This window comes from Protopterus annectens, chromosome 8.part0 (genome assembly GCF_019279795.1).
Source record: "Protopterus annectens isolate FY-2018-M chromosome 8.part0, PAN1.0, whole genome shotgun sequence".
NCBI classification, from domain to species: Eukaryota; Metazoa; Chordata; order Ceratodontiformes; family Protopteridae; genus Protopterus; species Protopterus annectens.
Genome location: NC_056741.1, coordinates 1138128858 through 1138200946, shown reverse-complemented (window position 1 = coordinate 1138200946; position 72089 = coordinate 1138128858).

The following is a 72089-nucleotide window of genomic DNA, read 5'->3' as shown; positions in this document are numbered from 1 at the left end:
CTGAGCAAGCGGTGGCGACTGAATAGAGCAGGAGTTCTTTCAGTCGGGCAGCATAGGACAGATTTTTGAGACCCTTTATCCTTTTGGTGAGGAACTTTGTGGCCTCTCCAGCTGCTGCAAGTGTCGGGTCAGATACATCCCGAATGGGGCATTGTACTCAATCATTGGTCTGATGAGTGATGAGTAAAGGGAGACTATGACCTCCCTTGATCTAGATGAGAATCCCTTCATGATAAGGTGGGCAATGTAGAAGGTCTTCCTAACTACTTTAGCTACATGGGTGTCGAATGACAGACTACTATCAACCTGGATCCCCAGGTCCCTGATAACTTCTTCTGTGCTCAGTGGATTGCCACCTATTTGGTAGCTAGGGGTAACCTTGTTTTTCCCAAAGGGTATGACTATGCATTTTTTGGCATTTAACTTCAGGCCGTGGCTCTGGCACCAGTTATCCGTTTCTGTGAGACCCTTCTGAAGGATATCTGTGTCAGATGTGTTTTCTACTATGGCGCCCAGTTTGCAGTCATCTGCAAACTTTGTCAGCCATAACCCTCCTGTGTTTGCTTGTACTTCGGAAAAGTAGATGCCAAACAAGAGTGGGCCCAGGACTGAGCCCTGTGGAACACCACTTGTGACAGGTTTTGAGTCTGACATGGCGCCAGCAACTCTGACCCTGTGGGTTCTGTCACTCAGCCAGTTTGCAACCCATCTTGTGATGTATGGGTTAACATTTAAGCTGATGAGTTTTTCAATGATACCCGAGTGGGGTATTGTATCGAAGGCCTTAGCCAGATCGAGGTAGGCTGTATGGACTGCCTTTCCTCGTCAATGGCTTTGGTGACTGTTTCAAGAAGTCAACCAAGTTTAAAAGGCATGATCTGCCTTTGACAAAGCCAAACTGGGTTGGATCCAAAGTCTGCAAATTCCCTATGTCTTTATTTATGAGGTCCATTATGATCCTCTCCATGGCTTTGCAGATAAGGCTTGTCAAGCTAATGGGCGGTAATTTCCAGGGTCGGTGGAGGCACCGCCTTTGTGAAGTGGGACCACAGTTGCAGTGCACCACTCCTGGATGCGTATCCAGAGGTAAGACTTTGATTAAACAGCTGTCCTAGCTGTGGGTTTAATTCCTCATTGAGTTCGTGGAGCACACAGCCGGGGACACCATCAGGTCCCATGGATGCTGTGTTTTTGCTTTGGAGAGAGCAGTTCTCACTTGGGCTGGAGATGTTTGGGGGCTGCAATCGTTTGGTATAGATATCTCTCCTTTTGGGGGGGAGGGGGGGAGAAGTTTGCACTGAACCTGTCAGCCAGTATGTTGGCAATGTCTGTAGGATCAGTAATCTTCACATCATTTTGAACTAGTTCTGAGCATATCTGGGAGTTTCCTCCTAGGTTTCTAACATAGCTAAAGAAGGCCTTATGATTGTCTTTTGAGTCTTTAGCTATTTTTCTCTCGAAATTTGCTTTGGATGATTTTACGAGAGCTCTTAGTTTTTTACTTATAGTGATCAAGGGTGTCTTATCTTTTAAGGATTTTACTCTATCTTGTAGTAGCTTCCTCCTTTTATTGTAGAGTTTGTTTATGGCTGGGGTCCACCAGACTGGACGCTTGCCTTTGGTACTAAGAGTCTTTGTTTTGTTTGGGATTGCCTTATCCATGCAGTCCTGCAGGTGCTGGTAGAAGGCGTTTGTAAGTGATTCAGCGGCTTGAGTACTGTTTTCCACTGCTCGGGGCCTTAAAGGAGACCACACTAGTCTTTAGAAGTGTGAAGTCGGCTTTTGAGAAGTTCTTTACTGTGGTCTTTTTATTTCAGGTGGGGTGGGATGAGGACCTCCAGCGAGATTAGTTTGTGATCTGATCTCACCAGTGAGGGGTATACTTCCGGTGTTGAACATTGTGCTCCCATGTTCGTGATGATGAGATCAAGTATGTTATCTCCTCTTGTGGGATGGTGACTAGTTGTTCCATGGCATTTGAGTTTATGAATTCCAGGAACTTTTGGGCTAGGGTGTTTGGGCTTGAGTAGTGTTCCCAGTCTATATTAGGGTAATTGAAGTCACCTAGTATGATGGTGTTTGGTGATACATTTATCCCTCTAGTGTTTTCAGGAAGGCCATGTGAGGTTCCTGAGTTTGTGAGGGTGGCCTGTAACATGCTACAATTTGCAGAGCAGTCTTGCCTATGGTTAATTGCACCTGGATGGTCTCCGATGCATCGTGCGTTGCCACCAGTCTTGAGGTGTGGGTGTCCTTGATGAATATGGATACCCCCCCTCCTTTCTTGGTATTGTCCGGATTTTGGGGCCGGAACACATGATATGAGGTAAAACCTGATAGCGCTGGGGTGCTCTCAGGAGCCTTGAACCAGGTTTCTGTCACAGCACAGACATCGATGTTCTCCATACTGAGAAGGGCCTCGAGTGCGTGCATTTTGAGATTGAGACTTCTGGCATTGAGCAGCATTACCCTTAGTTTTTTTCCTTTTGTGTTCTAGGGTGGTAGGTTTAGAATTTGAGCCTTGCCTAAAAAGGCACTATGGGGTGGCAAGAGCCTTTGCCAGTATCCGGAATCCCAGGGTGACAGGTGCAAGCCGTCCCTTGCAAGCGTGGCTTGTCCAGCATGTCATCCCAGGCAGACAGATACTGGATCCCCTTTGAATGACACCAGTGTTTAAGCCAATTGTTAAAGCTGATCATCTTATCTCTGTATTGTGGCATCACTCTTGGTGAAGGTAGGATACTGCTCAAGGTCAGGGTCATACCTGCCTGGGCTACATAATCAGAGAGCTCCTCAATGTCTCTTTTCATGTAGTCCAAGGAGGTACGTCTCAGGTCGTTTACACCAGCGTGGACAATGACTGAGTCATATTTGTACTTGCTGTTGAGAGACCTGAGTGCTTGCGTTATGTGGCGGATTCTAGTGCCCGACCGGCAGCTTACTGTGACCTTCTCCTTGCTCAGTCTGGTGAGCGGGACGTCAGTGTGTCTGACTATGGAGTCACCAATGACTAGTGTGTCTGGCATTGTGTTTGGCCTTAAGGGCTGTGACTGTTTGACACTCTGACTGTGAGGTCTATGTGTTGCAGGTGTTGTGTTCTGAGGTGGTGGTTGTTTGGGTGTCTGCTTTGGTGGCCTCTGCTGTTTTGGTAGATTTTTGATCAGAGCCTCCGAGTATGTCTTTGTGTGTTTATGTGTATGATTTGAGGTTGTAATGGTGCTATGTGAGACTGGGTCTATAGTGTGTGTGGTAACCCTCTCCTCCTGACTGGTCTTGCCAGTCCTGTGTTGAGAGAGCTCAGTTTCCAGTTTGGCCATATAGTTGCATCTCTCGCATGTATTTGTGTTTTGTGGGAGGAGGAGAGGGTTATGTAAAGAATCTCCACAGCAATACCTAGATTTGCTCTGAGCAACTGCACAATGGTACCTCCTATACCGAGCCAACAGATATTGCCAATATACTGGGCAACAGATTCATTGCCAACTTTACTCCTCCAAAGGACCAATCACAATACCAGTAGTTTGCCAGGCACCCAGTATTACTGCTGCACAAGTTAAGACACCACTGTCCAAGGCCAAGAATACAGATTCTGTGGGACCTGACAATATCCCTGACTGTGTCCTACATGAACTACAGAGTGAATTGGCACCTCACCTGTGTGCCCTGTTCAATCACAGTCTCACCTCAGGCTTTGTCCCTACCAAATGGCGCACTGCTACAGTCATCCCTCTCCGCAAAGGAGGAGTGACAACATTCCCTAGGAACTATCACACCATTAGCCTGATGAGTCTGATATGCAAAGCTATGGAACGCATCATCATGGACCTAATAAACAAGGATATAGGGAATCTCCAAACTTTGGATCCCACACAGTTTGGTTTTGTGAAGGGTAGATCATGCCTGCTCAGCTTGGTCAACTTCTTTGAGTCAGTCACCAGAGCTGTAGATGAAGGTAAGGTGGTTCATACAGCCTGCCTTGATCTGGCCAAGGACTTTGGTACCATTCCCCACTCAAGAATCATAGAAAAACTCACTAAGTTAGGCATCAACCCCTATATCACCAGGTGGGTTGCAAACTGGCTTACAGATAAAACCCACAGTGTGAAAGTAGCTGACTCCAAGTCAGACTGCCGACCAGTCACGAGTGGCATCCCACAAGGTTTTGTCCTGGGTCCTCTCCTGTTTGGTATCTACTTCTCTGAAGTCCAGGCCAACAAGAAGGGACTCTGACTGACAAAGCTCACAGACAATTGCAAGTTGGGAGCTATTATTAACTCCCCAAGTGATGTTGACATCCTACAGAAAGGTCTCACTGAGACCAATGACTGGTGTCAGAACTGTGGCCTTAAGCTCAATGCCAAAAAATGTGTCGTCATCTCCTTTGGGAAAAACCCGGTTCCCATGAATTACCACATTGATGGTAGTCCATTGAACACAGAAGGTATTATGAGAGATCTGGGAACACAGGTTGACAGCAACCTCTCTTTTGACCACCACATTGCCACTGTGGTCAGAAAGTCCTTCTATGTGGCACATCTCATTACTAAAGGTTTTGCATCCAGGAAGAAAGAGGTCATTGTCTCCCTCTACTCTTCCCTCATTAGGCAAATCATCAAGTACAATGTCCCATTTGGCATGGACCTCACTAGACACCTGCAAAAACTGGAGAGACCGCAAAAGTACCTCACAAAGTGGATCTTAGGCCTTAAACACTTGTCCTATATGGACAGACTAAAAAAACTCCAACTATTCTCTGTCTCACATTGCCTACTTAGAGGCGATCTCTGCTTGACTTAAAAAGCCATATCTGACCCAGCTTTGCTAGAAATGCTACATCTAAAGAAATCCCACTCCCTCTGCACCACATGCTCCAGAGACCTCAGCCTCATTACCACAATCAACAGAACATGCTGGAGGGACAGGTTCATAACACAGAGACTGCCCATGCTATGGAATAGACTTCCTATACAAGTCAAACAGAGCACCTCACTGGCCCTCTTCAAGTGAAATCTTGATGAGTGGATGGTAAATAGAAAATTCACCCCGGGGATCACTCCAGTGGCTCTACTCGACAGAGGCACTGGGAACTAAGGTCAGGTGGCACAATGCCAGAGTTATCCTATGGGCTAGGCTTGTAAAGGCTCCAGGGCCATTAGCCTATGAACCTATAATAGTTATTGTGTATTTCACCCAAAAGCAGCATTTTTAGCTTTCATTCACATAAATATGTGTTCATGAAATAATTTATTCAGCTTTTGTTCTATAATATGATTTATAAATAAAAAATGAGCACTGAAGAAATACCCTTATTAAACACATGCATGTTTCAACAGAGTAGTGTGTTATGTTGAGTTTTATTTTTCTAAGGCTATTAGCTTTGATGCACGTATGAGTATGTGTGTATCTCTCTGTATGTTTGTATTTCTGACTGAAATGTGAAATCCTTTGCCACCCACAGCTTTTGCTTTAAAGTGTACCAGTACAGATTCCTTCATGTCGATTTGCCCATGCTTTCTATGATGTTTTGCAAGGTTGGTGATATATGCAAACTACAAAGTGCAATGATTTTGAACATCTGCCCATGCAATATAAAATATTAATATAGCATAATGTGTAGTTAATTCCTCTGACAAAAATGCAGTCATGCTGCGAAAAGTAATAGGATGCAATTCTTTGTCATTCGTATGATATTGCTCAGTGTGCACTTGCATAATCTCATGAAATGCACTTATTAATCATATCTTATGATGAGTGTTTCAAGTTAACATTCTTTAGTGGTTTTACAAATATTAAATGCATATTCAAATACTGACAATGATGTGAGACCCTACATTAATACAAAAGAGTGAAGTTTAAAACCATGATAATGGCAGAATTCCTGGAGAAGCAAGAAGTAAAATTAATTCTTGAATTAAGCTGTAATTGACAGCTTGGCGTCATGATAGGATATTTAAATGTGTTTTGAGATACAGTTTGTTTTTGGTTCTTTTATTTTCCAGTTGTTGAAAGCTTGACTAACCTGATATTTTCAGTGCCAGAGGAACAACAGTAGAGCAGATAATGATTGAATAATACAAATGTGCTTGTGGTCCTGGTTGAAGTCAGTTTAATTAAGTCCAAGAAGAGGTATATTTTCTGGAAAACATAATACAGAGCCTGTCTTGGACTACTTGTCCCAGCAGTGGATACAGTGAAGATAAGACCACAGTGTATGACGCTGGCATTTTCTCCATGTTTGTAATTGGAGCTGTTTGCACCTGGAATAGATTTGCAAAAGAAAGCAGGTATGAAGTAAGTATTGTGCTAAAGTTTAAAATAGACTGAACTGAGTTTTGCTGAGGGATTGGTGGTTATAATAGTAGACCAGAGATCAGACAGTTCAGGAAAGTCCAGTTTTCTAGAATCATGTTGTGATCAAAAAGTAATGTTAGTGGCATTTTTAGGGGCAACTATGTAAAGTTTGTCTTAAAGACTCCCAACACTGAAATGAAAACTGAAAATATACAGATAATCAGTAACAAAGACCTATGGGAGACCTGACAGAGGGGATGGGGCTAGTGCCTATACCAAGCTATGACAAAGATGATAGGTTCCACAAGGATATCTCTGTGAGGTACTGATGCGGCTGAATAAGATGTGATTTTGGACAAGAAACCCAGTTAATCACAGATCACAAAGTACACCATTCTTATGTTGGCTTAGAAGCATATTACCCTTTGGGTGAGTACTGAAAGAGATTTGGGACTGAATTTAAGGAACCCCTTATCAAGATTACTCAGATTAGTAAACAAGGACAATTTCCTCTTTTGGAATGGTATGTTACTTAGTAATAGAAAGAGAAGAGGTTGGATATTGGCATGAAGATTAGTCAAAAGAACAGGCTAAATACAGAACCACGAGGCACCAGAGTCATGTAGCAGAAAAAAAGGAGAAAAAGTTCAAAAGGGGAACCATAAATTCAGGAAGATAAGTCCTACTTAATGCCAAAAAGTGACCGGATCTTAAGTGCCAGATGAATTTAGAAAAACTGGAGTGGATATAAGTATGCCAAGAACAGTTAAGCAGCCACTGACAGTATACAGACAGTATAGGCAGAACAATGTGTAGCTGTTATGTTGATGACATTAACCTTTGCCCTTGAAGGAGAAAAGAAGAAGAATGGACTATCCATTCAGGTTACAGTGAACTCAGTGTTTGACTGTGTCAAACAAACACTGTTTCACAGCAGTGACATTGGCATGAAGTTGGGCCTCCCAATACTCAATTCCTCTGGGTGACCAGTTCAGACTAAAGGTGAACAGGTCTGACTTTGCAATGTTTAAGTGTAATGGACAAACATGGACTTTGTCTCTGCTTAGTTTGTAGTTTAAAATCAATAACTTGGAAGGCATAGTTAATGGAAGAAAAGCTAGTACTGAGGTTTAGAAGAATATCAGCTATGTAGACCTGTAATTTAAACAGGATTCCTTCAGCTTTTATAGGCTGAATAACAGGATCTTGCTTTACATATCAAATCAGAGGTTCTAAGAATACATCGATGAGAAAGGGGAACAGGGGTCATCCTTGCCTTAAGCCAGCACTGACAGGAAGTTGTTAAAGAAAAGGTTATCTAGTTTTACCAGAGGTGAGTGAAGGAGTATTGGTTCAAAACCCCTTAAAAGTACTTCAAAGAGAATACCATTTGTATTTGTCTAAGATGGAGACAGGCCTAACTTACAGTGCGGAATATTTTTTCAGCATAAGTAGCAGCAACCATTTACCAAGATCATATGACATCATGAGATGCAGCAATACCATATCTGCCAGTCCTGAGGTTGTCAGATAGGTAATTAAGCAATAACCGACGACGTGGTATGGTATATTGAAGATTTACCCATGGTTGGTGTGGTTTAATCATGAGGGCGAAGCCCGAGTGATTAAACAAAGGCAACCGTGGGTAAATCTTCAATATACCACAACCATGGAGTCGGTTATTGCTATTATACAATGACATTATTTAAGAAAAAAAATACTTACTTTTCTTAAATAATGTCTTTGTATAATGGTGGATTTCTGTTCTTCTGCTGGTCGTGGTATACTGCATCTGCATTTTGATGTACTGCGCATGCATATGGGACTTGTGTTCCCATGCATACGCAGTACATCAAGGCTTTGAAATGGAAGTGATGGAGAAAAGAAAGTCTCTGTTGCTCCATTTTCTGTCTTTTTTTATTGTAAAAAAAAAAAAGGTTTTTGGGGCAGTTTATACCAACGGAAAAAAGTTTGAGTGACTGGACCTTTTTCCGTTGGTATATTGTGGGATTTACAATGGCCACGCTGGTTGCGCTGGCCAATCAGCATGCATGCTTTTGAATATTAATAGGGAGACATTGTATGATAACTATTTACAAAGCTAACCTGCTCCTACTAAGAAAATAAGTCCAATCAATTTCCATTTGTGGAAAGCCAGAATCTTACCAGGATTCTGGGTTCCATGCTTATGAGTAAAAATGGCTAGTAATATCCAAGTTGCAAGTGGTCATTGCCAGGTTTTACAATGACTGTTAACAGTAGTTGATAATAAATAAGAGTGATGTCATGACTGCCAAGGTAGAAAGGATGAAACGGACAATAACAACAGCTGTATATGGGGGTCGAATGAAAGTTTATTGTCAATGATAACTCCTAGAAATTTGGTTTCCTGCACTATTTCTATGACAGTGTTGTCAGATGCAAGGATGTTGAAATGATCAGTGACAGGGGAGATGTTTTGGGGGTGAAAGAGTACTAGTTTAGTCTTCTTTGGATTAAGAATGAGTTGGGCATTTCTTAGCCGGGATTTGACTGCAGTAAAGGACTGTTGAGTTTTTGAAAGTAGTTCTTTTAGTGATTGAGTGGTACAGATTATAGTGGAATCATCAACGTATTGAATGAGGGTTCCAGGGTGAGAAGCAGTGTGGAGGTTGTTTGTGAAAATGTTGAAAATTAGGAGTCCGAGGATGGAGCCTTGGGGTACTTCATTAGGGTTGTGGAGAAAAGGTGAGAGTTCATTGGACCATTTCACTGCTTGTTTATGATCCTTAAGGTAGCTCTGAAACCTTTTTACTGTGTTATGTGAGAAGCCTAAGTTAGATAGTGTGTTCAATAGTAAGGGGTGAGACACTGTGTCAAAGGCCTTGGAAAGGTTAAGAAATACTGAGACTGTATAGCATCTTGCATCTCTAGCTTTGTTCACTGTGTCTGTGAAGGATAATAGGGCTTTAGCTGTGCTGTGGCTGGGTTGGAAGCCACTTTGTGTTTTGTTTAAAATATTGTTTTGCAATAGATATTGCATTACCTGCTGATGGATACCTCTTTTGAGAATTTTGAATATGGGTGACAAGATGGATATAGGATGGAAATTGAGTGGTTCAAAAGAGTTGCCTCCTTTGTGGATGGGGGTGATGTGAGATTATTTCCATATGGTAGATACTTCTGATTTGGATAAAGACCTATTTATAAGGATACTGATTGGGTAGGCAATTGAGTTGGCAGCCGGTTTGAGGTAGTGTGGTGGAAGATTATCTGCTGAGGTGGAACGGGGTTTTAGTTTTTGTAGAAGTTTCTTAATGGTATCAGTGGGTATGGGCTGAAATGAGAATGGGGGTTGTATGACATTTTGTTGAGTAGGGGGTTACTAATGACAATAGTTGATGGTCTAAGGTTGGTGTCTGAATAGGTTGAAGGGTGGGGGGAGGGCCAGCATTAGGGGTGTTAGTAGGTCTGATATTGATTTTATGAAGTGCTTGTTAAAGTTTTTGGATATTTGTGATGGAAAGATATCAGGTGATGGGGTATGCTCTTTGTTTGTTCCAGGGTTAAGTAGAGAAGATGTGGAGTGCCAACATTTATTAAGGTTGATTTTATGCTGGAGCTGAAGCTGGGAATAGTATGACTTCTTGTCTCTGTTGATTAGTTTTGTCACTTTGTTACATACTGTTTTGAAATTGACACAATTTTGCTAATTTTTGTTTAGTTTCCAGGTTATTCAGGCTAGGTCCCTTTGTTTCATCAGCTGTTTACATTCCTTATAGAGCCATGGTGCTGAGTTCTTTTTGATTCTTTTCAAATGAATGGGAACCAGGGTATTAAGTATGTGAAGGAAGGCGTTATTAAAGAATAGTACAGCATCATTAAGGGTTAGTCATTTAAGGGGTGTCCAGTCTATTTCATGTAAGAGATTTTTGAATTTATTTATACTGACAAAAATTAGTTGAATTCCTAACTGATTTTACAGTGTGTACTCTTAGTTGTTGGGAGTTTGTTCTAAGCGAATAAGCTGGCAGATGATCGCTCAGGGAACCAAACAGTGTACTTGAAGAGGGGTAATTGGCAGGGTGGGATACTAGGATCCAGTCTAGGATGGATTATCAGGTAAAGCCTTTGCTGTATCTTGTTGGAATATTGATAACCTGAGAAAAAAACATAAAGATTGATACTATTTGTGGAAGAGTTGGAAGCTATGGTTTGCCAGTCTATATTTATGTCTCCTAATTATTGTTTCGAGGTTTATTGTTTTGGATATCCAGGATATAATATTTTCCAACAATGGTATATTGTGACCTGGTGGGATATATATTACTATTATGCACATTTTTCTCCCTGTTCTCCCTCTTCTATCTCCCTACTCTCTAATCAGCATAACTATCTCCTCAATGTAAGAAAGCAGTCTTAACTATATATCCATCTTCTGAATGTTAAAACACTTTCTCCAAGTTTTACCCAGGCTGTAGTATTACTATTGTCCACTAGGGGGCAGCATCATCTTATCTTGTCCTGACTTTCAGAAGCCTATTCCTGACTCGTAAGAGTACCTTACTCCCTTATCCTAAGTCTAAGGTTTGCTCCTTAAATAGCCCATAAAATCTTCTTTGTTTATAGTTAACCTTTAGTCACCCTCCTATTTAACTAGCACTATTTCTCTTAACTTTATACCAATCCTCAAGGCAAATTACCTGTTGCAACCAACACTCATTGATTATTCCTCTTGGCCTTCTTAATCTCCTGCCTCTACCCGCTCTGTTCACCCTGCGGGCTCACTCCGCTCCCCTACCCTACCCCCAAATCTCACCCACCACAATACATCTATATTTATACCTGTACATGCCTCCCACTACTCCCAACACTAATCACAACAACTACCCAATAAACATCATCAACTAATCATATCCACCTTCAATCCTACACACACCTCGCACTAATTAACTCACTCCTCAGACAAATCCCCACTCACATTGCACTACAACCACTCAGCATGTATGCAATCAACACCATCATCCTTCCCCATCAGAACATACATACATCCACCTACTTCACCCACAACAAACACTATAGCCCACATACACCCTCAAGGAACCACCGTAGCTACCCAATCCCTGTAGCATCCAAAACACTTATCAAAACAACCACAAAATCACTTTCCACACACAACTACATACACATTCATTCAAAACTATCAAAACTTCTCTACCATATCAGTCACAAGCTAAGACTAGCAGGTGACATGCACCCTAATCCAGGCCCAATCCCCTGCACTCACTCCCACTCCTCCCCACCTACATCCAACAACTCAACCTTACTCTCCAGACCAAATAATAGCCTACTCTTCATTAACTTAAATATACGTAGCATTAACAATAAAATACAATTGCTACATACGCTAATAGAAACCTACTCCCCAAACCTACTATCCCTAACTCAAACCTGGTTAAAACCCGCTACTCCCAACAGCGAATTCCTTCCCCCAGGCTATAATGTACTACGTAATGATAGACTTTCCAAAAAAGAGGGTGGGGTAGCATTACTTTATAAAAACACCCTAAAGGTTACTAATATTGACCCTCCAATACTCCCCCAAATGCCCTCAGAACTACTACTAGCCAAACTTGAACTAACTGACAAAAGATCTATAAACATTATAATATGATGCATTCCACCAGGTAACAACATCTCTACCCTAGAAGCCCTTTTACACTGGACAAATCAAAACCTACCCCAAGAAACAATTATCCTAGGGGACTTTAACATAGACTGGCATACGTGCTCAAGCTCCACACCCACCAACTCCATAAATTTGTACAACTTCTCCCAAATCATTAAAACCAGTACAAGGCTAGGCAATAATAAAAACAAAGAAAGCCTCCTAGACTGGACCCTAATAAACAATGCCAGTACTCCCCATCATGCAGGTGTCCTACCAGATAACCTTAGCAACCACCAGCCCACCTTCCTACTAAAACTCAAATCCCACACCAACTCTGAACCAACATGGACCATTAGAAACAAAAGAAACTTTGACATAATAAAATTCAAACTAGAACTACAATACCAAAATTGGAATCTTCTGAAGACCCTCCCACTAGACAAAGCAGTTAAGATATTTAACACTACCTTTTTAAACATTTTAAACACCCATGCCCCACCACAGATAAGCAAACAAAAAGTTAAAATTGCCCCCTGGATCACTAGGACCACTAGAACCATGATATCCCAAAGAAATAGAGCCTGGCATCAATGGAGAGCCAATAAAACCATAGCAACCAAACAAGAATTCCAAAAACACAGAAACAAAACAAAAAAACAAATCCTATTAGACAAAAGGAATTACTTCCTAAATTTGCAAGACAGACACCAAAACAACCCCCCAAAACTCTGGGCAGGACTAAAGACACTACTCCACCCCTGCAAACCAAGTACACCAACACCAACCATTGTAAAGGATAGCAATGAAATTCCAGAAGCCTTTAATAGATTTTCATAGAAACCATTTCAAAATTGGTTCACCAGCAACCCACAACACCTACTACTAGCAACCCCAAATCAGCTACCAATACCACCTTCCAATTTGAACCTATTCCCACAGATTATATAAAAAGAATACTAGGTAAACACAAGCCAACTAGCCTAGCTGCTGACAATATTCCAGCCGAATACCTACAAATAGCCGCCAACGAATTAGCCTATCCAATATCAATCCTCCTGAATAGATCAATTAAGGAAAACAAAATACCAACAATCTGGAAAATAGCATATGTCACCCCACTACACAAAGGTGGAACCTGTACAGACCTGACCAACTATCGCCCCATTGCCATATTATCCCCACTTGCCAAATTACTAGAAAAATGCATTCCTTTTGTAGAAGGAAGTAGCAGTCCACAAAAATCACAAAAACTGGTAGGCCAAAGAAGAGCCATAAAGATGATAAAGTGGACTATTGAGATAAGAAAGAAATTATGTATTGTTACTATTATGCAAAAAGCCCAGAATTTCCAGACACAAGATATACAAAACAATTAAGAGAGAAATTAGAGGAAAGAAAGAAAGATACTTCTGCAAGAAAAACTGTCAGAAGCTTCAAATGAAAATTTGTGTTCATTAATACAACAGATCTGTGAGAAACAATATATAGATCAAGACATCTTGATCTGCTTGGAAAAGAAGCATCTGAGGAAGTGCGAAAATATAAACAAAACCAAGAGATATTTGAAAGGTATAAAAAAGAAATATGGACATGGGAAAAGAAAGAGAGATTTGATATGGTACAATATTTATGCAAAGGAAAAAGCCAAATTAATCAATGTAAAGAAGGCAGCCCCAAAGATATTTGAAGAGAAATACAGGCCAAGGCATCCAGATATGGAAAATTTCACAATAAAAAAAAATAATATCACAAAGATGGAATGTAGAAAAGAAGGTCAGTAAAGTAGAAGTTAAAAATAGAAGTTGAAGTTGTGGAATGCCTGCGAAGTGAAGGATTTGATGTAGAAGGTCTAACACAGGTTACATCACAGTAGGATGGAGTGAGTCCCTAAAGCAGGGAGAAACAGGAAGATCAGGAAACATCTGAAGAAGAAATATGGACATTGGAAAGAAAAAGAGATTTAATATGGTGCAATATTTATGCAAAGGAGAAAGCAAAACTAAGTAGTACAAAAAGAGCAGCACCAAAGATATGTGAAGAGAAATGCAGACAAAGGAATCCAGACATGGAAAACTTTGCAATATAAGAAATAAGAAGACAAAGAGGAAAAGAAAAAAAGGAGATTAGTAATGGAGAAGTTAAAGAAATAGAAACTGAGGTTACGGAGTACCTGCAAAGTGAAGGATTTAGTATAGAAAATCTAATTCAGAAATTACCACAACAGGATAGAGTAATGGATATCCAAATTAAGGGGAACCAGTGGAACAGGAAGCAATTAGTCAGGTGCCATATGAATATAATTTGAGCTTTCCACAGGAAACCAGTATAAACATTCGCTTGAAGCTAGACACCAAGGGAAGGAACAGGAAACTGGGATGCAGTCAATGCTGAGAAGTGATAGGCCAGTTAGTTCCCATATGATAGAGAAACAGACGGCACAGGATGAAATTGTTGAGACTGTGTTACAGGAAGATGCTATAGAACCTTCTATAGAATGCCCACAGCAACTGGAAAACAAGGGATGTGCCCTCAGTTTGGAAGAAAATTGCTTGATTTAATAGACATAGGCAGATATATCAAGATCAATGAAAGAAATAGACTGCAGAAGATTAATAAAACCCCAAAAATCAGAAGTCTGATAAAAAAAATGAACACAGTAATTAGGACTGTTCATAGAGATCCATGTGATCCAACAGAAGTAAACAGGATATATTACTGTGCAACTAAATTAATAACTGATAAAATTCTACCACAAGAACACAGGGTAGTGAGGGAAAGGAAGGGGATAAATCGAATACCATCATGGAAATATCGAATAGAGAAAATTATAAAGCAATTAAGACAAGAAGTGTCACTGTTAGAAGACTATGGAAGATGGAACAGATCAACAAAAAACTAAGAAAGATATATGTGATAAAACCAATGTGCAATATTAGTACAGATCAGGCTCTATCATGCACTATCGCAAATAACAAACTAAAAATTTCAGCACAGGTGGAAAAACTTAGAAGGTACGAAGATACATATAAAGGAAAAGTGCAAAATAAGCAATTTATTGAGGACCCAAAAGGTTTTATAGAGAACTGGGAAATAAGATAAAAGGAATTGAAAGACTGCCAAAAAAAGAAGAAATGGATACATTTTGGAGAAGTATCTATGAAAATCCCTGTGGAACATAACAAAGATGCTAAACGGATAGACAAAGTAAAAGAAAGAATAAGACGTTTAAAGGCACAGGTTGAAACAAAGTTAAGAAAAGCCTCTAATTGGAAAACCCCAGGCCCAGATGCAGTACCTAACTTCTGGTTAAAAGTATTAACATCTTTGCATGAAGATTTAGCCATGAGTAAGAACTATTTATATGCGAACCCAGCACAGACACCAGCCTGGCTAACAACAGGAAAAACAATGCTCCTACTTAAGAGTGAACCTGCAAGCTACTCTAAAAATTATAGACCAATAACTTGCCTTCTGATGACGTATAAATGATACATGTGATTTGATGCCGACAGAGTTTATAGTCATTTAGAAGAAAACTCAATTATGGCAGTAGAACAAAAGGGCAATAAAAGAAAGTCATATGGAACAAAGGATCATTTGTTGTTAAATAAAGTCATAGTGGAGAACTATAAAAAGGGGAAGAATCTAAGTATGGCATGGCTTGATTACAAAAAAGAATTTGATAGTATCCCTCATTCATGGATAAAAGAGTGCTTAATAATGTATAAGATACACCCCACACTGATCAATTACATTACAGTGACCATGAAACAGTGGCAGACCACTTTACAATTAAGCCACGATAATGGACAAATTGTTATCCCAGCGATAAAAATTAAAAGGGGGATATTCCAGGGTGACTCTCTGCCTTCGTTACTATTCTGCCTTGCCCTTACTCCTTTAAGCTGTTTACTCAACAGCTTAGGCCATGGTTATAATCTGGCTGTATGACATGTCTGCCTTTAAAAAGGAATTGAACAGTTGGACTGGTATTCATAAATTCTCTCCTTTTTTGACTACCTTGGACCTCCCTGAAAAGAGAGGCAAAGCCTAAGGGTGGGTTCTGCCAAGGTAGTAATGGTCTTGTGATCCTATGATACCAGGAGGTTTGTATCTTTGGTGGCTTTAAATTTGCCTTAATCAGTACTAAGTATTGTGAGTAATGCATTGTCCAGGATAGAATAGTAATGTCTTTCAGCTTTTCCCGGTTAGGGTTTGCCACAGCAGGACACCAGTCCACTTATGATTGGCAGTAGATTTTTACAGTGCCGAGGTGCCAGCCCAATGCCCAACCTTCAACAAAGGTGCACCCCTTCATGAATGCACCTACCTGCATGTCTTTAAACATTACTTGACTGTGGGGAGGACATGCAGACTCCACACAGAAGGCACTCCAGCTGAGAATCGAACTGGAGGACCTCTTGCTGTGAGACGACAGTGCTAACCGCTGAACCACCACGGCCTACATTGTCCAGGAAAGAATATGTTTTCATGTTCCTAATGGGAGGGAATATTTTACAAAGACTGCCATGGCACAAGTACTAGATGATGCTTTTAAACAATTTTTGACTAGTAACACACCTGAAGGACTGCACAGGTAGACTGGTGTCTGAAGAAGTGTCTGTGCTGGTCATATACCAGAAGGTAGGGAAAACAAGTGTTATAGGGAATTCTGAAAATGTACTAATTCTACTTTTTTAATTTCTCCAAGTCTTTTGAGTTTCTAATACCATGACAGGAATGGACCCCATTCCTAAGTCAAAGTATAATTAAAGTTCATGAAATTTGTATTGTTTCAATCTTTAATGTCAGCCAGTAGTGCTATTCACAGCACCTGCAATGTGCCCAGTAATGACTCCTTCTGCAGTTCGTATGGAGTTACATATATTGGTAACATCTAAATACGATTATAAATTCTTTTTTATAAGACCCGTTGTTCCTACTACTATAGGAACTGTCTGGGTATCTTTCTTCCATATTGCTCTTATTTCTGCCTGCAGATCCTGGTATTTTATGAATTTGTGTCTCTCTGTAGTCAGTGGATGTGGCAATTTCAATGATCAATGCTACTCTTGTCTTCTTTTCTTGGACCACTATATCTGTTTTTCTAGCATCTATCTTTTGAACTGTTGGTAATGGATGATCCCATGTGATGCAGACTTCTTCATTTTCTATGATGCTTTGTGGCTCATTTCCAGTGTTTTATTGGCCACTTCAATACCGTAATGTTTGCACAATCCCCAGTGCAACAGTCTCACCATATTATTATGCCTTTCAGTATACAGTCCTTCTGCTATTAGTATATCACAACCAGCAACAAGATGTGCAACTGTTTCCCATTCTGTTTTACAAAACCTACATTTGTCTGTTTCTCCCACATGTTCAATGGACTTTATAAACCAATATGTACATAGTCCACTATCTTGGACTGCCAATATTAACCTTTCATCTCTTGGTTTGAATTCTCCTGTCCTTAACCATTCCTGTGTTCAGTCCTGATCAACATGAGGTTGTTCCAAGAGTTTTCTATGCTTGCAACTGTATTTATGCTTTTTCCACATTTCTTGCCTTCTCATCTGATCCTTCACCTTATATTCTTTCTTTTGTTTTTTGATACATTCAGTTGCTGCCTGATTTTATCTACTTCTGGTTTGATTTCCATTCCTGCTTAACACCGATAAGCCTCTGCTAGATTAAGTAGAGAAGTCATCTTAGATTTATTCTCCTCATGTTTCAAACATTTCACTATGTTTGGGTCTTGTGAGGTCAGCAGATATGTGTCGAATTCCACGATTGCAGATCTCTGCATATAATCAATTTCAAGGAGGCCCATCTCTCCTTCGGAACGCGAAATATATAATCTTGGTATGCATTGATTTTTATAAAATCATTTGGTGAGCATGAAGCATCCTTCTTGTTTTCCTATCTAATCTATTCTACACGTTTTGGGGAGTGTCAATCACTCCAAAACTGTAAGTTAGGACAGGAAGAGCAAATTGCTTTATAGTTGGATTTTGTTCATAGATGTCAGTGCTGTTCTCAGGATTAATTTAAGTCTTCCGAAGTATTCCTTGCTAAGTTTTATTTGCATTTGTTCATGTTTTGTTGCTGATCCTTCATCAATTCCCAAGTATTTACACACTCCTTCTTGCTCAAGTTCTTTTAGGTTCATAGGTTCATAGGTGTGTACTAGACTAATGACTCTGGAGCTTATATAAGCCTAGCCCAAGAAGATTCCCTGGCATCATGCCACCCAACGTTAGTTCCCAGTGCCCCTGTCAAGCAAGGCCACTGAAGTGATCCCCGGGGTGAACTTCTTATTGCCCATCCACTCGTTAAGATTTCTCTGTGCTCTGCTTGACGTGAATGGGAAGTTTGTTCCAGAGTATGGGAAGTCTCTGTGTTAGGAACCTGCCCCTCCAGCATGTTCTTTTTATTGTAGTAATGAGGTTTATGTCTCTGGAGCATGTGGCACGGAGGGATTGGGATTTCTTTAGGTGTAGCATATCCAGCAGCTCTGGGTCAGACTTTGTAGGTCAAGCAGAAATCACCTCTAAGTAGGTGATAAGTGACAGAGTATAGCTGGAGTTTTTTGAGTCTGTCCATAGAGGGCATGTGTCTAAGGCCTAAGATCCTCTTAGTGAAGGTATTTTTGTGGCCTTTCCAGTTGTTGTAGGGGTCTAGTGAGGTACATACCAAATAGGGCATTGTATTCTATAATAGGTCTAATGAGGGACGAGTAGAGAGAGATTATGACCTCTTTCTTCCTGGATGAGAAACCTTTTCTAATGAGATGTGCCACATCGAAGGACTTTCTGACTACAGTGGCAATGTGTTATCAAGGGAGAGGTTGCTGTCAACCCGTGTCCCTAGGTCTCTTATCACGCCTTTGGTGTTTAGTGGACTACCGTCTATGTGGTAGTTCATGGGCACTGAATTTTTCCCAAAGGGAATGACAATGCACTTTTTGGCATTGAGCTTAAGGCCATGGTTTTGGCACCAGTCATTAGTGTCTGTGAGGCCTTTTTGTAGAATGTCTACATCAGTTGGAGAATCAGTAATGACTCCCAGTTTGCAATCATCTGTGAACTTGGTCATCCGGAGCCCCTTTGTGTTGGCTTGAACTTCAGAGAAGTAGATGCCAAACAAGAGAGGACCTAGGACCGATCCCTGTGGGACACCACTTGTAACTGGTCGGTAGTCAGATTTGGAGTCCGCTACTTTTACAGTGTGGGTTCTATCAGTGATCCATTTGGCAACCCATCTTATAACATAGGGGTTTATGCCTAGTTTAGTGAGTCTATTTATGATTCCTGCATGAGAGATGGTGTCGAAGGCCTTAGCAAGATCTAGGTAGGCTGTGTGAACTGCCTTGCCCTCATCCACAGCTCTGGTGACAGACTCAAAGAAGTCTATCAGGTTGAGCAGGCATGATCTACCTTTCACAAACCCAAACTGTATGGGGACCAGAGTTTGGAGATTCCCTATGTCCTTATTTATAAGGACCATGATGATGCCCTCCATAGCCTTACATATCAGACTCATCAGACTAATGGGGAGGTAGTTCCCAGGGTCTGTAGTTGCTCCCTCTTTGTGGAGTGGGATGGCCATAGCAGTGTGCCATTCTGTAGGAACAAAGCCTGAAATGAAGCTGTGACTGAACAGGGTACTCAGGTGTGGTGTCAGTTCACTTTGTAATTCATGTAGAACACAGCCAGGAATATTATCAGGTCCCATGGAAGCTGTATTCTTGGCTTTGGACAGTGCGGTTTTTACCTGTGTAGCTGTGATAATAGGGACTTAGCATTCCTCAGGTATTGTGATAGGCCCTTTAGGGGGTGAAAGGGTGGTAAAGTTCACACTGAACCTGTCAGCCAATATGTTGGCAATATCAGTTGGTTCTGTATATGTATTGCCATTGTGCTGTAACTCAAAGCAGATCTGAGTATTGCCATGTAGATTCTTGCCATAACTATAGAATGCCTTGTGGTTGTCTTTAGAATCTGCAGCAATTTTGTTTTCATAGCTAGCTTTAGAGGATTTGATGATGGATCTCAGTTTTTTGCTGAGGCTAACAACAGAGTTTTTCCAATCTTGGGAATTCACCCTTTTTTGCAACAGTTTTTTCCTTCTGTTGTAGAATTTGTTTATGGTGGGGGACCACCAGATTGGCTTCCCTTTTTTGGAGGAAAGCGTCTTGGTTCTGTTTGGTATGGCCCGTTCCATGCACTTGTGTATGTGCTCATACAGTACATTGGTGCATGATTCAGCAGTCATGCACCTATTTTAAATTTGCATGGGTATCGTGAAGTTAGCCACCTCTGTTTTTAGAAGCCCAAAATTGGCTTTGGAGAAGATTTTTAATGTGGTTTCCTTTAACGTGGCTGAGGTTGGGATGTGGATATCGACTGTGATTAGCTTGTGGTCAGATCTGACCAGGGAGGAGTTGATTATTGGTGTAGAGCAACGGTCAGGTCAAGGATGTTTTTACCCTGGTGGGGGTAAGAATGAGTTGGTCCAGGGCGTTGGAATTAATGAATTCCAGAAAACATTGAACAAGTGTGTTGGTACATGAGTAATTTTCCCAGTTAATGGTGGGGTAGCTAAAGTCTCCCAGTATAAGGGTATTGGGTTGTACCCTAATATTTTCCAGTGTGTTTAGAAATGTGGAGTGGGAGTCTTGGGACATGGTGGGGGATCTATAGCAGGCTACAACCTGGATTGCAGTTTTACCCAGTGTTAGTTGTACCTGAAGTATCTCTGATGCGTTATGTTGGGCTACTAGTCTGGAGGTGTGCATATCCTTTATGAATATGGAGACACTACCGCCTTTAGTGCTTCGGTCCAGGTTTAGGGGCCGAAAGGTGTGGTATGAATTATAGCCTGGTAGTGCTGGGCTGCTCTCTGGAGCCTTGAACCAGGTATCGGTCACTGCAGAGATGTCGATGTTCTCCATTTTAAGGAGTACTACGAGTGATTGCATTTTGAGATTTAGACTTCTAGCATTGAGTAGCATAACCCTCAGATTTCGCTTGCTTGTAGCTGTTATGGTGGTAATTTTGTCTTCAGGACATTGCCTAAAAAAGGCACTATAGGGGTGGCAAAAGCCTTGGCCAGTATCCGGTCTGTCGATCATGTCATCCCAGGCAGACAGATACTGGATCCCCTTAGAATGACATCAGAAACGTAGCCAATTGTTGAAGTCAATCATTTTCTGCTTGTACTGTGGTATCATTCTCGGTGACAGTAGGATGCTACTCAGAGCTAGGGTTATACCTGCCTGGGCTACAAGATCCAAAAGCTTCTCTGTGTCTCTTTTCATGTAGCCCACGGACGTATGTCTCAGGTTATTCACACCAACATGGACAATGACAGAGTCATACTTGTACCTATTGTGGAGTGACCTAAGTGCGTGCGTTATGTGGCGGATCCTGGCACCCGACAGGCAGCTGACCATAACTTTCTCCTTATTCAACCTAGTGAGTGGGACATCAGTGTGCCTTACAACTGAGTCACCTAAGCCTAGTCTATTGGGTAAGTTGCTTAGCCTTATGGGCTTTGGTTGAGTGGCACACTGTTTATGTGAGCTATGTGTCTCATGGTTTGTGCTGGGATGTGGTGGTTGTTTGTGTTTCTGCCTTGGAGGTCTCTGTTGTTTGGGCAGATTTTTATTAAGAGCCTCCGTGAAAGTAGGTGTGTGTTTTGTGTTACTATATGAGGGTTGTGGTGGTGTAAGTTATGGAGGGCTATGTGTTGAATGTGGTGCGGTGCAGGTGTTAACCTTTTCCTCTTGACTGCCTAATCCAGTCTTGGCTGGAGAGTGCTTGGCTTCCAGTTTGGCTATATATGTGCATCTCTCACAAGTCATAGTGTTGGGAGGTAAGAGGAGAGGGTTGTCTATGTACATGAGACAGTTGCTACATTGCCTCAGGATGCCCAAATTCACCAGGTTGACAGGAGAAAGCACAGGAAACTAACCTTTAGAAGTGCCTGGATATGAGCTCAGTCTATTAAGTACTGAAGCCTTTTACAGGAAAAATGTCACTCAAAGTGTCTGAGTTTGTACAGAGCACTGCCAAACACTTGAGGGGAAACTAATATGTAGACCCTGAAAATTTAAGGATGAAGTATTTAGGTAGATATTCTAAAGTTAGGAAGAAATCAAGCAGTACTTACTGAAAAATAAAGAATTAGCTTGTCAAGAATGATGAAAAGAGGGGAGTCACATGAATGGCTACTGCCTGGCTACTACTAATGCTGGTTTCAGCACAGCTTCACTCTGTTGGGATGCAATACTCCTTTGCTTCTTCTCTCACCAGAAGCAAAATGTTAGCACCAATCCCAAGAAGAGAAGCAGGCCACGGCCCGTTTGGTGATCCACAGTCTTGTTCCAGATGTTGCAAGGGTCTGTAGGCTTGTAGCCTTTTTCTGGTAGGTACCTCGAATAGCAACCGGACCAATCAGGTACGTTAAGCACAGGCACTCACTCTCCAACCAGAAAGAGTCAGGAATCAATGCACTTTGCTCCTACTCTCACCAGGATCAGAATATAAGCACAGATTCCAAGCTGTCACCTATAAAGCTGTTATTAAGTTTTCTGGCGATCAGCAATATCCAGGAAATAATGTAACTGCACTCCTTCTCTCACCAGGAGAAAACAGAAGCACTATTCCCAAGATGACTACTGAGAGGCAGAATGTGGGCTCTCCAATTACTGGTGGTCTTGCAATAGATGCTTAAAGGGTGTCCAAAATTAATGTTTTCCTGGAGTTGCAGTTTTCCTGCTTTAAAGGTTACTTTTGTACATTTATCAAGAACAAATGACATTCTTATATCATCTGAAAAAGTTTTGACAACTTGCAGTTGTGCTTTCAGTTCCTTATCTGATGAGCTATACAGTTTTAAATCATCGACAAAGAGAAGGTGAGAAGTCTTTACACTTTGTTGTTTTCTAGGAGAGAAATTGTAGCCACGATCTAATCTGTTAAGTACAGCTTAATGGGTTAAGGGCAAAGCAAAAGAATATTGGTGACAGAGAGTTGCCCTAGAATATCCACCTTTGAATTTTTATACCTGGAATAATAATTTGTCCTTTATCGTGGCTTAACTGCAAATTGGTTTGCCAGTGTTTCATGGTTGCGGTTATGTAATCGATCAGTGTAGGGTGTATCTTACACATTTTTAAACACTTTTTTATCCATGAATGTGGGATACTGTCAAATGCTTTTTTGTAGTCTATCCATGCCATACTTAGATTCTTCCCCTTTTTACAGTTCTTCTTATGACTTTATTTAACAACAAAAGATTCTTTGTTCCATATGACTTTCTTTTGTTACCCTTTTATTCTATTGCCATGATTGAGTTTTCTTCTAAATGACTATATGTTGCCGGAAGGCAGGTTATTGGTCTATAGTTTTTAGGATAGCTTGCAGGTTTGCTCTTAAGTAGGAGCATTGTTTTTTCTGTTGTTAACCATGCTGGTGTATGTTCATGGTGCATATAAATAGTTCTTACTCGTGGCTAAATCTTCATGTAAAGATGTTAATACTTTTAGCCAGAAGTTAAGTACTGAATCTGGGCAAGGGGTTTTCCAATTAGAGGCTTTTCTTAACTTTGTTTCAATCTCTCTGGCTGTTACTTCATCCCATTTCATATCCACTACATTTGAACTTGTTATTCTTTATTTTTACTTCTGCTATTCATTTAGCATCCTTGTTATGTTCCATGGGATCTTCATAGATATTTCTCCAAAATATGTCTATTTCTTTTGTTTTTGGTGGTGTTTCAATTCATTTACCTTGTTTCCCAATTCTGTATAAAACTTTTTTGAGTCATCAATGAATTGCTTATTTTGTATTTTTCCTTTATATTTATCTGCATATCTTCTAAGATTTTCTGCCTGTGCTGATATTTTTAATTTATTATTTGCAACAGTGCACTATAGATCCTGATCTGTTCTGATACTGCGCATTGTTTTTAACATGTCTATCTTTCTGAGTATTTTTGTGGATCTGTTCCCTCTTCTATACTCTTCTAACAGTGGCACCTCTTGTCTTAATTGCTTTATAGTTTTCTGTATTTGATACTTCCATGATGGCATTTGATTTCTCCCCTTCCTTTCCATTACTGCCCTGTGTTTTTGTGGTAAGATTTTATCTGTTATTAATTTAGATGCACAGTAATATATCCTATTTACTTATGTTATATTTCATGAATCACCATGAACAGTTCTAATTACTGTGTTCATTTGTTTATTATGCTTCTAACTTTTTGGGTTTTATTGACTTTCTGTAGTCTTTTTCTTTCATCAGTCTTAATACATCTGTCCATCTCTATTAAATCAACCAACTCTTCTCACAGATCATTTTCTTCTAAACTGAGGGCTCATTCTTTATTCTCCATTTCCTGCGGGCATTCTATAGAAAGTTCCGCATAGGTTGCCTGATTAATATCTACTACTTTTTGATAACCCCAAACATTCCCAGAGGTTGTTGCCTCTAAATGCTCTGTATACCCGAATACGATCTCCTCTTAAATATCTGTAAGAGACACTGTACAAGTAGTCTTTCATAATAACTTAAATTTTCACATCTATGGATGCCCTTGGTATATGTCTGCTGTAATCTTTCCAGTTTAATTGTGCTTGTTTTCTTATAAGATTTCCATATTATTATTCTATGCTCAACTTGGGTCTAACATAATTAACAAACAATGATGTCATCATTTTTGATTACCTGGACTTTATAAATCTTTTCATACAACCTGTAGTTCTATAACTATCATTATACAACGACCCCCCAAAACAAAAAAATAATGGAGATCTTCCTTTCTCTGTTGCTTTTTTTAAAGCTGTCTCGCTGTGCTAAACGGGTTTAACATAGCGAGACAGCTTTAAAAAAAAGCAACTGAAATTCTTTGTTGCTTTTTTTAAAGTTGTCTCGCTATGTTAAACTCCTTTAACATAGCGAGACAGTTTGTAAAAAGCAACAAAGATCTTGCTTTCTCCGTTGCTTCCACCCACAGCTCTGATGTACTGTGTAAGCATACACATGCACAGTACATCAGAACTGCCGCAGAATACCAGACAGCTGTGGGAATGCAGCAAGGAGGCATTATACAATGCCATTATTTAAGAAAAGTAATTATTTTTTTTCTTAAATAATGTCATTGTATAATAGCAATAACCCACTTCTGGGTGTGGGTAATGCTGGATTTACCCACGGTTATCTTTGTTTGGCCACTCGGGCTTCGCCCTCCTGACCAAACCACACCAACTGTGGGTAAATCCAGCATTACCCACACCCAGGCATGGGTTATTGCTATATTAACCAATCGGTTGATATGATTAGAAAAACTCAAAGCTGGATCTACCCATATACCCAGGTCCTTAAATGAATTTACAGGTTTCAATCACTGTGTGCTGTATTCAATATTCACCTTTCAGTTTATGTCTCCCAAATCTTATACGCTTAGTTTTTGATGTATATATCAACACATTATTCTCCTGACAAGTTATTTTGCAGACATGCCTATCTGTAACACATGTAATCAGACTACTCAATTTTAGGTAATCTGCATGCAGACTGTAGAACACCTCAGATGAAAAAGATAGCCTGAAAGATACAATCTAAAGAACTAAGGTCGAAGGACAGAGCCTTGTGGATCACACTTAGTGTAACCAAGAATTTCACCTGTCCAATTGCTGTATGTTACTTGCCATGTGCTATTTGCAAGCCATGCAGTTGTCCATCTTATCAAGAGTAAATCAATACCTAGTTGTTCTAATTTATTGATCAGTGTTTTTTTGTATAGCCCTGTCAAATGCTGAAGTTATATCTGTGTAAATTACATCACAGCACAATTTTCCATTCATAGCTGTTATTATATTGTTATAAAACAGAGTGTTACAGGTGGTAATAGATCTATTTTCAAAATATGTTCTTCTAATCTTTCACTAAGATAGCCAATAACGCAATTGCAGGATTTAACCTTTTGTTTAACATTACCACCACCAGTTCTGCAGCAACTTAAGTAATATTTTGATTATTATCAGTAATTTACAGTTCCAAGCACAGAAAACCAAAGTTTTCACTCATATTAAATAGATGACTTCTATTAAAACATAATCACTTTCAGAATCCATTATTTTGTCTACACTTTACCTCTAGTACCTGCAATTTTGTATTCTGTTTTGTTATGCAAATTATTTTATGCCTTCTCCAAATACATAGTTTTGCAATATGCAATGGCTTATGATACCTGCTACAATGTTTCATTTTAAAACAATACATTTCTTTTTTACAGAACATTGCTCTCATTATCTTTTGGTTTGGCAAGTCAATGGTTTGCAACCGACCATTTATCTAAAATGTGCTAACTTACCTTGAGGTTGTATGACATCAAGAGTAGATTATATTGCATAAGAGGGTATAGGAGAGAAAGCTCTCTGCATGAGGTGTGTGTGGCCCCAACATTACCTGGGACTTTAGATTTTTGTAGTTTTTTTTGTAATCCCATGGACATGGTCATTCTTGGAGTATTGACTTAATGAAGCATACTATAACAGAACCAAATCTACAACATAGTCTTGGGGGACTGAAAGGGCATTTTACTCACTAACCATTTTGATATGTCTTATTGTAATTTATAATACTCTCTGACAGTTTTGACACTAATGTGTTCACATCTTGTTCTAATCTCAGTTATTTCTTGAAAGCAACTTCTTTTGTGCAGATTCAGGGAATATTCCACATATTCAAGCCTGCCCCTTAATTCATCTGTTAATTCCTGATTAGGCTGTCAGTGTTCAGACAGTCAAGTAATTCAGCTATGTATTGTGAAAAGTTTTCTATTTTTCCTTTGGCTTCTTTAATAAACTTCAGTTATTAGATGCTTTAGATTCATATGATTTTGCGAAGAAGTTACAGCTCCTTGAAAGATTTTTCATAAAGTGTCATTAGTACTAGGTAATGCACGTAATAATCCTTAATTCCAAGTAACCATTACAGTCAACAAAATAAATAGTTTTCCATCATCTGTGATATTGTTGACTGTATGGCATAAATGTTCTGACTAAAATCACTGTTGCAGTATTCCTGGCATATGGATTTTCACTGCTGATATCTAGCCAAGGTACCAAAGCTTTACCTTTCCAAAATTGTAAGTATGACTCATGACCTCATCTCGTACGCATAGGGGTATATAGACAGATGTACGAGTATGTACCCAGACTGTCTCATAAACAGCATGAATACAGGTCATGTATCCATCAGATAGATTGCCATTTGGTCTTTGGTACCACTGAATCACTTCTTGGGGATCCGTCCTTTGCCTTTTATGTATTTTTTTTCAAACTTGTTAGATGTCAGCTAGGAGGGGTAAGCGTGAGTGTGGTAGGCAAATTCCATACAAGGATTTGCATACTAAGTGCCTTTTCCGTCTAGGCCCAGAACGCAATCACATATGTTGCTCCATTTGTCATTCATTCATTCCCACAACCCTTAGTTTGAGGCATTCCTCTCCCAACATCTTCCTGGAAACTCAAAGTCTTAAACACTTGGCCCAGTCCAAGATGGCAGAATTTGGATCCCTAGACATCCCTCTTCCATCCTAGAAGAAGCTTATCAGGCCCAGAGTGGGTACGCAGTCTAACATTTTGGACTCTGACGTACCTGCTGAGGTTGCAGAACCTGCAGTATATCAGGTTACCTCTCAGTTGTCTGCTACCAAGATGCCGTCAGAGGCTTGTATGACATCTGAGGCCTTTCAGACAGCAGATACATCTGATGAACCATAACTCATCATTTCTGAGGGCCCTCATGGATTTCCTCAAATATTAGTAAGGGAAGAGAGCTCAGCTATATTAATAGATGTTAGGCAGGGCTCCAAACCTCCACATCTCATCCAGGTGGACATCACGCTCAAAAAGAAAAAACATGTAGCCTCCCTCTTAGCAGTTAGAAAGAAGGAGTGGATAGATTTCTCCCTGGCCTTGTTCAAAGATATTATGGCTTTAAAACCTACCTTCTTTGTGTCTCCACAACTACAGGCTACAACTCAAAAATCTACTATGGTATCTTCCCATTCTGAAGAAGAACATGGCTATGATTCAGGCCACTCTATAGACTCTTCTTCTCAATTGGACTTTCCTGGATGAATCTCTTTGGATGAAAAGGATTTCATTTTTCTGAATTCCTCTATTGAGGAAGATTCCTCTGGGGAGACTATCCAGAATATGATGAAACATTTTAAATGGCAATCTGCTCAGATCTATTAAGCACAGGAGAGGTACTACAGCCTCTTGGAAATGGACACTCCTGTCCCTTTCTCAGTCCCTCCTGTGCTTGAGCCTTTCAAGGATACTTTCCTGTCAACTTATTCAGTGCCTGACTGCCAGCCTCCAGCTCCTAAAAGATCAGACAGGTTTTTCAAGGTGCCTGATGACCTAAAATACTTGTACTAGAGTCCCTCTGCAGTGTATCTTGCTTCAGATAAGCCCTCTAAGCTCTTACCCAGTGCTAATGCCCTGCCTACAGACAAGGGCAGTAGGGCTATGGATAGGTGGGGAAAGAAGGTATTCATCTCATCTACCCTTGCTTTTAGGGCCATTAGCTACCAGACTCAAATGATTAAATATTTAATTTCTGTGCTTCAGTCCTTGAAGAAAGATATGCTGGACACTCCAACCGCAGAATCAAAGCAGCAAATGCAGAATCTACTTTCCTAGGACACTCAAATAGCCAGACACAGCATTAAGTGCAGCTATGATGCTGTGGATGCTTTTTCTAGGGCATGTGCTAGTGGGTTTGTTATTCGTAGAAAGGCATGGCTTCATAAGTAGCCTGTCCCTGTGGATTTCAAGTTAAAACTCTTAGATTCCCCATTGGACAGGAGACTGATTGTTTGGTACTCTGGCTGCCAGTCTGTTCAAAACTCTTCAAGACCAAGGTAAGACACTGAAAGATTGCAGTCAGCTTCTACTATCTTCATTTCCTAGATACCATAGGAACTACATGTCGAAACCTACATCCTTCCTCAGAAGGGACTCTGCAACAACTCAAAAACTGAGAAACCCCCTAGGAAAAGGTAGTCTAACAAACCTCATTAGTGAATCTCCATCTGGGAGGTCTCACTTTGGAAATAAAAATCTGTTACTACATCCACAGTACCCCCTCCCTTGCCCTCAGTCCCCTAACTCATCTTTTCAAAAGACTGTCACTCTACCTAGTCAAGTGGGAAACTATTGCCACAGACAAATGGGTCTTATCAATTATCAAGGGTGGCTGTACCACATCCTGGGAAAATATTCCTCCTCTGAAAGGCATGCCACATTCTCCTTACAACCAGCTAGCTCTGCTCATTCCTATTATACAGGGCCTCCTGAATCAAGGCACCATCAAACAAGTCCCAAAAGATTTCCTAGGGAAATAATTCTAGTCTATGATCTTTCTGGTGCCACGAAAAGAAGGACAATGGAGGCCGATCCCAGACCATTCTCTTCTAAACACTTTCTTGAAAGTACCAACTTTCAAAATGATCTCTCTTTCTACTTTCTTGCCTTTCATTCTTCCCCAGGCCTTTCTAGTATCCCTAGATCTGAAGGATGCCTATTTGCACATACAGTACCTATTTGTCCTTACTGCAGGAAGTTCCTCGGGCTTTCCATTTTCTCCTCACATTTTCAATTTGCTGCTTTGCTTTTGGTCTTTCCATATCACCAAGGGTATTCACAAAGTGTGTAGCTCCAGTGGTGGTATTCTGCCACACCCAGGGAATTCAATTATTTTCCTACATGGACGACCTGTTGCTCCAAGCTGTCTATCCAGGAGTCATTCTTCAGCATCTAGATTTAACTTTCCAACTCCTATCAAGTCAGTGTTTTGCAATCAACTACAAAATAGCTCACATGGTTCCTACACAAGACTTGGTTTTCCTGTGTTGCAGAGACTCGACATAAAGAAAATGCAATGCCTTCCTCCCTCAGGAGAAAGTTCACAGTCCATCTAATGTCTTCCTAGATTTTTCCTCTGCAACACACTACACAGCAATGGAGGTGTTAAGAACTCTGGGTTTCATGGTGGACACCATTCCTCTACTTCCCCAAGCCAGACTTCACATGAGGAAAATTCAATGGTATCTGAAATTTGTGTGGTCCCATCATAACCACCCCTTAGGCACGCTGATTCCCTCCTCCCTTGTCTCAAAAAAGAAGCTGTTTTGGTGGAAGGAACAGGTCAATCTCAACCCAGGACTTCCCTTCACACCCCCCTTCAAGAAGTTCACACATACACCTTGGCTGAGAAGTGGAGGGCAAGGACAGAATCACACCGGCTAAAGGACAAATTGCAGCCACAGTTCCTGAAGGAACATCTCAATCTGAAGGAAATGAGGGCACTTCTGCAAGCACTGTGGACCTTCTCCCACCTATGGAAACCCAGACAACTCCTTGTGTACATGGACAACACCACAGTCATGTGGTACATAAACAAATAAGGAGGCACCAGGCCTTACCAATTGTGCAGGTTAGCACAGGAGATATGGAACTTAGCCACCTAGATGGACATCACCCTCACAGTCACATATACTCACCTCACAGGACAATGTGTTGACAGACACCCTAAGCTGCTCCTTGGAGGACCCTCATGAATGGATCCTAATCATACTCCAGTGGGGCACACCTCAGCTAGACCTCTTTGCATCACCAAACAACGATTACCTCCCCAAGTTTTGCACAACCGAACATTGTCCCTTAGCCTGGAGGACAGATGCCTTCTCCTTCCAGTGGACATGGAAATTCCTCTATGCCTTCCCTCCACTACCTCCTCTTCCAAAAATTCTTATAAAAGCACAATATGAAGCACCACGCTCCTTCTACTAGGCCCCTTTTGGCTGAGACCACATTAGCTTCCCCTTCTTTTTCACCTGACAAAAGAAAATGAAAGGAAAATACCTATGCAACTGGACATAATCACTCAACAAAAAGGATTACCTCTCCACCCAAATCTTTCATCACTCAGATTGAGTCTGTTGAAGATAGAATATGCTGTAATCTGGGTTTGGCAGTTGAAGTAAAGCTGTAAATAGGGCATGAGCATAAATATTTGTAAAATACTAATCACATTGACAATGGAAAGTGTTTACTGAATTTGTTGCTACCTTTATAGTCATATCCTTTTCAGTTTTTAAAGAATATGGTCCTGATCCTTACATGAGATAGTCTGCTAGGCCTACCTCCTGCTTATTTGTAACATGATTTTATAATATGGCCTATGTTCCCTTCTTCATATTTCTCTGTTTACAGTCTTCTTAAGTCTGACCCCATTTCTTCTTCATGAGTTCTACCAGAGTCTCTGGAATGGGGTACCTTTTAGGACCCTTTCTCTGTATGTTTGCCTAGGTATCCTTCAAATAGCCTCTTTCAGAGGTCAGACACTCCAACATTTATCCTTTTTTGAGATTGTTTGCACTTCTTTCAGCCTCTCTAGCATAGCTGCTTTTTGCTCTATATAGCATCTGTTTCGTATGCACTATACAAGCATCTATCTTTGGCAGAGTAATTTAGGTCATACCTTGTAGGCACCCCCTGTATATTTGTATTACCAGTATTACTCATCAGGAACATAAGATCTAGTAGTAGACTCAATGTCACCTCTTACTAGGCATGAACATCTTACTTTAAAATTTGTTATCCCGGTTTTCCTTTTCAAGATGTTCTCCAGCAGTGGACCTAGCAGTTTCTGTTCAGATATCATTGACTACTATGCCTTCCATCCTTTCTGTTTCATTCAGGGAACATAATATAACTTGACCCATGTAATTCCTCCCTCAGTTGCTATTTTTTTTGGCTGAACTGAAGTTCGGCTATTTACTTACTCTCACTGTCAGTGGCATAGACCCTGTATTATCAATTATGATTTCAGAAGCTTTTTGGTTTAACAGCTAACTGCTTCCTTCTGATTCCCTTCTACACCAGCTCACATACTGGCTTTTAGTTCTTTACTTTGTAAATAGATATGCTCTTGAGCTTTTTTCTGGCTTCAAGTCGGTGTACTTCTGTTGACCTATACTTTCCTCTTTAAACTTTTGAAACTCTTATACTACATTGTTCTCTTTTTCCATCATGGGACAGGAAGTGTTACCCTTGAGGCAGCTGAGTCATCAGACAGTTAACTCTTGCAGATATGTCTCAAAGAAAAAACTTTTTTTGGGAGATACTTTCATCTTTCTTTTAGATTATGTTCTGGTTAATGGTTTGATCCTCTTGACGCACAGTTTTGGTCAACAAGAACACCATAAGTAAATATCTATGTTAAACTATATTTTACTTCCTTTCATCTGGGGTTTGAAGAAGTTTACCAAACTGGTTGCCATCCTCAGGCTGACTGTGTTTCTGCTAGGTCATTACTATTATGGATTGTGTAATACCTTTTCAGTCATTTGTTGCTTAATTAATAGATTCTTCTCCACTATTGAGCTGGTCATACTCTAATGACTGTTGCTGTCAAGATGCTGGCTTGCATTTAATCTGATATCATTTTGTCATTTTTCTGTTTGCTTACCAAAGGTTCTTCATTTTTGAGGAAATATAAATTGATATTGAAGTCTGATTTACATTTGACCACAGGCTGCGTCCACATTTCAGGTTATTGGACTGTTTGTGGCCTGACTCCCTCTAGGTCTGTCTATACAAGCTTACCAGGTCCTCCAGTATTCTTGACTTCATCTGTTTCTGAACTTGTACCTCAGTTTACATGCATAGTCTTCTTTGGTTGACAACTTTCTGCATTTGGGTTGTCTACCACTCTTGCTTTAATTCATTGAATTGAGGTTATTCATTAATATTTCTTACTCTACATGTAGGGACACTACACAAACCTCTGTTGCTCACAATGTTATCACTCTTTACTGCTGGTATAATGCGGACTGGATCTTGGCCTTTCATTACAGTTTAAAAGTCCTCTCCTGAGCATCAGTATTGGTCTCCCCTCTACCTGTGAATCATTTATAGGGCAGAGATCTCCAACTGTTGTCCTTACTGGAAATCTACCTGAGGGAATAACTTTGCTTGCATGCATATATCCAGCAGATTATACTTGCAATTCTGTCTTGAAGGTAGAGAAATATGGACCAGTCCTATCACACATGGAAGTTAGGTACTTATCATATGATCCACCCCTATATATCTTTTTATGTTTGGCATTCAAAATTGATTGTAAAAGCATTTGTTTTCTTCCTTGTTTTTTTCTTTCTTTTCTTGGCTACACATTAAGCAGGCTAACAGAGATCTGGAGTGGGGTCCTTCCATGAAAAGAATTGTGGGCAAAGAGAAAGAATTTGGTGGCCTGGGAAAGTTTCAGGTGCAGAGATGCCCAGACCCTGCCAGCCTTGAATAATAGTAGAGATCACCCCTCAAAGGACTTGTGTGGAAAAAATTGGGACAATAATGAAACATGAACAACTAGACAGATAATCAGAAACTAAGAGAGTTGCCGCCAATAAGGGGAAATGAATATAATGGTGGGGGACACCCCATTGAAGTTCAAGAGTCACTTTAAGACCTCATGTTAAAAGAATAGGGCCGGGATTATATGTAAGCATGTTCACAAGAAAGTACATTACAAGAATGTGATTTATGATCTGAAATGTGCAGGTGGATCCTGCCTCATGCAGGACAGGAAGATGGGATGGACAAGAATTCTTGGATAAACTGAAGAAAATTTGAAAACAAGAATAAAAGGCAAATCCAAATAAGGATGCCATTGACAGAATAAATATCACCTCCATTTAGCATAGGAGGAAAGTTGAAAGGTGTTGGACAAGTGGCAACTATCCCAGGATAGATGTCATAAGCAAATCTTAAGTCAGCACACAAGCCAGCAGGACTAAAAAACAAGGAAACATGCTACATGTAAGGTAGTGTTCCTTGTAGGATATAAATTAACATCAGGCTCCGCTTTTAAACCCATGGAGCACACACAACTCCATCTGTCAAAGCAAAGAAAGAAAGCATGATTATAAATGGGTAAATTGATATAAGGTTCATTATAAGACAACAATCAAATTAGCAGTCAAATGGACTAACTGGTGGAATAGAACAAAGAAGAGATACATTGTCAGTCATAAACCAATATAGACAAGTAAACCAAATCAAGACTAGGTTCTATGATCTCCCAACAGACAGTGGTCATAGTTTAGTTAGCAGTACTGGGAAGGAGCATTGAATTAGGGACAGAAAAATGAATAACCAATCTCACATCTTGGTATAGTGCCACTGAAACCAGGGGAAATTGCACACAGTTTAAAAGACTACAGAAACAGTAATAAGTATGACCAGTTTTGTAGCACAGAGGGATAAAGCCCTGACTATGATCCAGGTGGCCCAGGTGCCCAGTGTTGCTGGTGGGGGAGTAAGAGGAGAAAATGAGCTATTCTTACCCACCTCTCTCTGGAAGGGAGTAGAGGTAGGGGAGAAGGTTGTTTGTCTAGGACATACAATGTGAATTGATTTCCTAGGTAGATATTGGAGAGTGTGCACAATGTGCTTGTTCTAGGAGGAAGAGTACTTTGTGGGCTTCTGCAACTTATAGAAGTGGGTGACAGTCTTGTGTTACACCAACTGTACATATTACTAGGGATCACTCAAAAGGCATGAGCAGGTCATTCGTGACCGAACATACAAGAGCCCAGATCAGTGCTTCAATGATGATTCCTCTCAGCTTGCTCTCATCCTAGTGAGGAGAACTCAGGTGGGTGACAGGAAATGAGGATGAAAAGAAAAAAGTAACATTAAGTACCGAATTATTATTATTGTTGTTATTATTGTTATTATTATTATTATTATTATTATTATTATTATCATCAGAATAAAGGAGAAAACTTTCAAGAACTTAAAGCAGTTGAGGGATCCTGTAATACAAGCTCAGGGTCTAGGACTAGACACAAATGCAAGACTGATTAGTGCATGAAAGTCTGCATTCTGTAGTCTATCCATCAATGGTTTGACATATAAAAGTTACAAATTCAGAAATATTTTGCATTACTGGGAGAGTCATATGCATAATGTTCTGTCTACACTGTTTAGATTAAATGGACAAATGGAGAGAACTATCTAAACAGTAAAAAATCTCTTGAGAAATAGGTGTAAGAAATGTTACTGGGATTGCTGTCTCACAATTATTTTGTAATATAAGAATACTCCATTAATAAAACTCAGTCTCTTACTTGTTCAGAAGCTAATAGATAGAAGGTTGAAAAACCAATTACCTTCTTAATCTCCATTACTAATTATTGAACTTCAATGTAAAGTAAAGGAAATACTAGGAAAAAAATCAGATGAAAGGAAGTCTCTTCTCTGTAGGGCAGAAAGAGATGAAATTGGAGATAAAACTAAAATACAAAAGCTAAGGTCCTATGTTATTCATGGGGAAGATGGCCATATAAGAGGAATCGCGGACATACATACAAAGCAGACACATTGACGTTCAAGGAAGAATTGTTATAACCAGTACTGTTGCAAGATAATGGAGACTGCGAGAATTATAATAGTCATGAGTTACAGAGAGGCTCCTCTAGTCATTCCTTCAAGAAAACCCATAGTGTAGCTAGAACTTTCTCAAAAATAAGACCCCAGACTCAGAGACCAGCCCTATTAAATATTCTAGATTTGGAAGACCACTTGGTAAAAAACAGCCAGATACTTGGGCAGTCAGAGAGTTGAGCATGGTACTAAAGACTAAAACAAATACATTTGTTAAATTTTCTTTTGATGTGACTAAAATATCTCATTAGGATGTAAAAAGTTCATGACATGCTTTACATAAACTTAAGGGTAATTTAAAATAATATCTGTAAGCAATACGCAATACTTCATAGATTATTTATAAAATTGCATATTTTACTACTAGAGTAAAGGAGTATTTACCGTTAAATTTGCTAATAGCTCACTATAGAAAGTTGCATGTCACATGGTATGTTTCTTGCTAGAAAAAGGCAGATTAAAGCTAAAATGGAGGCTGGTAACACGTTCAGAGTGCCTGTGTTTTTATTGAACATCCTGATGAACATCCAAATGCTGCAAACACCTGGTCAAATTAAACGTCAAACCTGACTTACCCGCCCCAGTATTAAACAAGATAGGCACAGGAACCTGAGTAGTATTACCTGTCTTGATTTATGGCCCAGCTGTTGACTAGTTCCTGTCTACAGTGAGATAGATCTTGATCTGTTGATTGAAGCATACAATAAGGTCCTAGTCTTGGGATTTGATCATTTCACATCTCTTTCTGTTGCTTTGTCTCCACAGGGTTGTTTGAGCCATGATATGATCTTGAGAGTTACAGCAGGTGCAGAAAGGGGCACAGGATGGAACATCAGAGACAAGCCCTCTGAAGAACAAGGTGGCAGTGAACCTGCACTTTTCCAGATGCCAGCCAGAGATGTTCCATAAGAAGGCATTTTACATGACCAAGGAGATATCTGCTTTAGAAAAGTACATGGTTGTTTTTTTCAATACACTTATGCTTTTTTTTTCATTAAGGAACTGTTTAGCATTTCAGAGAAAACAAAATCTTCATTCTACTTGTTCACATGGAAGTGGAATTTAAGAAAATGCTGTCTGAAAGTATGTCCTGTAGCCTCCTTTTACCTTCATTATCTGGTTTGCATCTAGTTTCCACTCAGACTGGAGCCATCACTAAGACAACCAAACAGCAGCGATATATTACTTGTTCCAGAAAGAATATTTATAAATTGAGTAGTCTAGGATGGTGCTATCCTAAGCTCAATGGAGATTTTCTATTTTTTAAGACTTAACCTCTCTATTCCTCCAACTTCAGCATGGGACAAAGGATGTAGCCATTCAGTTAATGTGGGTTTCCATAAAATGGGGCTCCTGTTGTATGCATGACATATCTCCACTTTATTTATTTATTTGTTAATGGGGTAGATGAAAAAGGTTTGAATACCCCTTTCAGCCACAACCCGCCCATATATACTGATTATGCTCATGTTGCCAAAGCTAGGCTCTTGTCTTTGCTGGCAAACACTTATGATAAGGGACCAACCCTCAATGCCTCCAATGTCCTCTTTCCAGAAATGAAGAGATGGTTTCTGACCACTTAATCACCTCCCTTGCTAAGCTTATGGCACCAAACTGCTAATCAAACTCAGGTTGTCCATGTCTCATATGGGAGCCCTCTTTCAATGCCAGTGTACTGTCTTGTTCTATATGTCTTTATGCTCCCTCACAAAGAGCTTATAGCCCCTCCCACATTTTTCTGTCATATATCCCCCTGAGCTGTACATATATAGTTTTGGTAGATTAGTTTACAATGCAAGAATTGTGTGCCTCCTTCACTTTCTCCTTTTAGTCAAGAACTGAGAGTTTGTCATTGTTCCCACAACTCTCGCCATCCGCTCGCCTCCTCTCTGTTCAAAAATCAACTTTTATGCAGGTTTTTCCTTCTTATTCAGTCAATATTATTCTAAATATACAATTCAGAATGTCAAATCAGGCAGTGTCTTACTTCTTGGTAAGTTTAAGCTGAATACATTATGCATTGTTAGCAGTTATGCATGTCTGCCTCATAAAGGACACATTTGGCTTATGATCTCATCCCTCATTATTTTTGGGGTGGCATTCATGTGGAAGTACACATACTAGTGCTGTCATGACTTTTAATAATTATCATATTGTACATCTCACCCCAATAAAAGCCTGCTCAATGGACATAGTTTATGGATAAATTATGCAAATTCCATATGGATAAGGAATGGGGCTGAGATGCTGTGTGATGAATTTAATTAACCAGTGTCAATGCCATCTTCAGGTACTGTTAGTATCATTTGTTCTCCGTTAGATAGTATTCATATAGCCATGACAAAAATCTATGCAAGCGAGACAAGTGACTCATCACACATTTAAAAACACTGCTGAAATACTAGACTGCATTTACATTTTTTTTCTGTTTTATTTGTTATGCAAATTTCAGACTGCAGTGACTATGTTTAACAATGCAATTTTTATTTTCCTTTGGGAAGTGCATGTTATGCAATGGGTTTTTTGACACATTCTGTGCCTTTTGAGATGTGCGTGTGTATCTCTGTCTGTGCATGTGTGTGAGTTCATTCACAATACATATTATTTTAACCTGAATAAATCTCTTCCTTTAAAACATGCAAGACTTTTTAAAACTATTTTGCAGTATATTACATTCTGGCCTTACTACCATATTACTGTTCACAAAATTTAATTTTTCCCACTGCTACATTGACTACTTTACTTACATACATTTATAATAATTTAGAACCATTATATTTTTCACATTTTTCTACATTAATCAACTATCACTTCACATGTGCCTCTTTCAGTCAGTAAAATGTAGAAATTAATGAATGTTTAAGTATAAGCTTAACTGCAAAAAGGCAGACAGTAGATGCACATTTTGTACGTCTTTTTTGTAATCATAATCACCCGGCATAAAAGAGAACACAGTTTATTTTCAGTGTGGGTGGCTATTGTCTGATTAAATTGTGCTCCAGGAAATCCGTATGGAACCTGGTAGAATTACATACTAGAAGTATAACTATGATATTTAAATTATGTAACAGTCATGTATATAGCACTACAACCCTTAAAAGTAGAATATGTCTGACAGTATAATGTTAAAAAACAGTTGCCTGGTTTAGACAGAAACTTATAAAATGCACATCAGAGTTACTTTAAGTGAAATAGCCACTGTCCTTTTTGGATGTCACTGGCTGCTGTCCTGGCCAATGGTCTCTGCAATTTGGAATGCAGGGAACATGCTATATTGAAACCTACTCTAAAAATGCACAGTGCTGAAAATGATACCATGCTGAGATTGATTGAGTTTAAAGACAGAGACAGCATAAAACTTCCACATGAGCTGATGACCCTGGCATTGACAGTGAATTCTGTTGCTGTAAGTAATTGTAAGTGAAGCATAGCTGAGCAGCTCGAATGCCACTACCTCACTTGGGAGATGTGAGTTTGAACTTGGTATGTCTTGAAGTTAACCTTGTTGTCATCCATCAGACCTAAAGTGAAATCCAAGTCAAATGATGAAGTCTGATTTTCTTGTGGAGGAAATACACACATTACAGCATGCATGACTGGAGAGAGTACAAGCTTCACAAATCATACTGTGTTTTGAATTGTAACATGCATATCCCTTGGAACAGCTGTCATAATCTGAAGTGGCCTATTACCTGACATGCACACTTCCTTTTATGTGTGTGACTGTTTCTGGCCATATTAAATTATGGGATGAATATAAGTAGGAAAGAAATAAACATGACATAACATAACTATAAGAAGTATGCCTTCAAATTTATTGAGTCCCAGATATCATATTCCTGTGGTCCTTTGCATAATATTCAGGTTGCACAAAGTATAAAAATGAAACCAGACTATTTATTGACATGAGGTTGAAGGATGAATGCAAATTGTGTTACCTAAAAAATAACAAGCCAATGACTAATGGTGCACAAAGTTAGGATTAGGAAATCATGAATGGACATAAAATCACCATTTTATGCAGTCAGCAAGCCCCATACATCCCTATCATATGTGTGTGTGTGTGTGTGTGTGTGTGTGGGGGTTGTGGCTTCACACCTCTTCTACTTAATAAAATCTTCTTCAAGATCCTCATTACTCACAGAAAGGGCAACTAGAGTGTTTTCTGCATAAAAAATCCTTAAGTTGACAAATTTGAAGAAAAACATCATTTTCAATTTATGTAAACCTCAAATTATTGTCACTCACTTATGCTTTGGTAGAAGACATGACAGCTATGTAAAACTGTCCTGTGACCAATACCTTTAAGTTTTCTTTCCATTGTATTGTTTTGTTTTCATTTTATATAATTTCCCTTACTTCATTCTGTTTGTGAAAGAACTGCACAGAGGATTAAAGCTGCGAGCTGCTAACAATCTTCATCTTGTAGTGGCTGCTGTGCACCTCACTGAAAGCAAACTGGATGAGGTTCAACTAATTAATGTAACCCCCCCCCCCCGATTACTGTTATCCATAGGATGCTACTGAGGGAGAAGTTTAGAAGTGTGCACCAGCAACTGCACTTGCAGTAATTCATTTGTTTTCCCAAATTTTACTTTTGTTTATGTTGCTGCTACCATGGAATTTTGTATTTATAAATTTGAGAAATGAGGGGGCTTGCCCCTCCCAGTTGGAGTTGCAGGGGTACTTGTGCATTATTTTTTTTAATTGGGTTGAATTCCCAACCTGGTATTCTCAGTGAGTTGGCTACTTGCTGACTTACAACTCAATGACTCATAGTTGGCAGTTCTTTTTAGTTTTATATTTGATTCCTTCATTTTCTACTTGCATACTGTTAAGACTCTTTACAAGTCACCTAAACAGACACTTGTACTTAACAGACTAACTTGGTGAAGAAACGAATGCATAAAATAAAATACATTAAAAAATTCCATATGGATGAAAAAAGGGGTCCATAATGATTCAGCAAGCTGTTTTCGTCAAGGCACAATGATTCATAAAAAAAACCTGTCAAAACCGCAAATCAGTGTAAAACAGTGCCTCAGACAAAAATATAAATGCAAAACATCTTTTGCAGGGGGTTAAACTCCATGGAACCTCCTCCAATATACTGACTTTCGCTGTCTGAGTCATAGAGCTTTATCTATATATAATACAAAGCCAGATTGCAGCCAAGGAATTATTCAAATACTTAGGTTGCTTGAATCATTCTTTAATAACTGGTGTAACGACAAATAACATTTTAAAGTATTTGACTGAAGTTGTATGGCAATTTTTTTTACTGAAGTCCCAAAGATGTCTTGGCAATAGCTGTAAAACTGCACAGTTATTTATACATTTTATTCTGTTTTACTATTAGCAGTCATTTAATGCTGCATTGCCCATGTTTCTTGTATAACCATGTCTTCACTGCTGATGTCAGTGAAGAAAAGGAAATGGTTTATTGAAGCATGAAGGCATGGTCATTCATCTGGAGTACTGCTCTATTACGACTGCACCTTTTTCATGTTTCCATGAATCAGTTTTCTACTGTCTTTGTGGTATTGTGATTACTGAAGTGTTTATTGCTTGTTTATAGCTGTGCAAGGTATTTATAAAATGATATAAACTTTTGGATAAGAAGAAGAAATAGCCTAAGGCTGAATTGTCAGTAGCAGTGATTAATCCTTTGTATAACAGAACTGTTTACATTCTATTTATTGTTCTTTACTGTTACCAGATAAGCAAGAAAATGGAGAAACTGACCAACATACTGTAAAACAATAGTATTTTGAAAGTTGTCATAACACTTTTCCTTCATCAGCAAACCAGACATATGATGGCTTTTCACAGCACCATCCTGCATTTCACACCAAAGCACATAGTCTACTCTTTTCATGGAAATGGTAATGTATGGCCAAATGTGTTGCAGTTCTGAGCAGGTGGTGTGAAACTGTATTATATAATGTGATTGTTGCTGTAATGCCTATAAGGGATGTACCATTATTTTGATGGCAGGTACTAATCAAAGTGCGTCAGTAATACATAGCAAGTGCCTGAGAAGTGGTGCACTTGTTGCTGGTCTTGAAACTGCCGTTGGTCACAAATGTGTCCTTAATTTTTGTTTAGTAGGTATCTTGCTACTTTTTACCACAATGAGAATTTCTGCAGGTGTTACCACTGAAATGATATTGGGAACCTTTGACTTTTTCTGTATTTGAAAGCCAAAAAAAGGACCTGCTGGTAATGTACAAAAAAACACAGCAGGTTATGGTAAGATTGGAAATGTGTTTATCACAGTACTTCATGTTAAGATGTCACTACTACCTACTGCATTAAATATAGTATGCATACATATTTAGATAGAGATGCACTGTAAAAAGCAGGATAGAAATGGAACTTAAACACCACAGCCTAAATGCTCCTAACATCATTGTACTTGGTGGCAGTATGCTATATAGCAATATTTCCTGTAATGCAGAAGTTACTGCCACCAGCAGAAACCAGTCCTCCGACATTAACTTCCTTTACAGAAATGAATTCAATCAATATACACAATACAGAAGTTCTTTACAGCTGATATTTCAAATAATACCAACATCCGGATGAATCAGTTTCATACACTTTGCATCTTGGGGGTTGTACGGACACAGTACAAAAATCGGAATGTAATATATGCTAAGGTAATCATACAGAATGCTAGCTACTATTAGCAGGCTCAGTAAACCTTCATAGTGCATGCGCAGCACACCTAACAAAGCCCTAACTTCACAGGAGACATATGGTTGCAGGTACACAAACTGCATATGTATGTAGTTAAGAGGCATGGCTACAGAAAAACAACACTAACAAGTGCAAAGTTCACAAATCATCTGTAGCAGTTATCAAGTCACATCTTTGCTAATGGATGAGCATATTCTCTTGCAAATTAATAGGTTATGCTTAGTTGTATTAAAACAAATATGCCACTAAGATATGTATTGAGTACTCCAACTGCCAGCAGTATGTATTACAAAATGTAAACATATAACTTTACTACATCAAGTGATCCTCAAGAACAAAATGTAGTAATTACTAAGCTATTCTAACAACAAGAAAACACACTTAATGCATGCATTTCATTAGATGTGTTACTTCCACAATAATGTTGATGCCTTTGGTAATCTGCAGTTTGAAGATGGTTAAAGTCAAGAACAACTGGATGAAATACATCAGGGTCGAGAACAAATGGATGAAATACATTATTCATTGTTATGCAGTTCACAGCTTTGGTCACATCCTGTCTGCCATATGTGGAATCTTCATGAAATCTTGTGGAAGGAAAAACATTGCAGATTATTATATATGATAGTATAGTGCTGTCTGGAGCACCTATCAGATAAGTGCATGTCCACAATAAATAACGCAGTTTCAATAAGACTACCTAACTAATAGCTATTTATATTAAACACAGTCTGTTCCGCAGTCCATTATGGTGAAGCACTGCACAAAAATGATGTATTCTGTTCTTGTTAATATGCAAATAAGTAATTTTATTACAGTATATAATATATAGTTTTGGAAATATGAACATAAAAATACATTGACAATTGAAAATAATTGTCATGAGTCTGACTGTGAGTTTGAAGAAATGTTATATTACATTCCTCAGAATAATCCATAATTTTGAAACATGGCAAAGCCTGAATTGCTTTCCATATACTGTCTTCAAATTATGGTATCCTGATCATGTACTCTCACAGCTACACATTGATGTGTATTGAGAGTAATCTCATCATCAGAAGCAATGATACACACAGTCGTCATCCACATACATGAGAATGAAGGAGTTAACATGCCTTATCAATTGCTATACTTTATAATGCTTTCATGTCCTTGAATGATGTAATTTGCTACCTCTTTATTATAGCTGTCTTCATTCACATAGCAAGAATAATAACATGTCAGCACTTTAGCAGCGGTATGACAGTGCTGCAAAGAGTCATATGGTTAGATTTGCAGTTAGTTATGACTGTGATATTATAACCAACACAAACCAGTCATACACTAATGCACTGCCTTAATACAGTGGCTGTAGGTCAGTGGTGCACAACCTTTTTGTGGGGAGGGCCACTACACAAATTCTTAATGCATCTGCGAGCCACCTCAAAACATAATAAGTCATTATGAGTTAGCAAGAGGTATAGGTGACTGGCATTTTTAGTTAAGACAGCAGTCATGAAATTGCCTGTTTTCTACATCAACTTTGTGTGTAACTTTATTCTGGCTTGTAGCCATGACTTATTACAAATTCTTGCAGAAAGTTACTACTGTTTACAGATTGCAAGTTATAAACAACAAAGAATAGTTACTTCAGCAGCTAAAATTAGAGGTGTACGCAACTGTAGTCAATTAGGTAAATAAGCATGTGCTGAAAAGTTTGCGTGACTGGAGTAAGACATAGCATTTTTTCTTTTTTAAAACATTTTTGGTTACTCTTTGGGGGCTGGATGGTGTTGCATCGAGGACCGGATTTGGTCCCAGGGCCAGACGCTGTGCACCACTGCTGTAGGTCTTGTGGCCTGTACAAGTGGTAATATTAAACAGTGGAAGTTGTTTACTTCCTAATGTGTTAAAGTTATGCTTTTTCTCAGTGCCCATCATTTTGCTATTGACACTATTTCTGAAAGTGCTGTCCCTGTACTTACTATCAAAAATAATGAGCATGGACTAAACATAATACTTGTATGTATGACAACAGTAATCACATGACAGATATACTTTGTCATTCATGATTTATTTTACTTGACTACTCATACAGTTCTTTCTCAGAAAAAAAAGTAATTCAGTGCAATGCAAAATATGCTGTTCAAAAGCTACTTTGTCTAGTGTTGTATACAAGGTGTAATAAATATCTTTATCAGTAAAACTGTCTCCATATCATTTTCATCCATAAATTAGTTTATTGATTTGGCAAGTTACAGGTATATGATATTTATCAATAACAGTACTTGGAAAGGTTTGTTTCAGCACTGTTTAACACAATATTGGATATAGGTCAATAATTAGGTTGCCATCCCGTCCAGATGGATTTCTCAAGTAATGAGTAACTACAATATCTAAAGCAGGCATAGTGTGATGGAACGTTCAATGACCTCTGGAAGGAGGAGGAGATGGGGGTGCAGTAGTCTATAGGTTGTTGTACAATTCCAAAAAGTCCTAGTTATACGTTTGACAATGCATTTTTTTATACATGGGAGTCCCTGTGAGACAGTCATTGAATTGTACGACAAATACTACTAAAGAACATGTTAGATAACAAAGTTTTTTCACCTCAAAACTGTCTTTGGTGACTCACCATACAGCAAATGTGTAGTTTAATACTCTACAGTATAGGTGAAATAATTTATGCCTAAAGTTTGAATTTCTATGATGCAGTACAGTTTGGTCATTACTAGATTTATGTGACCTCATGTCAGTGTGGCATTAAGGATATCAGCTCTTAACAAGGTGCTACATATAGTTCAGGGACTGATTCTCTCAGAATCCACTTGCCTACTACACAAATCTGAATAAGGCACTTAATCTGATAGCACTCCCTGCTTGAATCTGAAAAAGATATGTGTGAAATATATGGGTCCCATTCAAAAAATCTATTCAACAAAAAGTCAAACTTTTGTATGGATGGGATTTAGAAAAGTACAGAACTATTAACATATATATATATATATATATATATATATATATATGTGTGTGTGTGTGTATATACATTATACATATTATCAAAATCTTGCTGTGCTCCAATTTGTGAAATTTGCTTGTTTAACATATGCTAAACTGAAATCAATAACCCGTAAATAAATAACCTTATTACAAAATCCACTACCAGGAGATCAGATACTCTTGCTGTCAACTTTACATAGGTAACAGTCAGTCTAATGCTGTCAAGTTTACATAGGTGACTATCAGTCTTCATATACCTTCAAAACTGTGCAAGCCGCAGATATGCAGTCAGCAGCAGTACATATCTACATACATATGCATGCCAGTATACATACACATATATATATATATATATATATATATATATATATATATATATATTATATGGATTTACTTCTAAATCCTGTAATTTCAGAATCTTGAAGACGAAAATACTGAAATGACAATTGTGAAACTTAAAATACCGAAGTGCGTAAGTTTTCCCAGGGCAAGTAAACACTTGCTGAATGTAGGGAATTTTGCCCTTTCTCCACTGTAGTGCAATCCCAGATATAGTTGGGGGGGTGGGGTGATGTAGCCCCCCACCTAGATGGGTTTTAGATAGTATGTTGTGTTTTACTGTTGTATTGGGCAAGTGTTTACCTTAAGTTTCACAATTGTCGTCTAGGTATTTTCGTCTTTGGGATTCTGAAATTACGGGATTTAGAAATATATATATCTATATATATATATATATATATATATATATATATATATATATATATATGGATTCACTTCAGAATCTCAAAATTCCGAAACATCAAATTTCATATGATCGAGACCATATGACCAATGTTTTGGAATATCGAAATTCAGAAACAAATTAAAAAAAAAAACTATTTAAATGTTTCTGCAGGGGGCCAAGCCCCCCTGCACCCCACACACCCCTGCTACTTAAATATTACAACTCCGAGATTGCACTATAGCGAGGAAAAGGGAACTCTCCCATTCCACACTGTATGCAGATCTCCATTCACAATGTTGGGCTTCCAAAAGTTTGATCATATGGTCTCAGCCATATGAAATTCAATCTTTCAGGATTACGGCATTGTGAAGTGTTTATATATATATATATATATATATATGTGTGTGTGTGTGTGTGTGTGTGTGTGTGTGTGTGTGTGTATGTGTGTGTGTCTATGTGCGCGAGTGTGTATTTTCACCACCAAAATTGCCGTAAGAAAACATTGTCAACACTCAATTCACCAGTACAGTCCTGATGATTGCACAAATCATCGACCATTTACATAAACAGCATTTTCTTTGCCGGGTGGAGCAAGCCCCCTTCACCATCTAGTCCATCTACTTATATATACCAACTCCAAGGTCACATAACAGTTGGGAAAAAGGAAACACCATTAAATCTCACTGTTAATAAATCTCTCGCTAATTCCATTCCCATTCATTCTAATATTTGTGAACTGGTTAAAAAAGCAACCCTATTCACAAATTGATGAATGTAGTCATTTGACAGAAAAACTGACCCACATGTATAGACAAGTAGATATATAAGTAGATAGTGAGAGAGAGAGAGAAAGAGAAAGCGAAAGATAACTAGATATATATAATGTGTTGGCAGTAGTAAGGGGAGATATGCATTTAAAATATTTCTTACAGCATTTGGGAACATTCCAGTAAATTGATAGCTTGGGGTACTTTGTGTTATTAGATAATTTAGATGGTTAACAAGATCTTAATTTTCAAGTGGTTTCATGTAAAAGGTAGTTACCTGAAATCATCAAACTTGGAAGGTAGTTCCTCACAGAAGGATAATCTGAAGGAAGACCCTGAAATCATGGAGCGAGAGCCCAGTACTGCAGGATGTGCCTAGATAAATGAGCTGAAAGTCGAGCCTGAGAAGCACTTGCAGCCTTGGAGTTTCTTTTTGATTATAAGAACAACTTATACCATGGAAAGACTGTGTGGATTGGATACAGGAACATTCTGTTTATTTTTTATTTTAAAGCTGCAAAGCTCAGAGTGATGAAATTTTGGTTGTGAATTAATAAATAATTCTGTGTTTATTACACATATCTTGCTTACAGTGTTTTGTTGAATTTACTCTGGCAGTGTGTGCATGAGCAATTTGGCCACAGACTTGCCAAACTGCATTTCCTTCCAGTACTTCTGGTGCTAATTGCAAACTATGTTTTAGGCTATAAAGTACCTATTATACTGTGACTATGTTCCTGGTGTGGTTAACTGTTGCCCACAGCATGGAGGAATTACTGTGGTAAACTGGAGGTGGGGACTGACCAATCACTGGTGCAGCTAGAACAGCAGTTAATTATGTTGACCAACATAGCTGCCAACCACAATCCTATGAAGAAATTAACTAGAGGGGCTGACCTAGAATATTATTTAGTGACAGCTGAGTGATATGCCACCACAGAGAACAGGAAATGAACAGATTGGGCAAGACCCCTGTCATCCCAGCTGACCTTAAAGACACTAAAAATATATATAGACATGGATAAGACTGATTGCATAGAGTATGACTAACTCAGTAAGGACTAGTATAACTCTTGAGGTACAAACATTTTATAACTGGATTTTAACATAGATAAACCAGTAAGTGCAAAGATGGATGATTAAAACAAATATTAAAGATTTGGTTTGAACCTGATTGAAACAGTTAGGTGAAAGTGCTAGAAATGTTAGCACTAGACACATTTAAAAGAGCTTTGCATAGTAAAATAAGAACATGGATACTGCAAAGTGATTGCAAGGACCCTGATAAGCTTGTAAACTTTAACAAAACTCAGTGGTCCAACCTGTGTTACCTGGGAATAATTATGTGGAGGGAAAGTTAGATGCAAAACCAAGCAGCCTACAGAAAATGAACTAAGAATTGTGACAATGAATATAGCTTCACTGATAAAACGCTATGATGATGTGAGGTCGTGCCAGCTATGCCAGAGACAGTAGGGCAGTGCATGTGCAGCATATGCCAGCATAATTAGCTGGAGTTTTGTAAACCATTTTATGTCGTTTGTATATCAAACTGATTTGTAGGGATGCTAGTGTTAAGAATGTATTTGTAAAGCTGCTTGTGTTAAAAAAAGTATCAACAGTGGGTCTTGCTGGGCAGAAAAAAATATACATGTATGTCAGGCTGTATTGTTGTAACTGCTGAAATGTATATATGTTAACAGAGGATGCTGGAAGGGAAGGGGTTAAGCTCAACCTATCTTACCTTAGGAAAAATAGCTTGAAATTAACTGACTTGGTTTAGGCCATAACAATTTTATCTCACAGGCCTGAATGCAGCCAGAAACACAATGTCTGGTCTGGGAATCCTGCTCTTATTGTCCTTAGTGGTGAACAAATTGCTATCCTGGGGTTCCAGAAAATGTCTGGCTAGTCTCTACAAGAAGGATAAAAGTACTGGAATTGTTTTACAGTCTCCAGATGCCTTAGCAATATGTGCTAGATTCTGGTACAGCTTCTAGTCAGGAGGTTAGTGTGGAAACCACAGAATCAGTTCACCAGATGCTATGTCATTCTATAGCCAGCACTGAAATTATTTTAGATATTAGTGAGAGATGTGATACTGACACGCAGAACTCTGCTTTTGGGAACATAACAACAAAGACCACTCACTCACCCACTTCACCTTGCCTTGCTTTAGTAAGTAACAGGGAATTGTAATTCTTCAGTCAGTTAAGAAAATAGTGAGATTAACTAAAAGTATTGTTTTTCTGTATCTGTCTGAGTCTCTCCATCTGTGTTATTTTTTATATTTTCTGTGAACTGAAACTCTGGTGTTTATTGTAAATAGATATTCAGTATTTTCATGTTTTGTATTTTATTATTTATTATTAAATATATCTAAACCTTTCATTGTGGCTGGTCTTTTAGAAAATAGTTTAACATTTGAGAGTGCTTGCATTTATTTGGTGGCACTGTGGGTTTCATGCTCCTGAAATTCTTGTTGTTGGCCAAACATTACCATTTGTGTAAGTATTAGTTTTACTAAGAGTAATAGGGTACCCTGGTAAGAGCCTTAAAGCAACTGGCTGGAGGCAGTGAATCTACCTTATCATCTGGGCAAAGGGGTCATAGCTGGTAAATCTGTACCAGCCTTTCCCAGGTGTGTGTGCTCGTGTGTGTGTGTGTGTGTGTGTGTGTGTGTGTGTGTGTGTGTGTGTGTGTGTGTGTGTGTGTGCGTGTATGTGTGTGTGTGTGTGTGTGTGAAAATCAAATATCAAAAGAGTGCATGTGTCAGCTACTTGGAACAGGATAGAAAGCACTGGTTTCTGCAGTGAGAAAGGCAGAGTCTTATTTGGGGCCTGGAAGAGGAAATCTGGAGTGTGCTCTTAAGGGAAATTGTGCTTGGTGCAGAGAGCTGTATATGAAAATACTGTGTGTATCCATTTTTGTGAAAGTGAACATTCCCCACCATTGTCAGTGGTGAGGATTGAGGCTTCTTGATTACTGGCCCAGAGGAGGGATATCACAAACACAGCATGGAAATAGATGACATGATGGTGATGAGGAGGCTATACATCCTATGTATCCAGGAGACAAGATGGAAGGGCGGTGCAGCAAAGCCACTTGGCTTGGGATAAAGCATCTACTTCTCAGGGGAGAACAGATTAGAAATCTTGTTAGAACAGTAATAAGAGAGAGTCTTTTGAAAACAGCAAGGGATGTCATCAGAATTACTGAGTAATGATAGGACAGTATTCATAACCTCAAGCTATGCCCCATGGCAAGGCTGTGATGATGAGAAAAAGTGTGCATTCATGCAGCAGTTGCAGGACCTACTAGGTAAAGTGGGACAAAATGAATTGGTACAGATAATGGGGATACCTGAATACTCACATTTGGACATACAGAAAAGGATATGAGGACTGCCTGGGTCCAGATGGTTGGGGAAACAGAAATAAAGAAAGAGAAGTCAATCTAGCCATCTAGCAAATGGCTTGATGCTATCCAACACAATTTTCACCAAGTGACACAGTCATAAGATTACATACAACTGTGGTCAACTTGCAACTCGTGTAGACATTCTTCTAGTAAGGAAAGGGCATTGGGGTAGAATCAGAAATTGCAAAATCATCCCCAGTGAAACTCTTGGTCCCAAGTATAAACCCCTGGTGGATGCAATCAGAAGCAAGCCATGGTCAAAGATGGCTCTAAGGTCAATGGAGACTAGTCTGAAGACCTGAACATGGGAGTGGAAGCCTTAAATTGAAAGAAATACCCAGGCCTCTGGCTGGCATGTTAAGAAGACGAAGAAATAGATGGAGTAGAAGAAGAAGAATGGAAGTGGCTCATAACAGTGTGTGTGAAGACTATATAACAGATAAGTATCTGAGACAGTTATGGAAATAAGGTACATAAGGAAAACTGGTGTTAGAATGCAGATATCCAGCAAGTTATCAGTAGAAAGAAGGAGTGCAGGGAAAAGTAAGATATAGAAAAGACAGACAAGGCTAAAAAGGAACATTGGTTGACTGAGAAAGATACTAAAACAGAGAAGTCACAATGGCAAAGAACAAGACATCAGAAAACTTCACTATCTTCTGGAAAGTGACTTAACAGATGGCACAAAGAATCTCTATCAGATTGCAAAGCAAAGGCAGAAAGATAAAGGAGGTAGTCATCTGACAGCATTCATAAGGGATGACAGCAACAATCTGTTCGCCAATCCAGAGTACACCAAAGCAGATAGAAGGAGTGCGTCCAACCCCCAGAAACTGTACTTCCTCATTCACAACCTATGATGAAGGAGGAAAAGAACCCACCCTATGAAAAATAACAATAGCACTAAGGAAAGTGAAGTCAGGGGATGCAGCAAGCTCAGATTAAGTCATGGCACATATGATCAAGATATTTGATGAGTTAGGGGATAAATGGTTCCTGAAGGTACTCATCTCAGTATGGAGTGAAAAACATATCCTGGATGACTAGAGAATAAACATTGTAGTGCTATTGTACAAGATTAAAAGGGACATTCACAACTGTGGGCAGTACAGAGGAATCAAACTCCTGTCACATTGCACAAAAGTGCCAGAGAGGATAACTGATAAATGAATACACAAAAGTAGTACAATGTAAGATGGGAGATGAGCAGTTTGGATTCAGACCTGGATGGAGTACAACTGACCCAATGTATGCAGTGAGACAGATAGTGGGGAAGAAGCTGGAGATGATGAAAGCATTCAAGTATGCAACTGCAGAGGTGGAGAAACTATTAAACAAGGTCTCAAGAAAGCTGATTTGGGCAGTCATGCAATGGTCCAAAGTCCTGGAAACACTGACAGAATTACTGCAGCCTCTGGACAAGGACCCAATAACACAAGTACTGAATAATATAGAATAGTGTTTGAACTCACAGATGAGTTCCACGTGGCAGTTTGTGTGCATTAGGGTTAATCTCTGAGCCTACCACTGTTCATACTAGTGATGGTTTATATTAGCAAACAGTTTAGGGGATGGATCAACAAAGCTGCTTTATGCAGATGATATAGCACTACAAACATTCTATTATCAGGAACTTCATTAAATAATAGAAGCTGAAATGCAAACCAGAAGGCACATGGCATGAAACCCAATTCAGAAAAAAACAGTTGTCATGGTAGCAAATGGAGTAAACAGAAAAATTGAAAATTGAGATAGAGGGGAAAATAATGGCACAACTCAATTGCTTCAGTTATCTAGCAGGAGTGGTTGAGGAGAAAGAAAGTCTGAATGAGGAGATCAGAATTAGAGGTGCTGTAGCCACTATTGTAAAGTGTCAGGGGTAGTATGTGACAGAAGACTGTTAAAGAATCTGAAAAGTAGCTGTACTAAACGGTGGTATGATCAATGTTTCTATATGACACAGAAACCTGGGCAGTGAAGTCAGAGCAGTTGAAGAATTTTGAGGTAATGGACATAAAGTATCTGAGATGGATGGTAGGATGCAGACTGTGAGACAGATGAAAAAATGAGGGCATCAGAGCAGAAGTCAAAGTAACTCCATTACCTGAGAAGGAGAACAGATTATGTTATTCAGTCACATGTACAGGAAAGAAGAAATAATCTGAAGAGAAAGGAAGAAGGCAAGAGGAGATGAAGATGCCCAGACAAGGGATGAATAGATTACAGAGACAAGAACTGTGACTGCCAGGCTTTACTGTCAAAGAAGATAGGAAAGTGGCACTGAATCAAGAGATGAAGCGACATTTGGTGCAACACCTCTACTGCCATTTAGAAACTGTGAAAAAGGGGGACTGCTGCTGCTGATGATGATTTAGTAGACCTACTGTTATATAATGACATAATGTTTAGAAACACATTTTCTGTTTTAAATAAAACTGTAGTAAAAATACACTTTTTCTGTGGAACTAAAGCCAGTATGGAATTGTTACTCGATTACAAATGCGGAGTGAGGGGTCACATTGTTTCATAGGTTTATACTATGTTAACTGCTCTTGTGGGCTATTTTAAGCCTAGCTGATTTTCCCATTAGACCAAATTACCCTTACAGAATTACCAGGTCTATAGTTATGTACTGTTCATAGTATAATGATTAGTTCCAGGTGAGATAGTAATTATTTCTAGGGTCACAGCATTTAGTATTAATAGGGTCCATGTTGTAGGAATAAGCATTTAGGTGATGCCTCTGTCTATACATAGTACAATGGCAGTCCTGTAGTAAATTTGCTCATGTCCAGCCATGGTTTCACTTCATAATCTTGAAATGCTGAAATCTCTAATTTCAGCATTCTGAAACCATGAAGCTGAAAATGCAGAATGCCGAAAGTGCATGAGCGAATTCGAATATCTCGAATTTGCGCTTATGCATTTCCAGTACATTGTGTGAAGTGTTTGGCTGGTATGGTGTCTGAAATTGAAGGAGAGTGAGTGTTTCTGTGTGTTTTTGTATGTTTTATGTGTGGGTAATGGTAGGGAGTTGTAAGTATGAGTGTGAGTATTGGATTTGTTGGTGTTTGTGTATGTGTGATGTGTATTTGTGTGTGAGCAAGTGTAGAATGCCATGGTGTGAGATTTTTTTTTTCGTTATGTGCGATTTCGGAGTTGGTATATATAAGTAGGGGGCTTGGGGGTGCAGTCCCCCACATGAGGGGTGCAGGGGTGCTTGCCCCCCCCTGCTTATATGTAGTGTAGGGTTGTGTGGCTTGTGTGCTGTGGGTGGAATGGTGAGTGTGTTATGCGGTGTATGGTGTGTGTATGTTCGTGATTGTGTGATTCGTGATTGTAGGTTTCAGGATTTTGAATGGTTTGGCTTCATAGTTTCGAAATGCTGAAATTCGAGATTTCAGCATTACGAGATTATGAAGTGAAACCCCAGACATAGATCCATGTTATGCTTGAAAAGAGTCAGGGATGAACTTTGCTTTATGTGGGAGGCGAGTTTGTTCCAGAGTACTAGTAACTGAATGATGTACCTGCCACTCCCAGTATTCTTTTTAAGTTACAGAAGAGGTTTATGTCCCTGGAATGAGTATTTCTGATACCATTAGACTTGCAGATGTGCAGAAGGTCCATCAGAACTGGTAAAGAGAATGCCTTATAAGCCAGACAGGTCCCCTCCCAGCAGTCTGAAGGAAACTGAATACAGTGACAGTGCTTGGATGCAGTCTGGTTAGGACATTTGATTTAGGCCTTGTATTCTCTTTGCAAGGAACTTCTATGGATATTCAAGTTGTTGCATATGCCTGGCCAGATCCATACCAAAGGAGACATTATACTCAATGACTGGTCTGACAAGAGCACAGTAAAGAGGGGGGTGACATTTGTGAATCTGGAAGCTGTCCCTTTGCTTGTATGCTACATTACATAGAAGACTTTCCGGGCAGTATTATCAGTGTGGCAATTTCTCAGGGTAGAACATTTCCCAAAGGATATAATAATGTACTTTTTGCTATTTAGCTTTAGACCATGGCTCTGGCACCAGTTATTTGTTTGGGACAAGTCTTCTTGCAGAGTGATTGAGTTATCTGGGAATTCAATGACTGTTCCCATCTTGTAGTTATCTGCAAATTTTGTCAGCCAGAGACCCTTGAAGTTTGTCTTTACCTCAGATAAGTAGATGCGAAATAGGAGAGATCCCATCACAGAGCCCTGTGGGACTTCACTGGTGACTGATCTTGTTATGGATGTAGCTTCCCCTTTCTTAACCTCATATGCCCTATCTGAAGTGAAATGGCAATTCAGTGAGTGACACAGAAGTTTATTCCTAGTTGCATAACCATGTCTGAGTGAGGTATTGTGTCAAAAGCATTGGCCATGTCTATGTAAGCAATGTGCACCATCTTGCCTTCATTCATTGCTTTGGTGACCTTTTTGTAGAGGTCTACCAGACTAAGAAAGCAAGACCTGCCATTGACAAACCCAAACTTGGATGGGCTTGGTATTTGGAGGTTCCTTATATCCTTTTGATTAATTCCATAATTAGTCTTTCCATTGACTTACAGATGAGGTTGGTCAGAGTTATGGGTCAGTAATTATGGGAATCAATGGAAGGCTGTCTGTTACTGGAATTTGTTGTAAGATAACAGGGGGTGAAAGAAAGATGAAGCTGGAACTGAATTTGTCAGCTAGTAGGTTGGCTATGTCTTCATCATCAGTGTACATGACATCGTTCACGACTAGCTCAGGACATTGTTGTGTACTTCTCTTGAGGCTGTGAACATAGCTAAAGAAAGCTTATAGTTGTACTTTGCCTGGATGGCTATTTTTTCCCTCAAACTTGGCTTTGGTGGATTTAATTAACCTTTTGAGTTGCTTATTTATTTTAATGATGACGGATCTAGCCTGTTGTGAGTTACTCTTCTGATTTTTGGCTGTTATTCTTGCCCTTTTATTGTAAAGCTTGTTGACATACTAGTTCCACTAAGGAGGTTTGTTTTAGTTGTTAGTCCTAGCTATGCTTGCTCTTACAGGGTATAGCTTCTTCTATGCAGTTGTTGACATGCTGGTACAAAATAATGGTGTACAATTCCACATACTTGGCATTTACTGAGTTTGGGATGGGATCTGAAACTTGCCAGGGTATCGCTTAGAAGTAGGCGATACCCTGGCGGGGTATCAGAAATAGGCATTTTGCCTTGGAGAAGTTTCTAAAGAGTCACATTTCAGTTTTTTTTCCATGGGGAAGCAGTTTTATGGTATGATCTGATGAGTGAAGAAGATATGCTAGGGGTGGTTCAGAACCCACCCATATTAATAAGAATAAGGTCAAGGATGTTGTTTCCCCTACTGGGTACTCTCACTAGTTGTTCCAGAGCATTTGTATTAACAAAGTTCAGGAACCTGTGTGCCTGTGCACTAGTGATGGTGTAGGTTTTCAAGTCTAGAGTTGGATAAATAAAGTCACACAGGAAAAGGACATTGGGTTTAATGCTGAGTGACTGTAGTTCATGTAAGTAGGTCCTGTGGATATCTTGGGTCATACAGTGAGTTCCATAAGTGTCTATAATTTAGTAAGGGACTTTACTGATGGCCAGTTGGACATGGAGAAGTTCTAATGCATCATGTTGTTTAACCAGCCCAGATGTAAGACTCTTCCATACAAAAATTGAAACATCTATACCCTTTTCCCTTCATAGTAGAGGGCTAAATGTGTGGAAGGTGTTATAGTTCCGCACAGCTGGATTACTTCTGGCAATTTAAACCATGTCTAGGTTATCATGCAGACATCTACATCCTCCAAGATGAGGAGGGCTTGTAGGGAGTGGAGCTTTTTGTTTACATTTGTTTATATTCCTAGCATTGATCAGTAACACCTTTGTGTTATCCTTTGCTTATGTAGTTATGTTGGTAGGTATATCTGGCTGAAATTTCCTAAAAAGGCATTATGGGGTTGAAGAATGTCTTAGCCAGTATTCAGAAACCTAAAGGAGACAGATGATCCCTGGTGAAGAAGAATGGTCTGTCATTCATGTCTTCCCAGGTTGACAAATATTGTACCCCCTTTGAATGACACCAAAAGCAACTCCAATTATTGAAGTCAATTATGTTTTAGATCATATTGCTGCATCATCCTTGGAGAAGGTAAAATGCTGCTCAGTGCTAGGCTCATACCTGCCCTGGACACATCATGTATCTCTTCATATAGCCCAAAGAGGTATGTCTTGAGTCATTAACACCCACATGTACTATAACAGAGTCATAGTGGTACTTGCTTTTCATGGACTTGAGTGCATGTACGATCTGACAGATCCTGGCACAAGACAAGCAGCTGACCATCATGCTTTTCTTGCTCACCCTGGTAAGAGGTACATCTGTATGTTTTACAATGGAGTCTCCTATGACTAGAATATTTGTCTGCCTTATGGGCTTAGCATCTAAGACTTTGGGACACCTAGTGCTATGTGAGGTGTTAGTCTTTACAATCTGAGAATGTTGCTGAGGGTGTTTAATGCCTGTATTACGTTTTGGAGGTCTCTGTGGTTTAGGCAAGTTGGTCTTTAAAACCTCAGCATATGATGGATTATGTGTTGTGCAAGTGTCTTGATGAGTTGTGTTGTATAGTGTACTTTTGACGGCCCTGGAGTCTTGGTTGTCTGTGTGATATTTTGGCCTCCAAGGACATTATATAAGTACATTAAGGCATTATATAGGTTGAGTAATAGGTGATCTTTAGGCAGTATGAGACAATTCCTACATTGTCTTAAAATACCCATCTCAATCGGGCTGGCTATAGACATTGTGGGGAAGTACTAGTCCACATTTCAATAGGAGTGATGCTGGGGGCAGGGTTGTTTATAACTGTTGAGGCAGGTAGAGTTTTCGTCTAAGGATGTAGGGGTGAAGGGCATCAGATGGCAGCACTCGCTGGGTTAGTCAGTTGAAGAAGACAATTAAAAATTAGTTTTCTTGGGCTAGTGAGCCTTACTGCACTTTAGAGTGCCATAATTCCACTTAGTGTGGATTACAGCAGCCACAAAATTTGAGCACTGAGGCCCATTTCATTTAGCAGGGACTTCTATAGAGAAAAAGCTCTTGCTTAGAAAACCCACTATAGAGTTAGTCCAGTGATGGTGGTGTTCTAAACCCAGTTCAGCACAACTGTTTTCTTCCTTTTTTGATGGAAAATGCTGCTTGAAATGTCTGTAGGACACCAAAATCAAGGCAGCTCTTTTTCTATCTATTCAGGGATTACCATGCTGTTTAGATCATGCATAGAACTATTGCTACTACATGGCAAATCAAAAATTGACCAAAAAAGCTGACAATTCTTGTTTTGGAAAATAGAACAGTTTCTGAAAGCATTTGGACCCAAATGAACATATCAATTTATCACAAATTAACCGTGAACAGATATAAGCAGAACATTTTAAAAAACTACAGTACATCCGTAACACCAACAAAACCCCTATTATTGCATGTATATTGAATTGATTTACCAAGAATGACTCCATACATGTATATTCATAATACAGTAACTGTGTATCATACAACCTGATGGATCATGTATTCCATGATAATACCTATTGTAATGGCTGAAGGAGAAACAGTGTTCATATGGTGTAAGCCAGCTCTTGTGCTTCATATGTGCAGAAACCTTTCAGTGGAAAAATGATGTTTCAATCCATATTACAATGACAAAACCCATATTGTGTTTATTGGCCCATGCTTCATCCTTTGTCCACCTTTGCAATACAACAGCAGAGCATCCGCTGTACACATACAATATACACTATTAAAATATTAGTGTGTAAAGAAAGCAATCCCATCAAATTCATTTGCTGTTTATATACATCAGTTTCCATCACGATGACCCATGCATGACTGCCATAATGACTGCATCTAATTTCTATTCTGCCACTGTGTCAAGTGTTTCTCATCCCAAAAATGAAAGTTGCCTTTGAGTTGCAGTTTCTAAAACTCAAACCATTGCATAGATCTGTATGAAACTCTGTTGAAACTTCTGTGTCCAGCTCTAAAGGACTTCAGTGTCTGATTTTTTTCATTATTTGACATACAGAATGTTGTGCTGATTTTACAATCATGTGGATGGATGCAGAATATCCTACTCACAATTTCTGACTTATTAGAGAGGAACATGATGAAATTTTTAGAGGCCTAGCCCTATAACTTACAATAGTACATTGGCAACTTACCATACACTCAGAATCACCCTCTGGAGTTTTACACATAGCCATATAGCTGATAATTCACTGTGTTTATAGACTGACACCATACATAGCAGACCTCAGCATGTTACTGTGCTAAAGGTCTAGGTCATGACAGATATTACCCAAAGACACACCTCCACCCAGCTATGTTATTAAACAGGGACACATGGTGGATGCAGGGCCAGTGTTAACATTTTGGGGGCCCCCAGAAAATGTCAAATTGGGGGCCCCCTAGGCACTTCCATTGTAAGTATCACCCTGTTACTACCACCCCTCGTAAGCAACCTTTTAGTTCACGCTGCAAACTTTTAGGAGTAGTACCCACAGACAGACCTGTAGCTGCAATGCTCTTACATTACAACATGCCTGTGTACCACACTATGTTGGTCCATCTCACAAAGGGATACTTAACAGTTACTGGCATTTATTTGCAACAATGATACGTTACAGCAACTCTATTTGCAGGTCTGGACTTTTGTGAAATGATGCCCTAGGCCTTCTCTTTCAACACCTACATACACACACACACACACACACACACACACACACACACACACACACACACACACACACACACTACAGTCCTCCCCTAAGATCTACCCTCCCTTCAAGGGTTCCCCATACCATGCATATTACTTTGTTTCTTTCTTTTCTCATATTTTCCTTACTGTTCATCTTTTCATGAAGCCATGGCTTTCTATATCCGATGAAATATATTTTAAAATTTCTTTTTATTTTTATGCAACCTTTTCATCCAGTGATGTCTTGAACACAAATTATGATTAAGGAAAGAAATTTACTGTTGCTGTTCAGCTTTAGTTTTCCTTGCATCCTTTCAAAACGCCTTTCCTGACTAAGACAGCACAGTAATCATCATTTAGGAAATAACTCAAATAAACCAGGGACCAAGAAGCCTAGGTTTACAGAGGGTCTGGGATGCATTTTAGAGCATTTTCTCAGCCTTTTAATCCAATGATGGCCTAACAAAAATCATGAGAAGGAAAAGAATTTCAGTCTTAGTTTTTTTTTTCTTTCAAAGAACTCATAAGTTGTGCCCAAGGCTTAATGTTCAAAGCTGACAAAATAGTAGCTCACAATAAAATACCAAGCCAGTAGTTGTGGGAATACATAGGTCGTATCTGGGAATACTGCCTGCCTCCTTAACTCCCCAAAAGACGGTCACTGCCTATGCATACCTCTGGTGTTAGACTGGGATGAAAGCAAAGGCTCAAATTGCCTTAGTCATATAGTTGAAATGACTACTGATATACACACATACATAGCATGACTCCACACCCCTAACCCTCAAAGGCAGACACATGTATATGTGTCTGATGTGTGACTCTAAGGAAAGTAAAAAAAATAATGATTGCTGTAATACAATCTAATTTCTTGCCCCTAGACAGTATCTCACAATTATGGTAACCATCTTCGTACACCTCTGAGGTCTGTCAGAAAAGTAAAAGAAACAATGACCACACTGTCCTCAGCTCAAACACAAGCTATAATGACCTCATGTGCACAACTCTAAGGTTTAACTGTAAAAGTAATGTCTTTTGGCTTTTCCCGGTTAGGGGTCGCCACAGCGGAACTCTGGTCCGCTAATGATTGGCAGTGGATTTTTACGGTGCCGAGTTGCCAGCCCGACGCCCAGCCTTCAAAGAAGGCACACCTGTTCACGCACACACCTACCTGCATATCTTGATGCAGATTAAAGAAGTAATAACCACACAATCCCTAGCCCCCCCCCCATAACCTACAAGAGTTTTCTGCAACACACATCTGCGCAGGACTTGTTTTAGAATGGGTGTGGTTGAAGACAAAGGCTATTATTAGCTTTATCCTAAAAGGGTCATATGACATCACTGTTCTGGTTAAAGTGTGTAATCAACTGATACATTCTTTTTCTCCTTATTTTCCCCCAACCAGCAACAGCTTTTATGGGAGGCCCCTACAGAGTCAAGGATGATTAAGGGAGCCCCCTGTATCCATTTATACAGACTGGGGAGTGAGGGCCACCAGTCTCTGAGAAGATCTAAGTGTCTGAATGTAATGTGATATATTTTATGCCTTAATTTTGAAATATAATTACTTGTTAGGTACATTTTTTACTGATACCCAGAAGAATAATGTATGTGTCTTGGCATTTCTGGGTATGTGCTCAGAAAAAAAAATCAGTGATATTTTACACACACACACACACACACACACACACACACACACACACACACACACACACACACACACACACGTAGGCATAAGCCATCACAGTACTAGTTTTGTACTTATTTCAGCAAATGCAAACAACAATAAATTGTGTAACACTTGTATTGTCACACCAGATCAGTAAATGCTGTTTAGCAGTCATCAGCAGCATGGATAAGTCACTTTTATGTACCTCACTGGGGAGTAATGCATACCTGTCACTGTCCCTGATTTTACAGACCTGTCACTGTCCCTGATTTCACAGACAGCTGATTTTGTTCATACTTTTGCTTTGTCCTTCATAAAAAGTTTGATTTGCTGGTAAATCATTCAAGATTACAAACAGTCAATAAATGCAGACACTGGAATTTTATACTTATTGTCCAAAAATACATGTTGATGCAAAAGGTGTTATTCTAGTAACGTTTTATGTGAATCAAGAGTAATATTTAAAATGTGTTCCTGATTCTGAGCCTTTATTCTCCTATTATTTTTGGCACTGCACTGAATTCATAAACAAATAATTTGAGCGTATCTGGTGTTCTGCAAGTATTTGTAAAACTCTCTAAAATAGAAGACCATCCTTGATGATCGGAAGCATCAGCTCTTCTTAAACTCCAAAGTCTGCAGTGAGGTAAGTCAATCTGGGCTGCTAACTCTTTAGTACTTACCTTGCTCATGTTCATTATCAGCTTTATCCTAACAGGGTCATAGCACAGCTCTGTTCAGGTTAAACAGCATAACCAGGAAATTAATAAATTGTTTTTGTTCTTCATTTTTCTCCAACCAGCAGCAGCTTTTGTGGGGCCCCCACACTGTCAAGGAGATTAAGGGGGCCCTCTGCAGCCAGGAGTATTCCTGGGAACTAAAGATGGCTATGTAGTTAGGTTTAGTGGAGAAAATGTCCAACAGCAGGGTTTAACTAAGTTAGAAGCACAATGTCAGTGTTAAAATATTTAGTAGAATTGTGATGCCTGTTGATAAAACACTGTTACTATAACCAAAAATATCTTTGAATTTTAAGGGAAATATAAATAAGAGTTATTACCCACCTGGTTTATTAAGTATACAATATTGTTGTACTAGCTTTTGTTGGTTTGATAGACATGTTGCAAAATATCAGGATAAGATAACTTGCTGTAGTTGTGGGCCCTGCAGAACTGGGGGCCCCCAGCGATCGCAGGGTTCACTGGTGCCTAAAGCCGTCAATGGGTGGATGTGCATGCCTGCTGATTTGATACAGCAATACTGTTGTCTTTTATAAATGATCATCTTCAGGACCTTCCTGTACAGGCATCAATGTATTTTTTCTGCATATGCAGGGATTGATCATACTACCTCTCTCTTGAACAAAAGGACAACATAAGAATTATTCAAATCATCTTGAAATTCACTGCTGGCAAAAATTTGTCAGACATTTGTATCATCAGTGAACTTCTTATAGATTTGCTTTTCTGACTGGTACTTCATCTGTACCTCATGCTTAGTACACTTGTAAGCTAACTGTTTAGGATAATAGGATCATAAGAAGTTACTAGGCTAATGGCCCTAGGGCCCTTACAAGCCTAGCCGATTTCTGCTCTTGTTTTCATGATCAGTACCTATTGACCCTGTCCAAGAGTGACACAAGTGGAACCCCCATGGTGAATTTACTGTTACCCATCCAATCATCTAGATTGTGCTTGAAGAGGGCCAATGAGTTGCTCTGTTTGACATGAAGTAGGAGTCTGTCCCAAAGGTGTGGTAACCTCTTGGAGACAAACCTGTCCCTGCAGCAGGTTCTATTAATGTCACATACCAGGTTAGGGTCTTTAGAGTGAGTAACCCATGAGCCATTGGACTTATGGATATGCAGCATTTCCAATAAAGCAGAGTCAGAGATTGCCTTATATACAAGGCAGAGATTGCCTCTGAGTAGTCTGTATGAAACAGAGTAAAGTGACAGTGATTTCAGCTGATCCACATAGACAGATGCTGAATACCTTGAATTCTCCTTGTGAGGAACTTTTGTGGTACATACCAAAAGGGGCGTTGTACTCAATTATTAGCCTGATGAGGGAAGAGTACAGGAAGGTTATAACTTCTTTTTTTCTGGAGACACTGCCCTTATTTATGAGATAAGCAATATAGAATGTCCTTCTTACCATTGTGGAGACATGGTGATCAAAGGTAAGGTTGCTGTCAACCTGTGTGCCCAGGTCCCTCACCACTGAGTGCATGCTTAAGGTAATTCTATTGATGTAGTAGTAAGCAAAAACATTACTCTTACTGAAAGGGATGATAATAAATTTTTTTGCATTTAAGTTTATTGAGTTTAAGGCCATGACTTTGGCACTAGTCATTTGTTTGTGTAAGACCCTTTTGTAGGATGTTGACATTGTTTGGGGATTCTGTGACCGCCCCCAATTTGCAGTCATCAGCAAACTGTCAGTCACAGACCTTAAGTTTTTGGTTGTACTTCAGAGAAAGTGATTCCAAGGACTGATCCCTGTGGAACACCACTGGTTATGGATCTGCTGTTGGAGGTGGATTCCTCTATTTTGACTGTATGGGTTCGCTCGGTGAGCCAGTTAGTGACACACCTAACAATAAAAGGGTTGCTAACATAGCTGGGTGATATTGTCAATAATGCCTTAGAGGTGAATAGTGACAAAAGCCTTGGCCAAGTCCAGGTAGGCTGTATGGACAATTTTCCCCTAATCCAGGGATTTGGTGACTGTCTTGAAGAAGTCCATCAGGTTTAACAGGCATGATCTCCCTTTGACAAATCCAAACTGAGTAGGGTCAAGTGTTTGGGGATTACCTATATCTTTGCTAAGGTCCATGATGATTTGCTCCATGGCCTTGCAGATAAGGCTAGTAAGGCTAATAGACCTATAGTTCCCGGGGTCAGTGGAAGTACCACCCTTGTGCAAGGGGATAATGGTGGCCGTTTTCCATTCAGCTGGGATGAAGCTGGTGCTTAGACTATGATTAAAAAGAGTACCCAGTGGTGTTGCTAATTCTTGTTGCAGCCCATGTAGGATACAGCCTGGGATGTTATCAGGTCCCATAGATGCTGTGTTTTGGCCTTAGAGAGGGCATTTATCACCTGCTCTCTAGAGTTTCTGAACCTCTCCCCATGTTTTGCCATCTGCCCATCTCTGAACTCACTCTGACTATCACAAGTGCCAGCATGACACAATTCCATCTATATTGGTGTCAACACTGTAAAGAACAATTCATTTTTTACTTTGGGAAATATTTTGGTTTGTAACATTAGTTTCTTCCTAGTTACACTGATATAGCAACCTTTCTTTTGTCTTAAATGTGTCTGAAACATATGTTCCCTGTTTGTTTTATACCTTCTGGTTGTTTCCCCTCCAGCCTGGCATTGGCCTTTGTCACGTCTATATCAACCTATATGCTGTCTTTCATAGAGGCCTGCTTCAGTCTTTCCAGTCCCATGTCTGTCCACCTTCTGAGTACCTAATCTGTTTTTTTCATGCTATCTAAGTGATCTCCCTGCTCATCATCCAGACGCAGCTGCACCATGACTATAATCTTCATTTGTCCAGCATAGAGATGCATACTAGTTCTACTTAAGATCATTATTGCTGAGAATATCAACACTGAAATAAATAATGCAGTTCAACAAACTCTTCTTACTTGTAAGTCCAAAATTATACATTTGCATCAGAACAACTTCATATAGCTGGCCACCACATCTGAGATTAGAATACATTGATTTATAGAGTGCTGTTAGAAAGCAGGATGAAAGGGGTGGCTGTTCCTGTTTCAAGCTGCTGGGGCACAGTCAGCACTGTAGAAGAGACTGTTTAAATGGCAGTGTTTGTCTGTTAGGAATTGTAGCAAGTAGCTAGTATAGCTCTTTGCTGCAGTTTAGTAAAGGGGCTCAGTACAGCTTATTAAAGAGGTATTATGTATATTCATAAAATCACTTTCCTTACCTTGAAGACTCTGTAAACAATATTTTAGCTTAAAAAAAGACAGTCAGTCAGTGAACTATTATAATTTTTTGTAGCAGTTTAACAAAGATGTCTGCTTTTCTTTTGGACTTCAACTCTAAAAAGATGAGAGGCCTCTTTTTTCAGTTCTCGACTTCAGTCAAGGAGGTGGCACCAAATGAAACATTTCCATGGTGACAACTGACCTTACTACAGATCTGCATTTGTATGTTGTATACATCTCCTTATACCCTTTTGAACATACATTCCGGTATCAATTCCAATTTCTATGGATAACTTTGTTACATGTCAATTTTTTGATGACTGTGACTTGGTTTATTAAATACTGCCACTGTTCTTTAGTTATTAATGTAGCATTTCATACACCTACACAGCTTGCAAAATATAATTACATTTTCAGCATAATAAACACTTCAGGATGTATTTCCTCCCACGTATCTCAAATATGTAGAAATGACAATGCATGACGTAATGCACATCTGTTTATTATTATTATTCATAAACATAAAGTATTAAACTTATTACTAGTTGGATTTACAGTAAAACAATAGCTACAATACTTCAGTCCTCACATTCAAATGCCAACAAAACTAAATCTGAGTAAGATGTCTATGCATACCATGTCTGTAGAGTGTTTGAAAGAGTTATTACCTTAATTATATCACTTTGGACATTACTGAGTAAAATATGTAGTTATGCCAACATCTGCTGCATTACTTTGCACCTTTTTCTACTTATGCTAAAAACAGCACACTGATCTCAAGTAAACCAAAAATCATTTCCAGCAGATACATTTCGAAACAAAATTGCAAAAAATCTATAAGTATTTGCAGAGCATTCAGTATCACCACATTCACCTCAAAGAGCCTCAGAGAACTTTCTCTTCAAAACATGCAAAATTTAGACAGTATTTACTCAAAAGCATATTCCAATATGGCCACTAATGTTGACAACTTAACTTAATCATTAAATAGCAACATATGGCCTAGAGATTTCCATAAAAAATAGATAGAGGAAAGATATTAATAGAATATTATCACATTCTAATATATCATACAATACTGCATTTTATATATATATATATATATATAGGTTTATAGGTGTTTACTAGACTAACGATCACAAGGGCCTTTTTAAGCCTAGCCATACATCCCAAATCTCTGAGAAGTTCTGATACCCTTGATAAGTGTAAGCATGGACATGGGAGATGAACCATTTACAGGTTACCTGTTTGCATCAGAGACATAGATGCCAAGCCATGGATACATTTCTGGTTTCCCATCCAGTTGTCCAAGTTGCACTTGAATTGGATTAGGGAAGAACTCTGCTTCACATGGATGGGGAGCCTGTTCCATAGATGGGGTAGTGTTTGGGATACATACCTATCTCTCCAGCAGGTCCTATTTATATCACAAGCAAGGTTTAAGTCTTTAGAACAGGTAATTCTGGTACTGTTTGTTTTGTGAATATGCAGGAGGTCCATCAGAGTGGGGTCTGACAATGCATTGTATGCCAGGCATAAATCTCCCCTCAAAAGCCTATAGGAGACAGAATACAGGGATAAGGCCTTGAGGCAGTCTGCATAGGACATATTACTTACGTCATGTATTCTTTTAGTGAGGAACCTTTGTGGATGTACCAGCTGTTGGATATGCCTGGTTAGGTACATACCAAAGGGGGCATTGTACTCAATGATAGATCTGATGAATGCTGAATACAGTGGAACAATGACTTCCTTGCACTTAGATACCATACCTTTATTTATAAGTTGCTCAACATAGAATGATTTCCTCACCACTGTAGACACGTGATGATCAAAGGCTAGATTACTGTCTATGTGTGTCCCTAAGTCCCTGACTACTGGGTCAACTCTAAGGGGTGTGTTGTCAATATGATAGTTACTAGGGATGGATGGATGCATTTCTTCGCATCTGGTTTTAGTCCATGACTCTGACACCAGTTGTTTGTCTGTGTCAGCCCCTCCTGGAGAGCATTTGTGTCAGTGTGAGATTCAATGACAGCTCCTAATTTGCAATCACCTTCAAATTTAGTCAGCCAAAGACCACTGACATTGGCCTTGACTTCTGAGAAGTAAATGCCAAAAAGTGGTCCAAGGACTGATCCCTGAGGGACTCCACTTGTGACTGTCCTCTTTGTAGAGATGGACTCCCCAATTCTAACTTCCTGGGTCCTGTCTGTGATCCAGTTGGCTATCCACCATGACATACCGGGTTGTACCTAACCTCTTGAGTTTGTCAACAATGCCCAAGTGAGGTATTGTATCAAATGCCTTGGCCAAGTCAAGGTAGGCAGTGTGAATGATTTTGCCCTCATCCATTGTTTTCATGACCTTCTCAAAGAAGTCCACCAGGCTGAGTAGGCATGATCTGCCCTTGACAAAAACAAACTGGGTAGGGTCCAGTGTCTGGAGGTTTACTATATCTCTGTTGATCATCTCCATGATAATTCTTTCCATGGCTTTACATATAAGACTAGTGAGATGTATGGGTCTGTAGTTTCTAGGGCCTGTAGAAATCCCACCTTTGTGCAGAGGGATGACTGTTGCCTTTCTCCATTCATGAGGCACACAGCCTGTTTGGAGGCTACAGTTAAATAGTAATTCCAGAGGCCCTGATAGGTCATGTTTCATGCTATTTAGAAGACATCCTAGGATATTGCCTGGGCCCATTGATGCAGTGTTCTTGGTCTTAGAGAGAGCATTAAAGACCTGTTCCCTAGTGATAGTAGGGGGAGTTATATTTGATATTTCCTGAGGGAAGGTTGAGGGGGAGAGAGGAGTAAAGTTGGAGCTGAATTTATCAGCCAGGAGGTTTGCTATATCTTCTGGCTCAGTATAGGTGGCTCCATATTCAATGAGCTTTGCAGACAATTGTGTATTGCCTTTGAGGCTGCAAACATAGCTAAAGAATGCTTTGTGGTGGTCCTTGGCCTGGGAGGCCAAACTTACTCATATTTGGCTTTGGTAGAATTTACTTCTCCTCTGAGTTGTTTGCTTAGTTTAATGAGTGTGCTTTTATCCTGCTGGGTGCTGCACCTCCTAATTTTTCCCACAATTTTCTTCCTCCCATTATACAGCAGATTGATTTTGTGATTCCACCAATGTGGCTTGTTTTTTGAGTTAGTTCTGTACTTCTTCCTGGTGGGTACATCTGCCTCTATACAGCTATTAACATGCTTGTGTAGGGTTTCTGTGAACAGTTCTGCATAGGCAGAAGTGTTTTCAGGGTTTATAGGGGCTTGAAATTTTGCCAAGTTCTCACTTAATAGCAGGAGGTTCATAGGTTCATAGGTTCATAGGTTCATACTAGGCTATCTGCCCTAGGGCATTTATAAGCCTATCCAGAATGTGTTTGGCTTTCGCCACCCATTTTAAATTTATTTTGCTATGGCCTTTTTCGAGGTTAGTATACTGTGCCTCTGTCTAACAGTGACACAGAAGTGATACCCAGGGTAAACCTACGATCTCCCATCCACTCATCAAGATTCCTCTTGAAGAGAGTCAATGAGGGACTCTGCCTAACCTGGACTGGGATTTTATTCCAGAGTGAAGGGAGCCTCTGGGTTATGAATCTGTCCCTCCAGCATGTCCTATTTATTTCAGTGCTGAGGTTCACGGATTTTCTGAGGTGCAGCATGTCCATTAATTCCGGGTTGGACATGGCTTTATACGTCAGGCACAGATCGCCTCTGAGCAGGCGGTATGCCACTGAGTAGAGCTGGAGTTTCTTTAACCGGCAGCATATGGCATCTGTTTGAGCCCTTTGATCCTCTTGGTGAGGTACTTTTGGGGTCTTTCCAGTTGCTGCAGGTGTCTGGTAAGGTACATCCCAAAGGGGCATTGTACTCAATTATGGGCCTGATGAGGGATGAGTAAAGAGGCAACGATGACCTCCTGATCTAGATGTGAATCCCTTCATGATTAGGTGGGCTATATAAAATGTTTTTCTAACCACTTTGGCCACGTGGTTGTCAAATGAGAGATTGTTATCAACTTGGGTCCCCAGGTCCCTAATTACTTCTTCTGTACTTAATGGATTACCACCTATGTGGTAATTTGTGGGCACTTTGTTTTGCCAAAGGATGACTATACACTTTTGGCATTTAGCTTGAGACCATGGCTCTGGCACCAGTTGTCTGTTTCTATGAGGCCCTTTTGGAGGATGCTTGTGTCGGCTGGAGAGTCGATTATGGTGCCCAGTTTGCAGTCATCTGCGAACTTGGTCAGCCACAGTCCTTCTGTGTTGGCCTGTACCTCCGAGAAATATATACCGAATAAGAGAGGTCCCAGGACTGAGCCTTGTGGGACACCACTTGTAGCTGGTTTGGAGTCTGACATGGCTCCAGCAATTCTAACCATGTGGGTTCTGTCCTTGAGCCAGTTTGCAATCCATCTAGTGACATAGGGGTTTATATTTAAGCTGGTGAGCTTATCTATAATGCCCGAGTGGGGTATTGTATCAAGGCTTTTATGAGGTCCAGGTAGGCTGTGTGGACCACCTTCCCTCGCCAATGGCCTTGGTGACTGTTTCAAAGAAATCAACAAGGTTTAAGAGGCAGGATCTGCCCTTAACAAAGCCGAACTGGGTAGGATCCAGTGTTTGTAGGTCCCCAGTATCTTTATGTATGAGGTCCATGATGATCCTTTCCATAGCTTTGCAGACCAAGCTAGTCAGGCTTATGGGGATAGTTTCCAGGATCCGCTGAGGCACCACCTTTATGGAGAGGGACCATTGTTGCTGTACGCCACTCTTTGGGCACATATCCTGTAGTAAGGCTGTTATTGAACAGTAGTTTTATGTTTGGGTTTAGCTCTTCTTGGAGTTCATGTATGACGCAGCCACCATCTGACACCATCTGGTCCCATTGATGCTGTGTTTTTGCTTTGGAGAGGCAGCTCTTACCTGAGCATCTGAGATGTCAGGGGCAGCACTCTGCTGGGATAGATATTTGCCCTTTGGTGGGAGGGAACCTGTCAGCTAGGATGTTGGCAATGTCTGTGGGTTCGGTGTATTTTTTGTCATTTTGGACTAATTCTGAGCATATCTGGGAATTACCACCCAGGTTCCTAACATAACTAAAGAAAGCCTTGTGATTATCCTTAGTGTCCTGTGCATTTTTCTCTCTAAGCTGGCCTTAGACAATTTTATGTGTGCCCGTAGTTTTTGCTAATACTGATCAGTGATGCCTTCCCTTTTTTGGGATTTTGCTCTATCATTTTGTAGCTTCCTCCTTCTATTGTATAGTTTGTTTATGGCTGGGGTCCACCAGACAGGACGTCTGCCTTTGGAGGATTGGGTCTTGGTTTTATTTGGGATCGATGATCCATGCATTCCTGAAGGTGTTCATAGAATGCGTTTATAAAGGATTCTGCGGTCTGGGCCGTATTTTCCACAGGCCGGGGCTTTGAAGGATTCCACCTCAGTTTTGAGGAGTGTGAAATTTGCTTTAGAGAAGTTTTCACTGTGGTTTTCTGGGCAGGGGTGGGGTCGGGATGTGAATATCCAGTGAGATTAGTTTATGGTCTGATCTTACCAGTGAGGGATACACTTCTGGTCTGGAGCATAGAGTCCCCATGTTGGTGATGATCAGGTCCAGTATGTTTTCCCTCTTGTGGGAGTGGTAACAAGTTGTTCCATAGCATCTGAGTTTATAAATTCTAGGAACCTTTGGGCTAGGGTGTTGGAGCTAGAGTAATGCTCCCAGTCTATGTTTGGGTAGTTGAAGTCACCCAATATAATGGTGTTTGGAGAGACCTTCATATTTTCCAGTGTTCTCAGGAAGGCAGAGTGGGGTTCCTGGGTTTGGGAGGGTGGTCTGTAGCAGGCTATAAACTGGAAGGCAGTTTTACCCACTGTTAGTTGCACATGGATAGTCTCTGATGCTTCGTGCTTTGCCACCAACCTGGAGGTGTGGGTATCTTTGATGAATATCGATATTCTGCTTTTTGTGGTTCGGTCCAAGTTTTGGGGCGAAAAGCATGGTATGAGGTATAACCTGGTAGTGCTGGTGCTCTTGGGAGCCCTGAACCAGGTTTCTGTTACTGCACAGATATCGATGTTCTCCATGCTAAGGAGAGTTTGTGCATCTTGAGGTTTAGACTTCTGGCATTGAGTAGCATTACTCTTAGTTTCTTATCCCTTGTGATACCTATGGAGGTGGGTTTGTCTTTGAGCCTTGCCTAAAAAGGCACTATGGGGAGAGCCTTTGCCAATATCCAAAGCCCAGGGGTGACAGGTGCAAGCTGTCCCTAGCAAAGCATCTGTCGAGCATATCATCCCAAGCTGACAGGCATTGGATCCCCTTTGAATGACACCAATACTCAAGCAAATTGTTGAAATTGATCATCTTGTCTTCATATTGTGGCATCATTCTTGGTGAGGGTAAGATGCTACTCAAGGTCAGGGTCATACCGGCCTGGGCTACATGCTCAGGGAGCCTTTATGTCTCTTTTCATGTAGTCCAGGGAGGTACATCTCAGGTCATTCACACCAGCATGGACAATGACTGAGTCATATTTGTACTTGCCTTGGAGTGACCTGAGTGCTTGTATCCTAGCCCGACAGGCTGCTCACCGTGACCCTCTCCTTGTTCAGCCTGGTGAGCGGACGCCAGTGTGCCTGATGATTGAGTCACCTATTACAAGTGTATCAGGTGTTGTTTAGTCTTAAGGGCTGTGACTGTTCACACTGGCTTTGTGAGCTATGTGTTGCGTGTTTTGTTTTGGGGTAGCGGCTGCTTGGGTGTCTGCTTTGGAGGTCTCTGCTGCTTCGGCAGATCTTTATTTAGAGCCTCCGAGTATGTTTTTGTGTGATTATGTGTTTGGTTTGCTGTCGTGGTAGGTCTATGTGAGACTGGAATTGTAGTGAGTGTGGTTTCCTTCACCTCCTGACTGGTTATGCCTGTACTGAGTTGAGAGAGCTTAGCCTCCAGTTTGGCTATATGGTTGCATCTCTCACATGTGTTGGAATTTGTTCGGAGGAGGAGAGGGTTGTCTGTGTACATGAGGCAGTTGTAACATTGCCTCAAGATTCCCAGATTCACCAGCTGGACCGGAGAGGAGATTGACAACTGACCTTTGGACATGCTAGAATAATATTGGGAATTCCTTAATAATTGAAAACCAGGGCCAGTAAGGAGTGAGGGTTTAGTGCTTTTAATTTTTAGTGCTGCCTTATATAATTGCTTTAGTGAGCAAGTGCCAGGTAACTTAAGTGCAATGTGTTACAGGTAACTTAAATGCAAAACGACAAACAGTAACTTTGTTTCAAGTGAAACAAGGTAATAAGTACAGTAAGCTATGTCGATATCACTAGTGATCTACAGAAGCTGAGAAGCCAGATTAGGTGGAATTAGCGTTCCAGGGAAATAACAAGCAAACAAACAACAAGCATATAAACAAAGCTAGATTCAGCAGGCCTGGATCTAGTCTATGCTACAGCAAACAAGGTGTACCAATTTCAGTAAGATACAGTTCAAATATTCAGGCACTATAAACCTTTAACCAGAAATTCCCAGCTCAGAAGGGCAGAGTCCAGCCTCTTCTCCCACAAGAGTGCAGACCACAAACCTTCTTAATGTAAAATAACTGGCCTGAAGCCCAA